The sequence below is a fragment of the Anas platyrhynchos genome, chromosome 2, assembly GCF_047663525.1.
Source record: "Anas platyrhynchos isolate ZD024472 breed Pekin duck chromosome 2, IASCAAS_PekinDuck_T2T, whole genome shotgun sequence".
NCBI lineage: Eukaryota > Metazoa > Chordata > Aves > Anseriformes > Anatidae > Anas > Anas platyrhynchos.
This window is the reverse complement of record NC_092588.1, coordinates 91,904,778-91,976,866: the sequence shown is the minus strand read 5'-3', so window position 1 is coordinate 91,976,866 and position 72,089 is coordinate 91,904,778. Positions and strand designations below refer to the sequence as shown.

General features: G+C 41.1%; 1 long non-coding RNA gene across 1 annotated transcript; it reads right to left on the bottom strand.

The window, feature by feature from the left end:
- Positions 1–40,329: 40,329 nt before the first annotated feature.
- On the bottom strand, positions 40,330–71,206 carry LOC106015575 (uncharacterized). The gene is made up of 3 exons (XR_001187693.5): positions 71,071–71,206; positions 62,699–62,844; positions 40,330–46,823 (listed from the first exon to the last, which is right to left on the bottom strand). It is a non-coding gene; the product is annotated as an uncharacterized lncRNA (long non-coding RNA).
- Between the last annotated feature and the right edge of the window lie 883 nt (positions 71,207–72,089).

Below are 72,089 nucleotides of genomic sequence, written 5' to 3'. Positions count from 1 at the left end.
AATGGACCATAACAGAAGGTGCAAAGGGCACCTGAGCACCAGTCGAGGATATGAGAGATTTCACTGCACGTAACAGCAATGTTGTTGCTCAGTAGGTCACTTCTGTCAAAACTCAGAGTGCAAAAGAACTTCTGCTACTAACAATAAAAAAATAAATAAATAAATAAATAATTAAGAATGGAAAAAAAAAAAAAAAAAAGAGAGAGAGAGAGAGAGAGAAGTTTGTTTTTTTTTTCAGGAAAAAATGTCTGGGGAGTCTTTGTTCCCAGAGCTGAACCTCTTGGCTTCCTTCCCTGAGCTCCACAGGAAAAAGATTTATTACGAGGACGCCTTTGCAGGGACAGTCACAAATTCATTACAAGAAGTTTGCAAGAAATACCTCTATCATAGCACTGTCTGTAAACTAATGGTACAAGGCAACAGTCATGTTGAAAAGAAAGATGACAAACTAAGAAAACGCTAAAATAGCTTCAAAAAAACAGAAACAAAAATCCTGTACTGCCTCTCTGCAACAGAAATTCCTCCAAGTCTGATAAGGCACTAAAAATCTGACCATTACTGTCCTCACAAAAGAGAAGTGTGACAAAACTCCTGATGCACTTTGCCCCTTGTCAGGTCTCACAGAGAGACGGACAAAACTGCTGTTCTGCTCATGTCAAGGCAGCTCAGAGCTCAGTGAGCAGATCTCTGATAAAAAAAAAAATAAATAAAAAAAAAATTTGAAATACATAATCTGTGCTTGGTTGCTGAAGTCAGCCAGACTAAAAAAAAAAAAAAAAGGTATGCAGTTGGCCACAACAAAATAACTTCCTATTTTATTAAAATTATTAGAAGAGAAAATACTCCTCAAGATAATGTTATCTATAAGCTCTTCAAACAGTAATAACACAGATCAAGGAATATGACTTTTACTATCTTCCCCTTGGATAAAGCCAACGTAGATCTTATTGCTTACTCTGTTCTTAATAAAGAAAAGTTGGTAAACGTCTCAGCATCATCAAATAGGTTTCAGACATGCAATTCTGTCCAAGATTATATAGATTTTCTCAGGGGAAAGCACTGAAAGTGCCTGCACCAATACTGGCAAGGTCTGATTTTAATAAATTAGATATTTCTCCTTTGTGTGTGCTCTTACTCTAATAAAACAGATATGGAAAATAATGAAAATATTCAGAGAAAAAAATTTTCTTTGATGATGATCCATTGAAAGCAAAATCAAATCTGTTATTAGCTATTTGAATCTAAATGCTATGATGAATGCCTGGGATTTCCACAGTACTTTGCATCTTCAGAGTACTGTAATTAATTATTCTTATGCTGTGTGGCATTGTTTCACACAACGCTCTTCCAAAGTCCAACTAGACGTTAATTCTAATGGCTCCTTTCCTCAGCTGCCATAATATGACAAAACTCTCTGGGCATATACTTAACATACGTAAAGAACAGTGTTTTACTGAACCCTGCAATGACATAAACAGTACTTTTATTTTAGTTGCTTGATACTTTTGATTAAAACCTTTTAAAATACTTTAAAGGGTTTTTGGTGTGTTTTTGTCTTTTCTTTTTTTTAATAAAAAAAGCTCCAGAGGGAGCCCATGCACAAAGAATATATATATAATAGCTTCCAGACTAATAGTATAGCTGTGTGCAGAAATTTCTTTGAACTTACTTTTGATGTTTCAAAACTATAGGTAACTATAAATTTCAACAGGGAATAATCCTCCGAAGAATGTTTACATAGCAGGGCTTATGTTGTTTTATTCGGTTTACACGTCAATAAATACAACGCCTGTTGTAATGGAAACAATCTCCAATTAATATCAAAGATATTAAAGTTTTGTCTCAGATTAAGAAGAGCTCAGGATACCCATGGTTAGTTATCCACAGGAGACCAGAGACACACAAAGGAAATATTAAAATAACAGTAAGACAGAGGGGGCTAAAGAGGAATGGGTACATCGTGACATCCCAGGACAAGTATTCAGAAAGCCATGCAAAACCAGCCTGCTAAAGAACACATCAAGGTAAATCGGGTGCATGATAGATTTCTTTTCCATTTCTTCTCTGAAGAGAATTGTTGCATGAAATATACTTCATATCCCATTCTTATTTACATGTGACTCAGCTGTTTTCACTGGAGCTCATCTTATTTCTCTTGCCCCTTCTGACACTGCAAATCAAGCCCTCTCCTAAAAGCTCTTCCACTCCAGCTTTTATCCCTCATTTGGAATTAAAGAACCAGCCTCTCTACTGGGATTTCACTTCAAGTCTTTCCCTCCACAGCATGCAGAGAATTTGAGCCAGTTTTGTGACTTAATAAAAAGATTAACCCAAAAGGGAAAGGGAGAGAATAGAAAAACGGTGAAAAGTGCCAGAGATTTCAACTAAACCCAAAATCACACTCCTTTTAGTGTGATTAGAGGTGGTGAGAGGGAACTTGAGACAGGCAGAGGCATATGGTGACCTCCCATCAGGGCTTTGCTTTCCTTCTGGATGGCACCAACAGTTTGAGCCCTGGCAAAAGGGATGTCCAGATCTCTGTTGTTGTCAGCTGCTTGTCTTCATAGGTTTATTACTTTAATATTGGATTGATAAACTATTTGCTGACTGCTTTCAGATCCTCCAGGACCGCAAAACCTTAGGCATCTTCTACAGTCCACAAAAGCCCCTCTCATTTTCTCTATACAATTTGTCTCTTGCAGTTATTTTTTTATTCTTAAACATCATTGCCATCCCCAAATGGCTGGCTCACAGATTTCCATTAAAGCCACCAATGGAAGCCCCCTTCCAGGCTCTGCCACAGAATACGGTTCATCCCCCAAAGAGGGAGGTTTGGCACATTGACTTCCCTTGGCAGCAAGGAAGCTTGCCACTACTTCTACTGTCCCCGGCACCAAGGAGACTGAAGTGCAGAGAACTGAAAGTTTTACTTGATAATATCCTCCACTGACATTTCACAACCATCCCTTCTCCATTCCCTTCTTCACCAGCATTCATCTTCTGTTCACATGAGTAGTTTACCTTATTGTATACTGGCAAAAGAAATAAAAGTACTGTAAAACTGTGACAAGTCTACCAACCCTACAGAGGACAGGCTCCTAATACAAATCCTGACATAAATCAGAAAAAGAAAATGCAAAAAGAGAAAACTTGCTTTATATTCGTTTTAAATCTTAAACAAATAAACAAAAAACACTTGCATAACATCCCTTATCTTGATCATTGCAAGCATCATCATCTTCATTCTACAGACAGGAAAACCAAAGCAAGAGCTGAAGTAGATGACTTGCCCCAGACTATAACACACCTCAGGGAACAGATCAGGAGAACTTCAGAGTTCCTGCCTCCAGCCCCCAGCCTGAGCACTGCTGATCCTACTAAGATTTTGGCTCCCTCCACTTCAGATTGCCCACTATTGTTTTGCTTTGGCTAGAAACTGCAAATCCCCCAGCAACTGGACTATATATATACACATATATACAAACACAATTCTCTGTATAGGTTCCTTTACTGCTATTAAATATTCTTCCAGCCTTAAACACTTCAGTTTTAGAGGTATTATGGAATATCACATAGTTAGGGCAAAAGCAACAGTTTCCCAAAAAGACTTGGAATTTTAAATGCTGTGCTTTTTGCTAAGAGCAGAGATGCACAAACATACAGATGAAGTAAAATAATCCTATTGCTCTGGTTTGTCTCAAAAAGCTATGGGGAAAAAAAAAAGAAAATACATGAATGAAGAATGGAAATATTCACTGTGTTTGACAGAGGAAGCACGATTAAAATGCGCTGAAGCTGAAATAACAACTGAACGCTATCAAGACTAACTCTCACTAACTCATACCACAAGTGTTACATTTGTAATGCAGGTAAGAGTGTATAAAAACCACGTTGTCTCAAAACATATCTTATAAAGTGTGGCCATTATCATTAAGATATCCCCTGGAATGTCTCACAAGACTAGGAGAGGCAGAAGAGCATACCAATGTATCTCCAGTAATCAGAAGAAATTTAGTCCTGCCAGCAGAGGTGCTTCAAGATAACCATCACTTCTCTGTTTACTTGTACATTACTCCCTTGATACACCCTCCTTACACACACTCAATCTTTTTTCCAGCAAAATAGTTTTCCATGGGAAGATACTAAAAAGTGAGCTGTTTATGGGACTGTGGCAATTGCAGAGAATTCCAATTTTTCCTTGACATCCAGTGAAGCTTTCTTGGGTTTCCTGGATTTTTGGCTGAACAATTAAGGACCTCTATGAAGTCAAGGAGTCAGCACTTTTATGAAAAAGGACCCTACCAGGACACTGTCTCAGAGGCAGGGATCCCAATTCCTCAGGTGCCCTGGGGAAGTTAATACATTAGTGAGGAAACAACTGTGCTCCAACAAATGGTGCATCACCACACATCTGAATCAAGGGACACATCAGCCAGGCTGAGAATGCTTCTCTTGCTCTAAAAGTTGCAGTCATTAAAAAAAATAATAATAATAATAATGTGTAAAGAAAGAATTAAAACAGAAAATGATTTAAAATGTAGGCTATTTTTTAAGTAATGGCAAATTATAAATTTATTTTTAAGATTTATTTTTAAGTGCTCCTTTTCTTGTTTTTATTATTTCACGAGACATTTCAGTGCTTTACTTTGATTTAGAATAAAATGTTGTGTTTTACTGGAGAGTTTCCTACAGGACAAGCATTCATCTAGCTGCATTTTTCAGAGTCAGTGGGAATCCTAAGATGCCACCTTAGTTCAGCACTCACTACATTGTTTTACAAATGAACATGGCAACGGTAGTTAGCATTGGCAATTGCAAAATGGCAGTAGTAATTAAACCAGCAAAAGTGTAGGCTGCATATCAGGAAATATTTTTCAACAAGGAAGTCTATTATATTTCAAAATTTGCCTCCCAAGACAAGGAACAAAACCCCCTCCACTGGAATCAATTAAGTGAGTCAAAGCACTTGAAAATACACCATGGGGAACAATCCCATGCCAGCTAAAAGGATAGGCAGGATGAGATTCCTCACATCTCTCAGATGTGGGAGCATCCCATCCTCGAGGACCCCCATTAGCTAGGAGAGCAGCCCACCAAGCGTGCCCAGAGATATACCCAGGCCAGAGATATACCCAGGCGGCAGCAGCAGCTCATGTGGCCACCAGCCCTCTCACATTGCAATGCAGGAAGCAAAAGAGGCTGCAAGGCTCTCCCCAACACTAAGGAAAGGTTTCCCCAACAGCTACACCATGACTAGGAACTCAGGCAGCTCCTTCAGCAGCTGCCTGGCTCTGGCTATCGATATGGATATTGTGAAGGAAACATTCCTTAAAGAGTTATGCAGCCAGGTGTAGCCTGGGTCTCTCGCCTGTGCCTGTTCAACAGAAGATGAGAGTATTGCCCTGTATTTTAAGCCTGAAGGGGTCTCAGCATCTTTCTCCCAGGTTTCAGCAACACACTGCAGAACACAAATTTCAAGGCCTCGTCCTGCATCGTGTTCCTGCGGCCCCTGTTAGAGGGGCAGCGAGCAGCAGCAGAGGCAAGTCCAGGCTTCCTGGGAGCATTTCAGCTCCCTGTATTTCAGTGCAGCGCCTACTGCACTATCCGCATGCCTCTCGAGGTGCCAGCATGAACATCAAACAGGTCTGTTACAGCTTTTTGATTAAACTTTCAGGCTAGAATCAGTTAACCTCCTCCCAGCAACAGACTGCTCTCCCAAGTTTGCATCAAGGAGAAGAAACACTCTGCAATTTGATACTCCCCCAATCAATGACATTTACATGCCTTTATTCACAGACTCCTTCTGATTATTATTATTTTTTTTTTATAGCTTACACTAGTCTCCATAAAACCCCCAGCCAAATGCTGGTCTTCATTTATCTTCCACTCCGTTCTTCCAAACACCACAGGAAATTTCTCAGTCAAAAGATAACCTGCGTCTCCTTTATTTTTTTTTCCACCCCCTTCATTTCTACATGGTTTCCGAACACCTGCTCTTAATGTTGTACTGCAAAACACTAGGCAATTAAAAACTTAGAGAACAAGTAAAAACAAAGCTTATCTGTGTGCAGGGAATTATACATTAGACAGTAATAGCTACACTGCAGCCATGAGTAAGCTGTTAATTTATGTGTGTGTTCAGTGCTAAACTACAAAAGCCAAAGATTACTGGGATTTTTATGTTTAGACTTTAAATTCAAAAGTGAAGAAATTTGAAAGTGAAGTACCCATGGCAACCTTAATTCTATTCATCTTGCCCTCTGATGCAGTACTTGCTCGGTGATTACATATTCCTGAGTAAAGCTACATCCCTCAGATGACATAAAGCAAGGTTAAAGTATTCTTAAAATTAATAAAGTCCTTCAGTATACTTGTAACATTTACAGCTAGAGACATTCAAAACAGATTTTGAAAAAAAAAAAAAAAAGAACTTCCTTAGGTTTGGGTAGGAAAAAAAATGTAAACTGCCAGCAAAAAATTTTCAACACTTTTTTTTTTTACCCTTTTTAACTTTGCTTTTTCACATTGCTCTCAGTCTCTCGATGTGAGAAATTAGTAACACACTAGTCATTTCAGTTGGGATGTTGAGTTTCTGCATCTCTGCTTATGCTCCAGTGAGAGCTGAAAAATACCATTTGCCATGACTATTTGGTTTTGTTGGTTTTTTGTGTGTTTTTTTTTTTTTTTTTCTCCCCTATTTTTCCCCACTGAATGTTTTTACAATGATTTGTATAGACAAGTATCATATCATATGATGATGTTTAAGGTAAGGAGAACTACACTGTAAGTTTCCAGGCATTTTACTATTTATTTTTAACCTAGTTTTCTAATAGGATTCTTATACATTCATGCTGTCCGTCCAGTGAATGTGTGAATTTGCAAGTCCTCCCCCACCTTTTGAGTTCAATAGCTAATTTCACCCAAACTTGAAAAAGGAGGGTATAGTCTCCAGCATAACTGAGTTCCTACAGGTTTAATGGAAAAACAGGCAGACTAGAGGAGACAGACACGAATTAACATGGCTGGTGACACCCCAGAAGAAAGGGGAGCAGAGCAGAGCCATCTCCCTTTCTGCTTTACAGCAGCCAGATGGCATTAATATACCAGCAATGCCAAGCTGCAGGTTGGCCAGGGGGTTGCTGTTAGTGTGGACAGGAGGGACAAATTGCATATTTTGCCACTGGCAGTGCTGTCTAGTGCTCCTGATAAGCAAAGTTTGCCAACTGGACCTCAACACCATTTCTTCAGAAAACTCCAGTAACTCTGAGGACAGAGAGTGACAGCCTGGAAACATACGACTTAGGGGCACCATACTCTATGGGAGGATTCGAGTAGTCTTGGAGTGAAGGGCAGCAGAATGAGACTTCAAAAGTGGCCAGCTAATGTACTTTGAAAAAGGGCTGCAGGGGAACAGACTGCAGAGCTACTGCAGTGTTCATCCCAGCTGACACACGTGGCAATGGGAGAACTGCTCACAGCACTTTCTGCTAAAGCTGAACGAAGAGCCACATTACTCCAGAAAAAGCACATTACTTTTCACAGTGACTCACTTCTTTACATTGTAAAGGTGACATGGCAGCACCTTGCAAACACAGAAAAGTCCAACTACTGGTTTTGCTGAGCTACAAAAAGCACTGACAAGCTTCTCAGTTCTGTCCACACTGCCCCAGCCAGAAGGCACCAGGTGAGCTCTAAGCCACAAATAGTCCAAGGCATCTCTTACAGGTAGCCTGTCCCAGCACCCTGAAGAGGGGGACCTGAGGTACTTCTGTAGATTCGTGTTGTTGCAGAAAGAGCACTAGCAGTTTCTGAAGCAAGAAGGAACAGTCATCTTGCTTCAAAAACCCAAGGAAAATGAAAAGAACCTGACCCAAAACACCCAGAATTTCTGAGATCACAGCGTGTTTTCTGTAGTTGCTCTGTAGAGGTGATGCACAGGTACATCCTAACCTGAAATAATGGAGAACCATAACCAAATGCTATTCACTCTCTTTCAACCTCACCTTCTCTCAAAATAAAACCCAAAAGCACCCGTAGCACCACCAAAAAGCATCATCTCTTCCTATATATCACAAATTAAACTGGATAACGAGCAGAATAACAAGACCCCACCTTCTTCCTTCCTACTCAAAAAAATATATATATATATAGCATTAACTTTGACGGTGATAAAATGTATTGATAGTAAAAATACTCCTCACCGAAACTGTGGTTACAGTCTGGGAAGCTGGAACTGAGAACTACTCCTTGACCACCCAGTACTCCACAAGACTCTGATCACAGTTTGGGGCACGTGGTGGCATTGACCAGGAGTCTCAAAGAGCACTTCAATGGATCCATTCCTTGGAAAAGACTATCTGATACTGGAAAGTTTCTGAGAAGGACCTTACACAGTTAAAGAAATTACAGTACTACAGTATCTAGATAGGTCACATATGAGTTTACACTTTCCTGCTTCTGTCCTCTCCGGTTAAAGCTATGAGCTCTTCCTGCGTTGCAGGACACTATGCACACACCTTACCCTACACCAGACAGCAAATGAGACTGTGGAGTACACAGAGAATTCCATCCCCTTCTTTCATGTCAGTGTCATTCAGTGACTCTGAGTTTGTGTGAAGCCACAGTATCTTCCAAGAGAAGTACAGGTAGAAAACAGTGCAAATGAAGTTCTGTTTATGCAATCACATTTCTCTCTTAAATACAAATACATGGGGCTAAGGATGATTTCCCCTTCTCTTTTTCTCATTCTCAGAGCTCTAGGCAAAGAATGAGGAACAGTTGATTGCTCACTATCCGCTACAGGTTCACACCAGCAGTCCTAAATATAGGCGATAAATAGGCTCACAGGCTTTCCCCCAGCACATGCTGCTCATTCCCCCAACCATATTGTCCTCCCCAGACTGTCTCCCCGTCCCCCAGCTTCTTCTACACTTCACAGGTGTGCAGATGCAGAGGCTTCAAAGCAACGCTTCAGAGGCACTTTATTTCCTTGGAAAAGAAAAATATAAATAAATAAAAATGAAATAAAGCCTGTAACAGCTTCATTTTGTGCTGTTCAAGGGAGCTTAGAAACCATTCCTGAAGAGGGGCAGGAAGAGGTGAGAAGCAGAACCATAAACAGCCCTAATCTTGATGCTGGGCTCCCACCTAGTGGGACCACGCTGCACTACTCTATGTGCTGGTGCAACCCCAGCACCTGGGCAGGCCATGTTCCTCACAGATGAGAGAGGCAGTTTACATCCCCCTCAGTTTTCCCCCTGCTCCCACCCTGCCTTCAGCATCAGTTAAATGCTGCTGAAAAAGGACCTGCTGGGGGGCTGCAGATGGGGACAGGAGGCTGCTCAAGGAGTCACTTGCCTTTAAAAGCTGCACGAAGCCTGGAGACTGCTCCCAGCCTCAAAAAGAGAGTTGTGTGGGCTGTGTCACTGAAACAGTCAAGGAGAGCAGGAGGGACCTGGTGCTGGGTAGTAAACCAAGACGACCCTGTTGAAGGTGAGAAGAGGAGCATCTGTCCAGGTCTTTCAGCAAGACAGGACCATGGGGCAGGGCATGCGGCAGAGGAGGGTGGGAGGCAACAGAGTTTTGTGATTTCTTGCTGTTGTTTTTTGTTTGTTTGTTTAGCAACTCCAGAGCCAAACAGAATTTCAGTTTCAGCCCTCCTTTCCCTTTGTGGATTCCTCTGTCCATCAGCTGTGCACTGTCTCTGGTTAGAGACCCCAAATGTTCTCTGGGCATACAAGAAAACTTGTTTCTCCCACAAAAGGATAATTCCCCAGAAAATGCATAGCATTCAGCTAATGCCCATTCAGCGCTGTCTGCTAGCAGGTTTCTCAGGCTCTGCTCTCACAGCAGCAGCACCATTCACACAAGCACCAGTGCCTATCTTCTGAGACATTTTGCTCTCATTTAGAAAGGGCAATGCTGCGGGCTGCTCTAAGAGGAGCAAGGCACTGAGCTCTGCGTGCATCACACCTGCCTTTCTGAAGCAGCAGCACTTCCCCCAACAGCCTCTGAGAGGGAAGCTCATGCATCTTCCCTGCTACCTCCTAGCTGTTAGTGGAGCTGCAGCCCATTCCTCTAAAGTTCGAGTAAAACAAGCATTGCATGTTGAGAGAGATATCCTGCAGATGAGGCAGCACTGAAGGGGGCCGCCTTGATTAAACTAGGTTGTTCTGCTGAGAAGTCCTCAATGCACTCTCTTGGCTATGGCTGTTAGAGCTGCAGCAGGGTGACATGAATTGCCTTTTATCTAATTGGAAAACTCCCACAGAGTTTAGAAGTACTTATTTAGACAGGCAAATCAATAAAGGAAATGGTAAGCATGAGAATATAGTGGGACTATAGAGGCTGTGTGGGTTCTGTATGCTTCTGCCTAATAAAGATTAACTCTAGCCACTTTCCTGCAATGCCTGTCAGTAGCAAAACACGTAGATTCTCCTCAAGACATCAAGGAGTAGCTTGCCCTTATATATTTATCTAAAGGCAGGAGAGTACTCCTTCTGTTAAAGACCACAAATTCAGAAGGAACCATAGAGGTTTAGAAGACGTTGCAGAGAAGGAAGAGGAAAAAACTTATCTTCAGTGTAACAGATCTGAAGCTGGCAACCTGATCAGAAAGGAAGAGGGAACAAAATCTGATTTACCAAATAGCAAGGGCTACAGCTGTATTTCCACAGTTTTGCTGTTACAAGGAATGTTGTGATGAAGGAAATGAGCAGTGATCTCAGCTTTCCCACTTGCAACTTTCCGTGTCCTTGTACATCCACCCTCACCAGTGGCTTTGCAAATCCCCACCCATGCAGCCACTCCAAGACCTCAGAACTATTAAGAACAGTTTTTCAGTTGCTAAAAAACTCCAAGTTTCAAGAAAAAAAAAATCACCTAAAAAAGCCCACAATTCTTACAGTTGCTTAGTTTAGGATTAGTTTTGTTTTTCTTATTTCTCTCTGGCATTCCTTCTCCTAAATCTCCACTCACTTTCACAACAGGCTTATGCTGAGTAGCTTCAGGCAGCCAAGAAAAAAAATCCTGTTTAGCAACATAAGTATCCCTTCTCCCACTGATGCTAATAGGAGTTTTGTGCATAAATCACATAATGCACTGATGGGAGAACAGATTCCCAAGCCTACAACTGTCTTTATCCACTGCAGCAAGGGTTTGCTTTTCTCCTCATTTATACCTATATATGGGCCTCAGGGGATGCACTTCTGACATGCGTCAGCATAAGTCAGAGAAGAATCAGGCCCATGGGACGAGAGCAGAGACCTCAACATCTTATTCTGGTGGCAAAAATCAGAAAGAGAGTTCAGAGTAATGCAGGTTGACTCATGATGGCTTCTCAAAAGATGACAGCACTAGGCAGGCTGGGACTCAATGCTTCAACCTCCCCATCCTTACCTCACCATCTCTCTCCTCTGTCAGAGGAGAGTTTCAAAGGTTTCAAGGGGTTTCAGCACTTCCACAGGTACTTCCCAGACATACAGGAAACCTGGTGTTTCCTCACTGGGGGACAGCCGTTTAGAACTAGGTCTTGGAGGGAGTAGGCAGGACCTCATGCTGGTAAAGCCTCTCCTTATGAACCACTGCATGGGCATGAGTCCACTAATCCCATTGCATCTTTTGCAGTAGAGTACTACTAAAACAGGGTATCTTTTACCTTCTTCTTGGTTTTCTTTAGAAATATCTAGACAGTGTTCATGAAGTGACCTCTCCAAGCTATCCCCAGTTCTAGAGAAGGTGAGCACACAAAATAAAGGTGACCCTGACAGTTTTTATTTGGGAAGGCTGTTTGATGCCTCTGGACTGCCATATAGACCTCTTCTAACATTGTCTGGCCTTCATGATGCCCTCCAAAACATCTGGTGAGTTTGGGATATTCCAAAGCAGGTCAGAAGGTGGTAGCCTCTGCCAGGCACATCAAGGTTTGCAGCACAGGTCACTGGGGCTATGGTTTCTTTACCCTGGTGTGGGTGACCAGAGGCAGAACAATTGTTAGGAGCCCTGCAAAGTCTTGAGAGAGAAATATAATGACTAAGGGAGCCTAATGGAGTGTAAATACATCAGGGTTAACCAAGAATTTCCTTAGAAGAATATAAATGCATAAAGATATCTTCTCTGGGGTCTTTTTCTATGATCATTGAGCTATGTAGATCTAATGTTATGAGAAAGCACTTTCACAACAGGCTTATGCTGAGTAGCACAAAGAAAAATTACTATCAGGACTTTGTATAAGTTTTTTTCTATATGACAATTTTTTATCTCAGTTTTCTTTAAAGATGAGGTTTTATCAATCAACATTAAAAAGTAAAAAATAAATAGCCCCTTTAAAAAAATACTTTTCATTTGCATTATACTCAGTTGGAGAGAGAAACGCATAATAAAATTAATGGATTTTTAAGTAAGTTCATTTTCTTCTTATTGACAAAGTGTGTGTTTTAATAAGGACTGTTTCTCCCCTTGCATGGTCCCGCTCTAAAGTCATGATCCCATACTTTGGACATCAGTCTGTTGCCATGGAAATGGTAGTAATATCACCCAAAAAATGCAGTATTATGACTTCACTGCAGGATCAAGGACAGAGAAAAAGGCTGCAAGGGATCAGGTCCTTAAGCAGCAATAGCCTTAGTTACTAACAAAAAGAAAAAGAACAATAATGAAAGATATATTCAATGCAAATTAATTAATGTCTTGCAATGTTCAAATAATATTTTTTCCTAGCAGGCAAATACTTTTTAAAGCACTAAACGCTCACTTTCTGTTCTTCTGATCTGCAGTCCCACCCTCCATTTGAAATGCATCTTTTCTGTGAATGAACCCTAGTCATTTCTCCTTTTATTCCTCCTCAGTGCCCATCCCAGGATCACCCTGCAGAGTTTGTTGTCCCAGACTATTAGTTAAAGGACTGATATTTAATTCAAAGAAAGAGATACATTTGAAAACAGTTATTTAAACGGTCATTTAGTTCAGGGGATGTGTGTGATGGGAAGAGGTGACGTGTGCCAGATTTTACCTTGAAATGGAAATAGTACGTGGCTAGCATAACATGCAGATGTGGTAAGTTCTGTCTAAACCTCCAAGCACATACTTTAGACACTGAGTATCCCTAATACCATAATTTACACCTCTACAGAGATAAGATGAATTTCCTTGTTCATTATCACAATCTGTCATAGCACTTGCCCGTGCTTGTTGAGAACAATTTTGGTTCTTTTCTCGGAAATTCAGGGATCCTACCTTAAGAGATGGCCAGTCCACTTTCAAATGTCACACACATTCAAAGGTCCGAATTTTGAGGCCTTCATTTCCACCAAGCATTTGGTTAAACCTGAAACATCAAGACCACTACAAGTCCTGCATGGATGAATTCAAACCTGGGAATAAGTTTCCAAAATCTCAAATTATAGTAGCTCACAACAGGACTTGCAGGAATGTGGGTCCTACTAGATCTTGCTGATGTAACTCCTGACAGGAACAGCAATTGCAAGTGCAGTGGGCACACTTTGAAAGACTCCAGAAGAGAGCTGTGACCCTAACAAATTGCTTTCAGGTCTTATCTGTTCTCAGGAGCTCTGTTTCAGTGGCCATTTTGAAGGGTTGACAAGAGCCAGAGAAGAGAAGAGATGCTGCTACAGAATTCAACTTTAGACTTTGAGCTTTAACAAGCATGACTTTCTCCCAGAATCTGCCAGCCTTGGCAGCTCCCTAAGAGCTCCTTTCCACATAACCCACATCAAACGGTTTCCCCTTGCAACCCTATCTCAGGAAGAAAATAGGATTTGCAGTGGTCACACACAATACAAAAGGTGCTGGAAAAAAAGATTAGGGTGAAAGAAGAAGAAAGAAGTGGTCAAGATAAGAGTGTTCTCCTTCATGGGTTCTCTCATTTTCTTTGAGATGAAAAGTAACTTTCTTCTAAACACCAACATACAGATGATGTAAACTTGTGAATGTTTATGAATTTACATGTATACAGCTCAAATTTCTCAACATTATTAACTCTTCCAAGTGAGAAAGCCTAAAGCATCTGTAGTACATACCAGAAGACTATTCATTCTCATTAAGAATTTACCGATTTTTTTGCCTCCAGATGTGTTTTAAGCTACTGGGATGCCTCAGAATTGAACAGATTAATGTGTTCTAAATGTCATTTGAAAAAGGGCACCGCTGCCAATGGTTCATTCACACTGCACAGATTTAATTACCTAAATGAAGTACACTCCAAAAAATGCATGTTGGGCTTCTTCCCCCCGCCTCTATTTTTTTTTTTTTTTTTTTTTTTTCAGTTATGTTTTGTCATTGGTTTGCTGTTGTCTTAAAAAAATCCACTTCATTTTGTATGTTTTCCTTTCTAATTGAAATTATTTTCCCTAGTTTTTTTATTTTTGAAAACACCTGGAATAGGGCTATTACTTCAAAGAGGTAATTATGAAATTAGAAAGATAACTATGATACTTGTTTCTTTAATTACGGATATAAATAAGGACTATAACGCAGAAATTGCTAACAGACATCTTTCTGGATTGTGCTGGAAGAAAACTGCAGAATCTGCTGCTCATCTAATTCCGAGGAGATATAAACCATGATAAAATGAAGTGGTTGCTAAATCTACTGCCGGTTTTGTCTGAAACTTCGATGAGACCCTTCCCTATCATATCCCTGTTTGTGCAACCAGAGCAAAAATGGTTAGTTTGGGGTTTTGTGTTTTAACAGTTTCCTTGGGTTTTAGTACATCACTGAAATCAGATAGTACCTTCAGTTTTACTGCAGGAAGCAGGACTTCCCTGATCCTTAAAGAAGTACAGCAAGATAAAAGCACATTAGCAGCTCATTTCTTTTGCCAAAAGTCTTAGCCACTTGTTTTTTTTTTTTTTTTTTTTTGAGCTGGAAGAGTTAATCCCACGTTGAAATGCCTACAGATAGAATAGTAGCAGCTCCAGTTGCTACACAAAAGCGAGTGCATTAAGGGAAGGTGACAGGGAAGGTTTTTAAGAACAGACGGGCTAAGCTTATCTCAGGCATAAAATGGCTGCAGTCAATGTCAGGTTGCACTCCGTCTCCTGGGGCCTCTCCCAGCCCCTCGGCACTAGCAAAGGACAGAGCCTGCACATTTCAGAACCCAGGCCAGCAAGAGCCCGGCATAAGACCGAGAGATGGTATCAACAGCATCAACAATCAGAGCAAAATGCCATTATTCACCAACCCTGTTCAAAGCCCTGTGTTATTTTAGATGGCCACAGTGACAGCTATAATTAGGCACTCTTAACACAGTGCGATGCTTTTCAGAAATCAAGGCCATTTCCTCCCCCGCAAGAGTCATGTCAAGGGGCAGCTTCCATGACTGCTGCCTGCTGACCTCTCTCTGACACAACTTGATCATTTGCTGTTATTGATCTCGGCCCTTTTTTCCTGTCCACTGCTCCCAAGCCACCTGCCAGGTAATAAAAATCTGCATCAAAATGCACAGCACACGGAATGCTGTAAGCCAGAAATGACATTTGTCTTACAGACCTGGAAAACTGATGGTGTTGACAGGGGGTAGTTATTGCAGTGTTGTTTGATCTTTCTGCTGAGGTTGTAAGTAACTTCCATCAGCAACCGAAAGGGACTGGATCTGCCGCATTAACTATACAAGCAAAGTGCTTCTGTGCCAGTGGCAGAAGACACTGTTAAGCAACACAAACTGCACTTGCCATCTACAGATCTCTAAAGACTCCCTGAGTTTCAAAGGGAAGGTTTAGGATGCTGCATTTTTCTTGCACCATCATTAAGTGTTTCTTTTACTTCTCATTCTTTGTTGTTCTCATGTGTTTGCATTCATGCCCAACATAGGCTGCTAAAAATGGGTTAACAGAGCCCAAACAGGATATGTGACATTTCATGCCCAGTCCCACCCAAATGGGACAATTCTGGATTCCTTTGCTCTCCAAAGCACCTCCATATGTTAGCAGAAGCAAATGGACCCATTGCTTGAGATAACAGTATCTGGGGGCTCCAGAGATCTGCCTCTTTTTCTACTCCCTTTTTCCTCCACAGTGTGCAACCCCAGAATATGACACGCATGGCTACAGAAGATATATCTGAATTACACACTGCTTTCAAAAAGCCCATTGTGCCAATTTTACACTGAAAAGTCAGTGTGGTAACCCAGCATAATACCACAACAACAGCAATGAGGAGCTAGAGCTAGTGCCATGTGCCTTGCCAGAGAGGCAAGCTTACAGAACTGATTCTGGCTCACTGCTTTTCCCACTCCAGGTGTCTCACATTGAATGAGGAGTAAAAGAAAACCACGAGAGAAAAAAAAAAAATGAAGAAAGGAAAAAAGGAAAAAAAAATGGAGGGGAAAGGGCTGGAAGTAAAGGCAAACTGACAACAGCTGTTCTCCAGTGTGGCACACACACTTAAGCAGGTCTCAAGTGTGGAAGCTAAAGCAAAACAAAACAGAGTTATGCTTCCAGAGAAAAACTAATTATGCTGGGTCCATGACAGACAAACTGGACCAAGCAATTTCCAAGCAAAAATCAAACTCTGAATGCATTATGTTAATACTCAGACCTTTAAAGTTCTTTCCCACAATTGTGCCTGTGTCATCACTTGGTGTTTATTAAACACTGTTCATTGAACAACCTATTTGGTGTGAGGATGAAATTTTCTGAATTTACTGATGTTTTGTGAGTTTACAAGAAGCACCAACTCAATTGCTGCTTGTACTACAGACTAAGAGAGGCATCAGGACATCTCTGATGCCATTTTCCTACCTGGGAAGGGGATGAATTCATCATTTTCCATGAATCAACAGTAAGTCAAAAGCTAGAATGATTTCTGTAGTCTCCATTTTCAGATGCATTGCAATTAAGCCTAGAATATGATCACATTTTTACATCAAGTTCATTGGCTGGCTTTGCGAATTGATAATGCAGATACCAGGCTTTCATTTCACCTCAATTTCTTGTACAGATAGTGATCAGTAGTGATTAGAGTCTGTCATGATGAAAGAGAGTTTTGAAGGCACACATGAAGTGATTCAGTGATTTCACTTGAGTTTTTGGAAAACGGCAGTCCTTTCCAAATTGGGGGAGGTGGGAGGGGGGTATGTAATCTCTTATTTAATCTCCGTGAAGGATGATCCCCTCACAATTACCATTGAAGTACCTCTAATTGAGCAGCCAGTGAAATTGCCCAGGCTGTGGACTTTTGCCTTGTTAATAAATTCCTACAGGATTTTTTTTTTCCTGTTGTCACAGTCCAGTGCCTTTCATAAACACTAGAAATGTCTGCTTAAAAGTAATCTTTGTTTCCATCCAGTTGTTCAAGGCTTCATACCAGGAGACTTTTTACTCATCCTCTTCCCTCAGGTATGTATGTATGTATGTGATGCATAGACAGATGGTCATATATTTAAGGAAAATTTATGTTCGTTTTTCACTTCTTTTTTAATAGATGGAACAAAATAGATGGCATTTTTAAACTAAAAAAAAAAAAAAAAAAAAAACTTTGGAAGAAAAATAGAAGCTGCCACACAGAGAAAAATCCAGCCTGCTGTTTTACTAAATCACAGAATAATTTGACATAGGTTAGGAATTTCTTCTAATTGCTTGTCTATGCCATCCTTCAATCTTAATGCAGCACAACGATTACCTTCCAAAACTTATGTCTCCACACCACTTAAGCCTTTCTAAGTTTTTCCCTTTCTTTCAAAATGATTACAGTACAGGTATAAGCAGATTTGCAGCACTGGAGCTACGGACCTATTTCTTCTCTCCTTTATACAAAAGTAAAATGAGGAATAATTCCAATGAGAACACATCTCTAAAATCAACTAAATTGTACCAAATGTTCCTAGTCTTGAGGCAACATTTTTCTATTGAAAAACAATACAAAAAAAAAAATCATCTAACAATTTCAAATGGATAGTTTATGAGATCTGGCACTTTTGAGGCCAGAGGAAATATTATTTTAATTAAATGAATTTATGAAAGTACTTAGATTGCATCGTTACTCTCATAGCTATAATGCTTAACTTGGAATAGTGACTTGAAGCTAAATTTGCTCCTAAAAGCAGGATTTTCTGTGGAATCTGCAAAGTTACAACCCAAAAGACTTGGCTCAATAGCAATCTTTCCTTGGAAGAACTTGAACTCCTTACACACTTTTCTTTTTAACTGGTGATTGTCACATGCCTCAAGTTCTTCTGAGTCTGCCCAGGATGGCCACAGCAGCACCCAGCTTGGCCTGATGCAAAGCCAGGCTGGAGGGAGCACTGCTAAGAAAGAAAGGCTGCATCCCTGGCTCTCTGTTCCAGTGCCCCACTTTAGAGAGGAGGACTCAAAAATGCTTTTCCCAAATGAGTGCTCTAACCACCTGCTTCAGGAGAGGGCACTCACTACTCTGCCTGTTGAAGCTGTGACACTATGCAAGAGGGAGTTCAAGGGGGAGGATGAAGAGAGGCAGACAGAGCACAGCTCTGAAACACAGTGGTGAGGACACTCCTCTGGGCAAGACATCCAGGGCTCGTGTACCTGCCCTGTCCTACACAACAGCAAAGAGGGGTGTTTTTTCTGTATTCTGTGACAGTGGCATCCAAAGCTACACCTGTATCTGTCAAGCACCCTCTCTCTTTTAGCCCCAGTAGAACATGGGTGGAAACCTTTCCATCTTGTGCCAAGGATCAGCAAAGGTAAAGAACTGCCTCACCTTCTCTTCTAGACTTGTTCATGTGTAGCAAAGGAGTTTTCTTGAATCTGCAATCTAATGCAGCATTAAGTGATGCAACAAGCTTCCATATGAATAAAATCCTAGCAGTGAGGATTTTAGGAACATGGACTAAAATAGTATGCAAATGAACCAAAGCAATTTGTAATTTTAATTCCATTTTTTCCTTATGATCTGGCCAATACAGCAAATTACCATGATCTTCTAAAATAAGTTTAATGAATTAGCATAGGCCATTCCAGTGTTACACGAGAACTATAACTTGCTGCATAAGGTCTAATGTATACATCATGTATATAAGGTCTACAAATTCCTCAAACCTAGACTGGTTTCAGTAACTGCATCTTCAAAATCCCAGACAATACACGTACTACACCCCACCACATTACTGTTTTACTGGAAGCCCTTCTGTTGGATGACATCTACCACTCACTGTATTTGAAATTATTTTATAGCATTACTGATGCTGAATAGCACAAATTCTTTGAGTTCCCATCATTTTTTTCCTTTTGAACTGCTTTGATAGCTCATATTATTAAGGTTTATTATTAACACAAATATGATGCTACACCATTGTCACTTGCATTCAAATTTGACCCCTAAAGAATTCAGTTACCACTTCACACACAGCTACAGAGACTGACACAGCTCTTCTCCTGCAGTCACTTCACTAAAGTTGTATTGCTTCCAGCTGAGCCTCACAGCCAAGACAATATCAGCAGAAGACTCACTTGCAATCATTTACTTGTATATGGACACATATGCATGCAGACACAGAATGCTTCCAGACTTTCTAAAAACAAATTTCAATTCTTTTTACCGGCATTTTTATAAAACCACTGAGCACTCTTTCTTACAGTGATATTTCTGACACAAGAACACAATGAAACTGAAGTTAAAGCTGTTGTTCTACCCTTTATCTGCTGCATTGTGACTGCGGTGATGCATTGGTCACATACCTGCATCTGTAGGTTTGCCATGTGCCTTGCAGGTTTAGACAAAAAGCAAGGACCTTTAGGCACAAAGGCCAAACAGGTATAGCTGTGCAGTACCAACCAGCACTGCTGGCATCACTGCCTGACTCCCAGCCTGATGGCATTTGTGCAACCTGTGAAATTTCCCAGTTTGTGACAAAGCCTTCAAGTTTATTACTTTTTTTTGTTTGTTCACTTTTCAAAGCCCATTCTAACACTGTTTCGTAATGAAAACCAAAGGGACAAAGTTTTCTTTTGTATAATTTGGTTCCCTTATATTTGCTAATTCTGCTGAATTCTTCCAGTAACTGCCTCGCTATTTACCACACAGCAGAGGTCTGATACCTTCCCTACTGCGACAAGCAGCTTTGCCTTCTCCTTTGGGCTCTCTGTATTCTTCCAAATTATTCTGATTGATATAGACCTTGATCCATGCTAATTATGCAGAGCTTCCTTTATAAAGTGTGGTTCCCATGGCAACAGCATTGGGCGAACAGGTGCGTGGAAAGCTGTGATATATTAAATGACAGCTACCCTCTGCCTCTGCGATGCAGATTGCCATTCTCAGGTTTTATTTATAGCAGGTAGTAATTAATCCATGTGAATCTCATTTCATTGAGAAGGAAAAAATAAAAATGCACAGAATCATTAGCAATAGTCCTAATTATCCCCATACCTTTGATTCTGAAAATTTTGTTGCTATCAGACAACTCTAACATGGAATTGCTGAATTATCATTTGCACAGAGTTGTCATTATGAGAAACACTAAGCTGTCATCTGTAACAAATACCTGCCATGCTGAAACTTGTGTCAGTGGTGCTGCACTAGAGGTGGAACAACAAAATATAGCCACTGCACTGTAAAAATTTAAAAATTAAGAAGTAGATATAAGTTTTAGTTGGCTTTTCTTGGGGGGCCGTAACTCTGGACTGGGAATCAAATGTATACCACAGGTTTTCAAAACATGACAGGAATAACAGAAAACAGATTTTAGCCCTGATACCAACTCCTTCCATGGCTCAAAACAAGTCCCTAAACCTCTCCGTCTCAGACAACTTCCATAACACCACTTTCTCCAAGGTGTTAGGACTACATGCAAATGGTCTAAAAGTACTCTGAAGATGGAAAATTACTTATAATGATGCAAAGGGCGACAGGCATTGTACTTTAAACAACTGCACATAGTGGATTGATCCAGACTGCTTTCTGCCTAGCTCAGCTTTATCTTAGTTTTAGATAAGCCAAAACTAAATTACAACATTTTTTGTGGCTGGTGAAAATCATTATTCATATTGTGATGCAATTCTAGTACCAGATGGAGTTCTTGGGTCTTGGCTATGTCTCAGTTTTCATTTCCTTTTTTTTTTTTTTTTTTTTTTTTTAATGACTATATGAATGATCATAGTTGGCAGAAAAAGACCACCAAAAAATAGAGATGATAGAAAATGATTACAAGATCAAAAATTCAATACACATCTTGGATGAAAGTGTTCAATTTGGAGCAGAAGGTTGAGAAGGTAAAGAGAAGATCCCCAGTTGCCGCTATAGATGCATTGGGAATATCTTTACAAGCAATTGTTACAATCACAATTACTGCAAAAAATACATATTTTTCTGCTGCTGTGTTGGGGAGGGAGAGGGGGGCATACAACTGGAAAAATTTAAACAACCAGCAGATGTGTTCCAGATCATGCATAGGCAGCATAGCCATGTTGCTCTCAGCCTCAGGGCCTCCTGAAACCATCAGATAAACAGGGTTACCAGATGACAACAATTAATAGTGTAAGGACTGAAACTGCTTTTCTCAGCCCTCCAACCTTAAGTGAAAACTTTGGGACTACAATGGCTGGGAAATGTTAGAGCCTGAAGAGTAAAGAAGTGCTGTAGAAAGGCAGTAGCATGGGGCTGTGGCTGAAAGTCCCTTGCAGGGGACTTGACAGGGCCACTTCCTCCTCAAGGACTGCATTCCAGAACAGTGTAGTTTTACCTGAGCTGTGGGGCCTGACTTGGCCAGACTTTGGAGAAACTTTTGTCAACTTGGAAGGAGTCAGAAGCTACTCTCTCTTGACGGTAAGCAGCTGTGGTGTTGGAAACACTGCAGATTACTGCAGAAATCATGCAAAGTGATCCAAGTCAAGATTCAGCGCCAGTCCAAGGCAGCATCTTGTTCTTGTTTTACCAGGTTCAGATTAGAACTTTGCATGCAATAGCTAAACTAGCAATTTTAAGAGAAAGCAAAAATCACAATGGTGTAGCAATTACTCATTTCCTGAATAGACCTAGTTAAATCAGAGCATGAAAAATGAAGGCTGCACAGGTATGCACCTACCCTGCTGGGAAATCCTCCCATGATAAAATCCTTTTTGAGAATATAAATATTTCATAGAAATGGGTTACACATGGTTTGAACCCTGATATAAATCACTGACTACTCAGACCCCGACCTAGTTTTCACGCTAAGCATTACTTACAGGAGGCCCTACCAAGCTTAGTTAGGATGCTGGCTAGTATAGAGCAGTAGAGAGAATATAACCTCTGCATTTGAGAGACTTGATCCCCTTTTACTGAGTCTCATACTAGATCCACCTGTAGTTGACCTCATTCCGGCAAATCTGGTGTATGTTCAATGAAATTCATTAGCAGTGCTTCCATTTTATTCAGGAAGATGATGCCTCAGAACAATGCAGGTGAATCAACGTTCTTGCAGAACAGTTTGTTTCCACAGCAAGGTCTGCACATTATGGCTTTCTGACTGGCCAGGGAGACCTGTGCCACTCAGCCTCAGGACTGCTCGTAGCAACAACTGCCCTTCAAGACCAGAGGTAGCTGGAGAACAGCATACCATTAAGCGTAGCTGCTGTTTGCATCCATGATGAGTCAGGGATATAGAGCATGGCACAGATACAATTTGTATGTGCTTTGTGCTAGCTAGTTAAAATTCTTTTAAATTGGACAAATCCAGCTGGACAAATCCAAGCAGATTTCAGTCCTTCTTTAGCATCTGAGCAGGAGAGAGAGGCTCAAGCATCTTTGCCAGCTAAAGGTTTGCACTAACATCAAATCTGAACCTCTCAGATCTTCTCATTGCTCAAAACCCCAGTTCAGACTGATTTTTCTAAGTGTATTCTGCCTCCTTAAAGAGCCTAATCTAGGCCCCAGGTCTGGACTGACATTATTTTCCCAGATCTTTCATTTTTCAGAGGTCTGTGGCAGGACATAGAGGCCACCTTGGCACTGTGAGTCCCCATCTACTGAACATTGACATGTAACGTCACAAGCTACATCAGTTCCTTCAAAATCACCTTGTTATATATGGAGTGGTAATTCGTGTCGAGAACATGGTTGGTATTAATAAAGAAGGGGGAGATTTGGGAGTGTGGCCATGGGGGTTGGAAAGCCCTGTGGTTGAGATAACATTAGACTCTTAACGATGAGGCCACCAGGAATATAAAAGAGTTTAGAGGAAAGAAGGGTGATTCAGGAGACTCCATGCAGTCTCCGGTTTCTTGTTCTCCAGCTGGTTTCTTGTTCTCCAGCCGTTAAGGCATGGAGGTTACTGGGTGTTTGCCGTTGTTATTTGCAAAGTTGTTTGACCAATGAAAAGTGTTTGAAAAGAACTGCTGTGGGGAGAAGGGTATAAGAGGGGACCCTGTCCTAAAAAAAAAATAAAAAAAATAAAAAAAAATGCAACACGATATAATGAAGTTATGCCATCAATAAAGAAGCACAAAGAAGGAATGAAAAGGAACAGGCTAGCAGAACAGAGACCAGAACCGGAACAGGCACATTGATCGCCTCATGAAGAAAGGTTCAGCCAAACTCAGCAAACCGCTCAGAGCAGCTCGTACAGAAAGTTTCTGGAAATAGGCGCACTGGAGCTGGGAAGAAGCTTAAGCTGAGAGAAGCGGACCCACACACACAACTGTCCCTCACTGGTAAGCACTTACACATTGTGGGTGTTATAAATGAAGTCTCAACTCAATCTGAATTTTGTAATATTTATACTTATAAAAGGTATAAAAGGCATAAAAGGTATAAAAGGCAAGTAAACAACACTGGGTGTGTGGGGAGTCTATGCTTCACCAACATGCACACACGAACATCAAACATTCTAAATATACAGATCATGGCTTTTACATATTAAACACGAGTATACCTATACAATCAGAAAAGGTAACAAACAATCCTTTAAGTTCCATGACCTACTAAACTCAAGTATGCCTATACATACATGTATGTACAATCAGAAAAGGTAACAAACAATCCTTTAAGTTCCATGACTTAACAGTCTCCATTCCTTTTGAACAATATGTCTCACTTAAGTTGTCGAGCAACTCGGTCTTCAGGTCTTACGTATCCTGTTCTTCCCAGATCGAAGAAAAGCATATCCATCTACTTTTCAAGGCCAATGAGGGAGGCCTGAGTCAAAAGGCACATTCAGGTCAACAGGGGGCGAAACAGCAAAAGCCTTTGATGGCTGTAGCAGCAGAGGGACCCATGGCATAGCAGTTGGATCAGTAAAGGAGCCCGCAGCTCCCTCACTGTCTGGCAAACCACACGTTTGTGATTGTGGCTCCACAGGGCTCTTTAAGGCCTCAGAGATTGCTCACCAGGTGCCGAGCAATCCCACTGCAACCTTGTCATTTTTAGTTGCAGAGTCCCACACCTTGACATCAATTTGGTCCCATGTTTCAGGCTCATAAACTGTCCAGTGGTTAATAAGGAGAATAAGCTGTAAGGTTACCAGGACAGTCTTTGTTCCTAAGGTTGTATGATTCCGCATAATGCACAACTGCTTACCAGCGAGGGGCAGTTGTGTGCACAGGTCCGCTTCTCTCAGCTTGAGCTTCTCTCCAGCTCCAGTGCACCCATTTCCAGCAACTTTCTGTACGAGCTGCTCTGAGTAGTTTGCTGAGTTTGGCTGAACCTTTCTTCATGAGGCAATCAATGTGTCTGTTCCCGTCCTGGTCGCCATTCCGCTAGCCTGTTCCTTTTCGTTCCTTCTTTCTGCTTCTTTATTGAAAACATAACTCCATCACATCGCGTTGCCCTTTTTTCTCTTGAGGGCAGGGTCCCCTCTTATACCCTTCTCTCCACAACAGTTCTTTTTAAAACAACTTTTCATTGGTCAAACAACTTTGCAAATAACAACGGCAAACACTCAGTAACCTCCATGCCTTAACGGCTGGAGAACAAGAAACCAGCTGGAGAACAAGAAACCGGAGACTGCATGGAGTCTCCTGAATCACCCTTCTTTCCTCTAAACTCTTTTATATTCCTGGTGGCCTCATCGTTAAGAGTCTAATGTTATCTCAACCACAGGGCTTTCCAACCCCCATGGCCACACTCCCAAATCCCCCCCTTCTTTATTAATACCAACCATGTTCTTGACACGAACTACCACTCCATATATAACATGGGGAATCATATGTTCTTAGGAACAAAGACTGTCCTGGTAACCTTACAGCTTATTCTCCTTATTAACAATCGGACAGTTTATGAGCCTGAAACATGGGACCAAACTGAGGTCAAGGTGTGGGACTCTGCAACTAAAAATGACAAGGTTGCAGTGGGATTGCTCGACACCTGGCGAGCAGTTTCTGAGGCCTTAAACAGTCATGTGGGACCACAGTCAGAAACGTGTGGTTTGCCAGACAGTGAGGGAGCTGTGGGCTCCTTTACTGATCCGATTGCTATGCCATGGGTCCTTCTGCTGCTACAGCCATCGAAGGCTTTTGCTGTTTCACCCCCTGGTGACCCTACATGCCTTTTGACCCAGGCCCTATTGGCCTTGAAAAGGAGATGGCCATGCTTTTCTTCGATTCAGGAAGAACAGGATACATAAGGCCCGAAGACTGAGCTGCTTGACAACTTAAAACAAGACATATTGTTCAAAAGGAATGGAAAATGGAGACTGTTAAGTCATGGAACTTAAAGGATTGTTTGTTACCTGTTCTGATTGTATAGGTATACTCGTGTTTAATATGTAAAAGCCATGATCTGTATATTTAGAATGTTTGATGTTCGTGTGTGCATGTTGGTGGAGAGTAGACTCCCCACTGACTCGCGGAAAGCTGACTCCACAATCACTATGATTGTAAAGTAGGTATGTTTATTCAGCGCTGGGCAGCACAGGGGTAGTTCCACCAAAGTCCTGCGCACCTGATGCGGCAATTTGCCATGGTTATATGCAGTAAAGAATTACGTATGCATGAGGTTTCCCAATACGCCTATACATATGCATGACCTGTCCCCACTTAGTATTAAAATTAGCTACAAGGAGTCATTTCCATAAATTCCTGTTGTCTGCGCTTGCTCAGTGCCTTGTGGTGGTGGGTGTTGAGGGTCATGCGTATGAAGTAAGATGTCTTCATCAGGATTGAGCTTTTCACCTCATCTCTTTGCACATGCTCTCTGAGGCCTTGGTCACAATCTGGGCCATAAGGTTGGTTTGATCTGGTTCTTGGGGTTTGAGGGGCTCCTGTTATCTTGAGGCCTTGTATGTTTAACATTCCTTATCTTGTCCCTTTGTAAGCAGTACTCCTTATCTCTGACCCCTTGGTTAAAGTCTGAACCATGAGGGGCTCCTGTTATCTGGAGGCCTAAGTGCAGCACAGGCACAAATATACCACCTATTCATTCTTATTCAATCGCTCTCTAATTTCTAATCCCAATGATTCACTGCACACCCAGCACTGTTTACTTGTCTTTTATACCTTTTATAAATATTCTTTTATAAATATTACTAAATTCAGATTGAGTTGAGACTTCATTTATAACAACCTCATAACTTTTACCATCAATTCCTTAAATAACTGCCAGCAAGGAGGAGGGGCTTCTGGCAGCTTCTGAAGTTTACTCCAGTGCATAGCTGATGTTTAAAACCAACTACACGGAGAGCTGACCTATGTAAACCTACTTTTTCCATAATCTCTCCCTGGTACTCCTTCCACTTTGCTTGTTACATTTTGCCATGGAGCCTGGTTCTCAATCAGACTGCAGCCTCCAACAACAGGACCTTCACCTTATCTTTATATTGCACAACTACGGTACAAGTAACAGTTAACAATAAGGTACATAATGGAGTTGTGGAGATCCAAGGACACAGGCAAGGCAAGGTTTGAACCGATACAGAAAGTCTTCCCCCCACACACACACAACCTTCCCCACCCCAGACTGACTAAGAGAGGTGGAAAAAGCAGACACGTGTTTGTATGCCCAAGAGCTCATCTACTTTTTCCAGCTTTACCAGTTAGCTTAATAAAAGACAGCACTTGCTTTGCCTAATAATTATTAGGTCTAATGTCAAGAGAGTTAAGGTCTCAGTTAAACTCTATTTAATCGGGATTTTAAATTTAAGCGTGCCAACTTAGCACTCTACAGTGAGAGATCCTTTGTGCATATAAAAGAAGGTGGACTGCATGGGTCACTGCTAGAACTCACTTAGAAGTAGCCACTTGGATTTTTTTTCCTCTACCCTAGCAAAGCTGTAAATATTAAAATGCCATGCATGGCTTCCACTAAGTCATCCTTTTTTACATGAGGCATATTAAGTTCTCCATTTTGAATATCTCTTCAGAGTCTCCACTGTGTGGAGTCATTTGTCATTCTATACTAAGGAGCATGTAACCCCATTCAGCAAATTCACATCCTGCTCATGATTTCTGTGATGCTCTTTCTACTGCCATCATGTTTCTGCAATCAGAGGACAATAGGAAAACTTCCTCTTTTCCATGTATGCCAGTTCTGACTGCTTACAGAAATGATCTCTCTTAAAAGTAATGCTAAATCAAAAATTATCAATGACTGTGTGATTTACTGATATGAAAATTGTTAGTAAAGAAAAAAAGGGACGCACTATAATAACCTACCTTCTAGATGCTAGTGCACGGCTGTACAAATTCAGCTTGAATGACATTCAACAAAACTCTTAGCTCTACACAATCTGTAAAAAGTTTATAATAATCATCAGGGGCTGGGTCCAGCAAACCTCTGGAGAGGTAACAAAACACTGTGAGTCCTTCTTTTGTCAACAGCATTAACATCACACAGGAAATGGTCTTTATGAAGAAATTCACAGTCCATCTATACATCTGTCTACACAATTCATTGTCTAGCTCACTTCATGCCACTTTTGTCATTCAGCCCATCCTTCGAAGAGTTTATCTCCACCTCTCCCCAGTGTATAACATTTACAAGAAAGATTCATGCCCTTTCTGGCCCTCCCCCAAGTCCCAGAAGGAAACTTCTCCTTTCTTCAGTGAACACACTACTCTTTCATGTTGCTTTGATAATTCCCACTTGATGACCTTTGTCAAAACTGTCATCTTTTCATTTGTGGAAAACCTTACCAGGACATATCTGGGGCATGGCATCAGTGACACTTTGGTGACCACGGAGTTTGCTGTTGAACGAGACCAGCCTGTTGACCCTCAGATTCAAAGTCTGGTACCGTAGCAGGACTCTGCTAGAGCTTCAAAGCAAGAAGCAACACAACAAAACATTTGGTAGGGAAAGAAGAGGTATCGCAGAATAACTTTATATATATGCTGAAACAAGAGGAAAGATGTCCATTTCAAATATTTTGTAGGTTAGTTTTATTTCCTTATCAACTTCACTTTTCTCCTGCTTTCCAAATTACTGCAACACCCAGCTGCAGTTGTTCCAGGGCTCCTGAGGTCTGAAGGCAGCTCTTACTGAAAAGAATGGACATTCCTCACACATTCCTCCTGAACCAACAAGTTTAGACCATGCTGGTTTAGACAAAAAAAAAAAAAAAGTAAAGAAAAGATCAAAGATCAATTCAAATTTCAACAGAATATTTGAAGCCACTAAGGACTGCTGCTCCCACAGATACCAAGCCTAAAAGAAACAACCAGCAGCAAAACAAAGGGCACAAGTATCACAGGAGATATAATTATTACAAGGCGGAAGAGTAAAACACCCTAAAAATTTATGAAGTGAGAAACTTTTAAAAATGTTGACATACCAAGTACTCAAAGATGAGAATTCTTATATGATGTAGACCCATCATATTAATTATAATTGGTCTGTCAAAGATTTTAAAATGCCTAAGTGTTAGGTTTTAAAATGACATCAACAGAAGGGCACTAAGTTTAGTTCTGCAAAGCTGAGGAAATAAATTCTAATAAAAGAGAACCTGTTTACTCTATAAAATCAGTTTCAGTCCCTGGAGTTCTCGCTTGGACTCAGCAATGTATGCAAGAGTGGGAGGTAATAGGACTGATTGAAAAATATTTCCAGTTTATCCAGCACTTTCCCTAACAATTGTCAGAAAACAGAGCTGTACCTTTTCTCCATTATTCAAATAATTTTACCTAACAGAAGACTTTTTTAAAATATGCACAGTTTTGAATACATTCAAACTCCAGTATCAGCTCTCTTCCATTCTATATTTTAGACCAAACCCACATTATTCTGGGATCACAGCTGTATAGTGAAGGCAAAAACATTATAGGAATATTGTAATAATCCCTCAAACATGAATCAAAACTAAAGAAATTCCAATTTAAGTTTAAATTAAAAAAAAAAAAAAAAAAGCCAAGTGAAATGTGATGCATGGAAATGCATTAAGTCACAAAATATTTTTCTCTATTTGAAAGGTGTACTAATGATACCATTCAGAGTGCTGTATAGGAATATTTGTGACCCTGCTAGTTTTCCAAAACAACTGAGACCTGAAGGTGCTGTTTGTTTTGGAGGATTTTAAGTGAAACAAGGGATGTTTGGGTTTTCTATTTTATTGCTTACACTACTGCTTGAAGCTAAAGCTTCAAGAATTTCTTAGCAGTGTATTTCTAGGCTTTTGACTATTTGAGCCCGTTCTGCACTTGCCTGCTTCTGGACTTTCTGCATTTACATGTTCAATTCTGGATATTATAGTATCCTAAACTCTCTTGTTAGCATGCAACCCCAAAACTAGCAGCTGGTTAACTACGTTTACAAAATAAGGCTTTATTGTAAAATTTCCCTTCCCTGCCTCAAAAAAGAGCAGCCTGTGGTTTCCCTCCCCTTTCAAAAGAGCATGAGAAGACATCTTTCTGTACAAAAGCCACTCTTCTCACAGCCTGGAGCAGCAAGGTATCATCAGCTGGACTCCAACAACAACCTCATGGGGACAGAGCGCAATGGTCTTAGAAGTACCCTATGATGCCTGAGCACAGAAGGAAAGGGGCAGACACCAGACACTATGGCACCAGGAGCCTGGATAAAGTAAATCCCAAAGATCCACCAAGAGACTGCAAACTGGACAGCTAAGGAAAACAATAAGCAGTGGGCAGTAAATACAACATAGTGCTCAAACCAACCCAGCCAAGCCTGGCAGACTGTGTTAGGAGACCTCTTATCCCACCAACATAACAGGGGCTCACAAAGTGCATATATGTGAGTGAGAGCATAAACAGGAGCATAGTACAATATCAAGCATGCGCTAATAAAGAAACCAATGACTTACACCTTGCCTGCCTTACACCTCTGTTGCCAGTGCCACCCACCATGCAGTAGAGTGCAGAACTGCTGTGAGCACGTGGAGCAGAGCCATCAGCTGCCACAAGGAACTGACTGTCTACAGCAACCCATTTTCTGCTCATGTTAGCTCATGAGCCAATAGATTGATTGACTCCTGCACTCCCTGAAAACCCAATTCTGCAGCACTCAGATGACATTCTGGGGAATATCTTTTGCAACTTTCTGGTCGCAACACAGAGCAGTTCAAAATCCAGCCTCAGCAGAGGACTGGCTGCTGCCTCTCCTCAGTGCAGAGAAAATCCACCTGAACGCCTTTCAAAGCTGACCTTCTCAAGCTGGTGTTCATGACCTGCTCCCCCCTTGGTTCTGACTTCACCCAAAATAGCTTGCCTCACCCACAGCACATTCACTTTACCCCTTTTGCCTGGATATATTTTACAGGCTACTGCACAGTCTCTTCTTCCATCCACAACCCTGCCCTCACCGCCCTCCTTTTTTTTTCTTTCTTTTATAATGCACAGGCAAGTTGCCAGCATTTGTGAAGTATTTTGGATATGGAATAGATTCATACACTGGCCTGTTTCAAGACAAAACTACCAGAGCTGCTCTCTTCAGGGAAATCAGATTCCTTACTCCCCACTCATCAGCCAGTTCCTCCTCAGGAAACACTCCTGCGAGGAGCAGCCAGGGCTGGGCACTGTGCCCCCACTGGGGACAGGAGAATAACTGCCTCAAATATTGCCCTCAGATCTGTGGCACATTCACTCACTAAGAAATAATATTAAAAATAAGTAAATAAACCATCAGCGGGGTAAATCTATCATCACCCCCCTCTATTTTTGGGACCTCCATTCAAATAGCCCAGAATCACATGTACAAACTCCTTAAGTGTAGATCTCCATTCAATCTACATAGAAGCTTTTCCAGATAAATCTCCTGTAGAGAATGAACTTGGAGAACATACATTTCCATTTCTTTCCTCACCTCATTAATTAATATGGGAGCATTGGCAGACTCCCATATCCAGATCTGCTGCTGAGCTGGTTTCTCCAAGCCATTCTGCACATTGAGGCTATTCTCACACATTACCATATGCTTCCTGCTTGTCTGGATTCAAGTGCAAAATTCACACCTCTCTTTTTCTCTGTTTGCTGACTGAGGGGAAGGTATCCTAAATTGACCCTTTCCCTAATTACTGTTTTTGATACCATTACTCATCTAAGTAGTCCACCCCTACACAGCCCAAATAGATGTACCCCTGTAAGAGTAGCAAAAGTAGTAAGTTTTCCTAAAAAGGTGGTTTGCCTTATCCCATTTTTTTTTCTAAATTCAAAAACCTAAACATTTTTGTGGTACCGGTCTATTTTCTCAAATTAAAAAATAGAGAAAAAATAACAAATCTCATACTCTGTATAAATGGGGATCACACCACCAGGAGGAAGAATCCTCCACTCTGGGGCAGCCACAGGACACACTCAGGTCAAGATCTGTGCAGAAACTTTGTGCTTTGTGTGGCATCACAATGCCAAAAAAGGTCACAGAAAGAGTCAAAGAAAGAAATTAGTTTGGGGGAACAGGAGAGATTTGATCTTTTTCAGCCAGGTCGTCTCAAGAGTCAGTTGTCCAGCCCAGACTTGCAAAGTACTTGAACCCCTTAGGCCAGCTTCACCCATGAGGAACATGAATTGCAGAGCTAAACCACCTCCTGATTGCTCGTGGAAGAGCAGCTAAGCTAGTCCAATGAAAGTAGAAAAGAGACAAGCCCAACAAGTAAGCCAACCCAACCCTAGAGATGAAGTCAAATCCACAGAAAAAAAAAAGTCCTCTGTTTTGGGTTTTCTGGCTTGTATGTTTGGTTGGTTAGTTTTTAGTTTGTTTTCTTTGGTGTTTTCTTTTTTTTTGGGGGGGGGGGGCAGGGCTGGGTTTTTACTTTTTTAAAAAATATATTTAGTGTTCTTAGTTAAAATCATTTAGCTCATGTTACAATGGAAATTGTAACATTTTACAAGGAAACACACCATATTAATCAATGTAACCCCATATTCCTAATAAGCAGAACTAACAGTTCAGACCATTGTTCTGTCTCACACCACAATGGAGAGGTATTATGTCAGCAATGAGGAGCATTATATCAGCAATGGACCAGCTGGAACAACAGGCAGCCAGGGCTTTGGAGCATCAGAATGGATAGCAGTTTGCAGACTCTACATGGTTTGGGGGGAGTGAAATTTTAATAACAGCATCTGTCTTCCCAGACACTTGATGTGAGTTGAACCATGACTTTATGATACTGGTACTTACTGTTTTACTAGAGCCAAGTGGGCCCAAACAATGTCTATTTGGTTACTACTGAAAAGAAATTAGCAAATTAATAAGCCTATTTTCAATAAAGCTCAGAACTGGAAAAAGAATCAACTCATGTTGCGTAAATCTCCAGCTAGATCTTAAAATACCAGGACTTGGTTTAATTACATTTTGAATGCAATCCCCAATAGGACTTGCTAACCTTTAGGGTTTAATAACCTCAGCTCATTTAATGTCCTTTCATTACATTAGCGTAACAATCCAAGAGCAAGGTCTGAGAACTAAAACTATGTGCTTCCTCCTGGGCTTTCCCATATGTTCACCATCTTTAGCTTAGACTCCCAGGATACTCATGCCAAGTCTTATAAAACATTCTTAGTAGAATAGAAAAACATCTTCTTTCACTCTAATTCATATATTTGTTCTTTAGAGAAACAGGGGGGATGGGAGAGCCTGGTGCTGCAAAACAATACCCTGCTGACTATCTACACAATATCCTGACTCATATCAGGGAGAAAAAATATATTTTTAAAGAAAAGCTAGAAGACCAGTAGGTCAGAAAGCATGATACGGCCCTCACCTGAGACTGACAGTTGTGATCTGGATAGCTGTTCAAACACAGACTGCCTGATTCCAAATCTGCCACTAAATAATAATGAATTAAGAAGACATTTTGGCTGAAGAGTCATAGAATCAACCAGACTGGAAGAGGCCTTTGGAGGTCACATAATCCAACCCTTCTCAAAAAAGGGCTGACTTGCTCTAGGCGTAATAGAAAAAGGCCCATTTGCCCATTTGACAAAATAAACAGATAAACCTTACATTTTTATGTCTGTGAACTCTAATGTCAAGGCAAAAATGTATGGGCTTGCAGACAAGCCCAACCCTTAGAAACCCAGTAGGTGGGAGGGACCCCGACTGGAAGAACAACTGTGCACTGACACAACAGGTGGGACGCACATCACCGAACTTCAGTGTCTACAGGGTTGATGATGGTAACACAGCCACCTACTCTCCCTCTATAATCAGTGGGAAGAAATGAACCTCTCCGGCATGATTAATCTGACCTATTTAAATGCTGCTTTAGGATAGCAGGAATTTCATTCCAGAATCTATTGACTGTCCTGATTTGATCTCCATCAACTGTAAAGGAAGCTCAGTTCTAAGCAGATGAATCCTACCCTGTGACTGCTTTTACTCACAGCACACTTTAAACTAGAAATAATGTGAGCAAAACGGGGTCAGATTGTGCCTTTCAAAGTCAGTACCACTGCAGGGAGGTTGTAAAGGGATTTGGGCAGCTATAGTGTTTCTTTTTACAGATAATATATACAGACCTTTATAAAAGACTATCTAACAAAGCCAATGTTTCTCAGCGCTTCATCAAACTATAATTTCTGCATCTCCAAGAAACTTGCCCCCTCCCCACCACCACCAAGTATGGAAATGGTCATGAGTTTTCCTTAATTCTTCTTCTAAAATCTGTTTAAAATAAACTGATTCCCATGGGCCAGGAATATTATGGATGGGAGGACTCTCCCTGTATGTAATAGCACCACCAGGGCTCTAAACCCCAGTGCCACAACATGCTTATGCTCACACAGATGCGTAGCCTTTTTCTTCATTTCCACCTATGGAGAGATCAGGACATGACTTAATTTCTAGACTGTTCTAAATCCAGAACTGCTAAAACCAAAAAGGACTAAGATTCTTCTGACTCCCACCTACTAAATATTGGAAAACACTGCCAAATTAGCAAAACAGCCCAGAAAATTATTACAGTGCACTGCGTGCTAATGCACTGCTGCTGTGGGCTGATGGTGATTGTTTTCTGATCATCTTTTTATTTGTTCCCATAAAAGCAGCCATAAGGAAATGGAGCTCTTCAAAGTTCAAGTCCTGAAAAGGCACTGCAGTGATGAACTGCTCCACTATGAAATCAGAAATACACATGGGATATTTCTGTCCTGTTGGGATCTTCAGTGCTAAGAGGAGGTCAACTAATTGAAGTGTGGAGGGTATTTCCTAGGCTTTTGCTACACAGAAACTGTTGCTATTGCTGATAAGGCTATGGACAGAGAAAACTGTTAAGCCCAGGTATTATCCACATACAGAGCACTCATACTTAACCGTATAAAATAGCCACACTATATCACAAAACACAAGGCAAGGTTACAACAGAAGTCTAGTGACGAACACCCTCCAAACATTAGACATGTAAATGGGTATTTAAACCTGATCCATACTCTGTAATAAAATGAAAGTGAAAAGCTCCAGGTCCAGTCCCCTCTGATCTGATGTAGGTTTAATCAAAATTGGAATTTAACATCGCAGACCTATGTTTAATTTAACAAAATTATAGGTGAAATTATAGAACCATAGAACAGCTCAGGTTGGAAGGGAACTTAAAGATCACCCAGTTCCAACCCCCTGCCATGAATAGGGACACCTCCCACCAGACCAGATTGCCCAAAGCTCCATCCAGCCTGGCCTTGAACACCTCCAGGGATGGGGCATCCACAGCTTCTCCGGGCAACTTGTTCCAGGGCCTCCCCACCCTTCTACAGTGAAGAATTTCCTCCTAAATACATCTATGAACCTACCAAAGGAAGTTTGAGCTTGAAATTACCCTGCCCCATGCCTAACACAGGCCAAAAAAGACAAAGATCTGATGACAGAGAACCCCAGAGAACAAATGTTCTTGGGTGCTTTGTATAGTCCACAGCACCAATTCAGGAACCTGCTCAAATACACCGAACTATTGCCAAATCTTGAAAGAAAGGAATTCCTCAGATGTGCAAAAATGAGCTACCACCTGGGCTAGCAAATGAACATTTGTATATGCAGCAATAATGTCTGATTGATGTCATTGTCAAGTTCCCTTTAGTTTAGGTGAATTTGATAACCTCATCAGATAATGCTGCTGTGAGGAGAATCCTTATTTGTTAATTCAAATGGCATCTGCTACTGGGGAAAAAAATTAGACACACCACTCCTCAAAGATACAGTTCATATATTCCCTAACAGACATGATTTCAAGTAGTCTGAAGTTTAAAGAGGAGCTGTTTTGTGCTTCAATTAAGAAACAATTTGAGCCAATCAATTCACTTGCTCCAGAGGAATTAGATTCTCAGCACATATTTTTGTGTTTACACAAATCAGATTTTGTGCATTCCATTAAGCTGCTATGCATATATAGCAGGTAGCCAGCCACATACCAAGCTGCCCTGTGCCTGCATACTCACTTGTGGAGGACAGCATGCAAGTAAATGCTCCTACAAAGAGTATTGATGCTTATATGCAAGTAACGAGTCATCATGGCTTATATTATCTTGTTTTTTCATTCTGAGGTCTTTCCCTCACCTATTAATCTATGCTTAAGGGACAGCAGTTCTGACATTATTGTTTTCAAGTAGATAATAAATTAATCTCTTTACGACTCCCCACAGATCCTTTTTTGCACCCAAGCTATTAAGAGTAGAAACTATCCTCTTCAATTCTGCTAAAAGAGCAGATTGATTCAAGGGTGAGAACAGGGGTAAGAGTTGAGTATGCCGAAGTCCATATTTAATCAGACATCAACTATATTACAGTACCATTTACATTTAGACCTCTCTACTTATTGGCTCATAAAGTAAGCAAAGAGAAGCCAGACGTGACTTAGAAGTTACATCAACCATTTAAAAGCCTGTCTAAAGAGTTTTAATTTCTATAACATATACAAAAGTATTTAAAATGGAAGAAGCATGTGATTCCTGATACAAGTATATAAAGGTTTAATTCAATACAAAGCAGGCAACGTAATTGTCATTAGTGAAGCAGCAGGAGCTAATAACCTTATAGGACAACAACATTTTAAGTGTCTTTAAACTGGTAAAAAGATGTTTCACCATTAAGGGCCCATATAAGACTTCAACAATGCTTGTGGTGTTGCTTTTTTGTCTTTTTGTTGTTGTTGTTGTTTCTGTTTGGTTTGGAGTTGTTTGTTTGTTTGAAGGTAACTTCATGTTTCATCACACTGCTTTTATGTTACTAACAGCGAGTAAAACACAGTTTAAGATGTACAGTTTAAAATGGTCGAGAAATAAAGTCAAAGTTATTAAAAATAAATTACTGTTCTCAGAAAGCAATCTTCGATATCTGTTGTTCATCTTATTAAGGCAAAATCTATAGTGAGCTATTACAATTCACTTATGGAGAATTTTAATATAACAACAATACTGAGTACAAGTCTTCTATCCTAGCACCACATGCAACAACACTGTTTCTTTTAAATTAAAAGAAAAAAAAAAAAAAGCTTATCTGTGTCTCTGACTTTAGCTAATCACCATGTGCAACTCTGCAGCTGATGTGCTGAGGAACCCACAGACGGGTTTATCACCTGTGTGGTGACAACAGCACTCCCTTACGATTCCAAACACTTCAGCATCCCAGAAGAAGGAAAAACTAACACAAAGGACTGCTCCCCAAGGAAACATTGAGCATGCAAAATATCTGACCCAGAGCCCAGGTGCAGACATGAGAGGCATGCAAAAGCTTTCCCTTCAGAAGTGCGCATAAAAAGGCAATTTCAGTTTCATACAAATAAGATGGCCAGAATGATCAGAAGTGGAAGTGATTGTGGTGATCTTCATCCTTACTGGAACAGTACAAGGATCCTTACAAACTATAAAATCTTTCGTTCCCAAATGAATCCCTCAATCAGATGTCAATGGCTCCAAGTTTCTATGGCACAAAAAGACTGGAACAATGAACTGGCAAATCTGTACACATGATTTGAGGACATAGTGTCTACATGAAGCAGACCCCTCCTTGATTGTCCATCACCCAGAGACACCAAGTCAGTTGATCCAAGTCCTGGCATCAGCCAGATGCTCTGTGGGGTCATGAGGGTGCCATGAATTCTGCAGGCTTCATTAAAGGCAGTGAGTGACCAAAACATTCAAAAGATGCTCACAAGTGTGGAAGTTTAGAAGGTCAGTTGTTTCCCAACAACTCAGAATAGTTCTACACATTCTGAGCATTAAGAACCAGTATTTTGCATTTCCCTCTGACCTGCTTATAATGGAAATTTATTAGGACAATTTAAACTGGCACTAAACAAATGAGTTAAGAAGCTTGTGGTTTTAGTGGTTCCTAGTGCACCATCCTCACGAGACTGGGCATTTGACTGAAGTTACTTAAATCAGACCCATGAAAAAGGGCTTAGCTGGACATATTTTGTTCTATAGCATCTGTGCAGATTAGAAAACTTGAGAATTTTTTTTTTTTTTTTTTTTTTTTTACTTGAGAAATTAAAAAGCCTGAGGTTAAATGGGATTTTATGTCATTGTCTTTTGATTCTGCCCATACCTCATATAGCGAGATTACCAGGGTGTAGGTGAAGAGCTATGCTGCTTTCCCAAGACAACTTTAGAGATCCTGGTCTCTCCCTACTTCCTCTTCACAGCAGCATTGTCAAGTTTAATTTCACAGAATCACAGAACTGTAGGGTTGGAAAGGACCTCGGAAGATCATCGGGTCCAACCCCCCTGCCAAAGCAGGTTCCTCAGAGCAGGCTGCCCAGGAAGGCGTCCAGACAGGCCTTGAATATTTCCAGAGAAGGAGACTCCACAACCTCCCTGGGCAGCCTGTTCCAATGCTCCATCATACTCACCATGAAGTTCTTTCACATGTCAGTGTGGAACTTCCTGTGCTTTAACTTGCAGCCATTGTCCTGTCCCCGCAAACCACTGAGAAGAGGTTGGCTACACCCTTCTGTCCCCCACCCCTCAGATATTTATATACACTGAGGAGATCCCCTCTCAATCTTCTCAGGGATGAACAGACCCAGGGCTCTCAGCCTTTCTTCATAGGGAAGATGCTCCAGGCCCCGTATCATCTTTGTGGCCCTCCAATGGACTCTTTACAGGAGATCCCTGTCTTTCTTGTACCAGGGAGCCCAGAACTGGACACAGTACTCCAGGTGAGGCCTGACCCAATTTAATCCACTTCAAAACTAGAAATACTATTTTACCAAAGCATAACAAATTTGTCACTTTCAAGAACCACATTAGGCATCATAGTTCAATCTTCAATGAGAGATTAAAAGATATGTGCTGAAGATTACACAGAATAAAGTTCTTCATTAGGAGTAGTCAAATGAAATTCTGAGGAGTTTTAGAAGCAAATTTTTGACTTGTCTGAAATACACAAACAAAAATTACAAGTTTGTTATTACTACTTGGTCAAATGAAAGAGCCTATTAAGAACATTTATCCTGATTGCACATGAATCTCCTCTTACCTGAAGAATTAGTCTGGATTACAGTAAAACAAATCAAAGGCTGCTCTGTGGACAGCACAATAGTAAGTCGTAAAGCACAAATGGCATTCTTCCCCAGCAGCTGCACTTGAAGAAACTTTTTTTTTCTATCCCTAAAGGCTGCATCTCTTTTGATACATCTGAGTGATAATGCAGTATACTCTACACAAAGAAATTCAATGAACAGGGAGAAAAGAAATAGGAAGGGGTGGGGGGGGGGGGTGGGGGGGAACACCGCTCTCCTTCTGCAATACAGCCTCACAACAAATAGTCCAAAGATCTTGGAAATCCTGAACTTCTTCCACCTGTCAGTGATTCCAAAGCACGCAACACTTGTTCTTGACACAGTAGAGTTCAACAAACCTTTTCTCCTGCTTTGACACAATTTTACTGTATTTGATTTCTTTTACCATGCAATGGGGCTTCATAAATAAATAGTCATTATCAGATTGAAATGAAGCACAGCTGAAGAAGGTGGGAATATGCACACAGACTAAAATAGGCCTGACCCAGGAAGAAAGTTTCAGGAATTTGAGCACTGAATTTGGAACTCACAACCGGTGTTCAGCACTGAAATTCCTGGTGCAGCACAATGACCAGGGCTACACAAGGGGGTTCCCTGGGGCTAGCACTCCAGGAAGGGAAAGAATATCTACTTCAGTCAGTAGCAAACACCTAGAAGACAAACATATCTCAAATTTCTTAAGTTTACTTACCTCCTTAAAGTCATAAGCATCTAAGATCCACAGCCCCAAAACTCCCCTGAAATTTCTTCTGTCATCTGTTTGTGTATGGACAACAAACCCACTCCTTCCTGAAAATGGTGGAAACGATGCAGGTGATGAAACAATTTGTGTCTTCGTATTGTACACTTCCCCAAGAAACTGGTAAATCTGGATTTAATGACCTTAGCTTACTGATGCTCACAACCACTTCTTCCAGTTTTCATACTGTTTTTAAGTAAGACCAGGAAGGAGCCTGTAGAACTACCAATGGCTAAGAGAACAGTTGAGGGTACTCTATTAATGGGGAGTGAAATAGAAACCAATTTATTACCCACTACACTTTGTAAAATACTCTTCAAATTAATTTGGGGGTATTTTAGAGTGTTTCCTACCACAAAAGAGTAGCCTTCTTACTTGTGTCCTATTTTTCACAGGCTATTAGTTTGATTATATTACATGCTTCACTCACCAGAAGGTGAATTCTAGTTCAAGTTTCTTTTGATTCAAGTTTAATTAGCATCCTATCCGAGGAAAATTGCCCTGTGTAAACACTGATATGTCGGTGTGCCACATACTTCTTGATCATCTTTTGAAAAAGGAGAAAATACATTTTTATGGTATTTCAAAGGAAGAGCAACACATCCACATAAAAAGAAAAAAAAAACACACATACACACACACACACACAAAAAAAAAAAAAAAAAAAGAAAAAACAACACATAAAACACAAGAGAACTTCACATTTTTGTCTGCTTATGCAGTGAAGTTAGATGCAATACATCTTTATTTTTAAATGAATAATGGTCATACACAAATTTCATATTTGGCCTTTGAAACTGTTTACCAGGAAAAACAAAGGTGTGCTGTGAAGGTTTTTTTCGGCATGATTTATTTTGCTGTCATTTAGGACTAGAGGCAATGGCCTCAAGTTGCACCAGGGTAGATTCAGGTTGGAAATTAGGATAACTTTCTTCTCAGAAAGAGCAGTCAGGCATTGGGACGGGTTGCCCAGGGGGTGGTGGAGTTACCATCCCTGAGGGTGTTCAAGGAAAGTTTGGATGTGGCACGTAGGGACATGGTTTAGTGGATGAAATTGGTGATAGGGGGATGGTGAGACCAAATGATCTTGGAGGTCTTTTCCAACCCTTATGAATCTGTGATAAAAGTAAAAACCATTCCAATTCCTCTCTTCCTTCGTTATACTCCAGTTTTCATAGCAACCCAAAGTACTTATCAAACCTCTGCATGCAGTTCTCCTGTCTTGTCCTTTACATCATCATTTACAGTTGGTGCTGACTAGCTGCAGTGTTAATCAGTCACAGTGTACTCCATCTACTTTATCCTTGTTCTAATCTGCTAATCTTGGACTATGCATATAGGACTCCTCATTCTAATGACTTGAGATTTAAATAACTTTTGTTTGTTTGTTTGTTTTTAATCATTTTTATTTATAGAAACTGGCTTTCTCTACTAGCTGGCCACCTACTACTAGTGTCATGTTATGTACCATCCAAAGCCATCACTAAATTGTGAAAAAAGTACCTAATAAGTGTCCCCGTGCTTTGGTTAGGACATTGACTGCCCTACTACCGGACTGTAAATACAATTTGAACATCATGCAGTAGAAAAGCCTTAATCACAAAAAGTAGATAAGCTCAATTTTGAGTGGAAAAATCTGGGTCTTTATTATTTGTTTTACAATAGATTCACCTCTCTTAGAACCTGTATCACACCATCATCAGGAAGTAAACAAGTGTGAGCACAGAGTGAGATCAGGTTTTGTCACTTACCAAGTAGGCACAAACATGCACAGAACAGAGTCTCACAAAGAAACATTTACAAACAAAAAAGCAAAGGGCAAAGACCGAAGATTTCAAAACAGAGTTTATGTGATTGGTATGTCCTCTCTGTGAACTATGTGCAGCGGTGGGTGTGCACGTGGAGGTTTTCAAGGGCACAGGATAGGATGTGTTAGTCAGAGCAAGGTCATAAGCCCAAATACTGATGACTACCTTGCATATAGAGTGCAGAGCACAGACATCGAGATCCGAATTCACCCTCTGGTATAAACTACCCAACAATCCTACCACCAGCAACTACCAGGAGCCTGTCAGAATGAAGTTACTCAGCATAGGTGCAGCCTGGAAAACAAATCAAGTATTGACATCCATGTTCAGCACATTGTCCAGAAATTTCTTCCCATGTAAGGGGCATGTCACCTGATTTCCACATCATCTCTGTTTTTTTTCAGATGAGAGCCTGGGATACTCAAATCTCCATTTCTATTCTTCTTTAGTGCCATTTTAAGTTTCATTAGTTAATGCTTCCTTCCTCGCATTAAATATCAGTTAAATTCAGCCACTGTCCATCCAGCTGTTGTACCAGAGTTCACAACAGATGTCCCATGAGGCTTCAAAAAGGCCAGAATCAGTCTTTGAACAGGAGCAATATATCCTGTGAAAAAGGAGACATTCTGAACCATTTCCCCTGGAAACGGTTGCAAGGCTGACCTGATCCCTTCAGTTAACCATAAAAAAAAAGGGGGGCAGAAAAAGGCTGAAATTTATTATAATGTTCTGGCAGCCTCTGCTTAGCAGGAAAAAGGAGTCTGCTTTCAATTAGTATGGGTTCCTGTTGAATGGTTAGGAGGCCTCTACTCATGCAAAAGCTGCAGCTTTTTCTTCCTCACAAGTAAGCCTTGATAGTGAGCTCTTCTCTCAGGGCTTTAAGTTACTATTCAGCTCTTACATGCACACATCAGCCTCTTTTTCTACTTTTACAGGTCACCCTCAGCTGTTCTCCTGCAATCCTGATTAAAGCAAGTAGGTGCTGCCAATCTGTAAAATTTTTCCAGACTCCAGGCTTCTACTTTTTTTCCAATTTTAGAAATGCTGATGCACATGTTTTTGTACTGCCAACAAACATAGTCAATTGGGCAATCCTAGGTCACCTGTTTAACATTTTGTACAGAGCGCAGGAGTTACTGTTCTAACACAGAAATGTGTCAATTCCGTGGGGCGGCCATAAAGTGCTTGTTTGAGTTCTCTGTGGTGCCAATACATTGCCTGTCTCTTAGCTAACTTAAGTGCTGCTGCTTGTTGTAAATTCCACAACTACACCACACGGTCTGGGGAAAGTCACAGAGCTGTAGGCACCATTTCACTGTGAGACAGAGAAAAGAAGCCTTGCTCGTGGACTCTCACTGAGATTTCACCCCCATGAAAAACAGTTCATTCACAGCAAGGCTGTACCTGATCTGAGGCTTTGCAAACACCTGTTAAATGGCAGGCAGCTGCTTGGCTCAAGCGCGGATAATCCCAATTGTCCCAGTGCATACTGGTGCTGACTATACATGGAATTCTGGTAGCAGAGCTTTTCCATCAGCAAACCCAAACAGGGTCACCTTAAGGGAACTATTTTTAGTCACTGTCATGTCCAGGGTGTAGGATTAAGCACCAGAAATTTCTGATACTCTCACTTTTTTGCTTCAATGTGAATTGCAGGATTCTGCTTTAAGTATTTCTATCTTAGATTTAACCCACCACTGACTTGTTTTCCGTGCTTCTCTACTGGTTTTCTCCACAAAGCAAACATAAGTCTTTCCTAACTGCAGCCAAGCTCTTCCAGCTCCAGATGTAGGTTCAGATGTATTTGACTAGGGGAGGCTCTGAATCATTCCCAGGTGCCAGCTAAAACAAGTCCTCAAGTAACAGGTTTGTCTTTGTGCCCTGTGGTTGCCTGCTTTCTGAACATCAGAGACCACTAGATTGTCTTGGTACAGGTAGTATTTTACGACTGAAGTATAGTATTTTATGAAGAAGCATAACGAATACTACCTTTACATCCCTCTGTGCAGGTTTCTATAACGTCACAGAGCAGAAGTGCAAATCAACATACTTTGTATTCAGCAGAGATTAGTGCTTCAGGACAAGCAACTATGAATACTGTTAGGGGAATGCCAGACATGACACGACAGAAGACACTTGCCTGAGAAATCCCGTCTTTGCACCAGGCTTGTGTGCTCTACGCCTTCGAGGCATAACATTTCCAGGTTAGATTGATTTGGAAAGCATAATGGTTACACACCTTGCATTTCTACACAGACCTGGCCTTAAATATTGTTTTAATTAGTGTTGCTGGTCCTTTCTTGATCATTAGATTTTCTCCTGAGACTGAAGAAGTATAAATGAAAGGCAGATTCTGAAAAACAGAACTCAATATCCATATGGAAATTAGGTTCCTGGTTGTTACTAACGCACCTTTCAATCATAAATAATAAAACCGGTAAGTTATACCCTTTTTCAGGCAAGTTAGACAGAGTTATCATCCAGAGTATACAAAACAGGTCTTCAAAAAATCTATTCTGCATTATAAGAAAAGTGATGCTGAATGATGGATGGAAATCAGTTAAACTGATTTCTGGGACACATTATGCATTAATAAATCAGAGACTGTTCAGTGAAAGAAGTGTAGGAGGCACTTTTATGAGAGTAAAGAAAAAAAGTTTAACATATTTCAAAGGAACCTACAGGAGGATTAGCACTAAGATCTTCTTATGAACACTAATACTGAGCATTTACATGAAGATCAAGAAAACAGTCAACTCCACAAGAGCTCCTGAATGTTGTTTTTTAGAAGAAACTTCTGCTTTTCACTGCACTTAACAGCCACTTCCAATTTCTGAAGCTCTCTTCCCCAGCCCACAGCAAAGATATTAGCTCCAATATTGATCACTAATTATAACACTGCAAAAGAATCTCCCCGCTTAGCAAAAAACACAGTCCCAGAAACCAAGAGAACTTCTACACTGAAAATCAAACACAAACCTCAACCACAGGTCCTGAGAGATGCACACTTTCAATGTGAGCAAAGACAGAGGTCTGCAATTCCTCAGGACTTGCTCTTTCAGGTCACATCAGTGCTATCTCTACCTTTCAAGTGGCTGGATGAACTCTATTTAAAAAGCTGGGAGGGAAGACTCCCAACGTGAAAGAAAAAAAAAAAAGGAAAAAAAAAAAAAAAAAAAAAAAAAAACCTTGAACCCTTGCAGCTCCCAGGGACAGGGGACTTGTGTAGGCAGAGGAGCTTCCCCAAGCTGCACTTTTTCCTCACAGTCTTGACTACAGATGTAGGAATCTAGGAAGATACTCCTATATTGTAAAAACTCAACACACTTTGGGGATTGCTCTATTGAGGCAAAGGCTCTTTATGCTGCAGAAATTGTTTGTTTCTACCCCCTTAAACAACAACAAAAAGAAATGTTTCTTCAGATTCATTTACAGAGCAACCCTGTTGTTACTAACATGTTGAAGGCACTGTTGATGTTACTATGCAAAACAATTGAGACAGCCATAGAACTGCTATATGCTGGGAAGCAACATTCCAGCTGATAATACAAAACAGTGAAATCTGCAAACGCGGAACTACCATTCTGTCAATAAACCCCTACCCTCTTTTCCTCCTTTGTTCCAGTTCAATCACAAACTCTCAGAATGGATGTATCATGGAAGAGTGGGCTTATATATCAGCAAGTTAAGGTAACCAGGCTCAGACTCAGCCACAAAAACCTCCACGTTTTCATTAAATTGGAAAAAAGTTAAGTAAAGACAAAACATGTCCTGCATTTTCTGTCATTGTAGTGTACAATGCAAACTTCATTTAGGCTGTTCCAGGTACTAGGTCACTTGCATCAATGGACAGGTTATATATAGCACAAAGAAACTCATATTAATTGAGAGCAGTCCTGCTTCAAAAGCCTAACGTTGCTGTGGTCTCCACATTTTAATAAAATGTTTTGTATTGTACATCCATTCTACAGCTTGTAAGAGATGCATTTTCTAGAAAGCTAGAAGTTAGGCAGCATTCCTAAGATGAAGGGCATGCAATTACATGAATACATAGTCACATAAAAACATAATTTGGGACAACTAAACAAGAAATTAAGAATATCTTGTAAGGCTTATAAATAATAGAAAAGAGAATATTCCAAAGTTTTGATGTTCCACAAAAGCTAAGTTTAGAAGGCGATGAAATTATTTCAATTAAACAGAACAAATGTCAGCCATGAATGCCTAGGCATTTTAATGAATTCATCTGTAAAACTATGGTGCATGCTGAGGCACAGAGCCAGTAGGTATATACACATACAGGAGAGTTATTTGTGAATATAATTTCAACCGTGTAAGAAATACCTACTCAGACTGGAGAAGAGTTCCTTGAAACAAAATCTGCAAGGGCTCCAGAAATTTCTCTAGAACCATAGCCTGACTGTAAAATTATCATACACAAAGATGAGGCTGCAAATGGGTCCAGAACTACTGAACCAGCTTGGTCCAAGCAGCTGAAGAAACTCTTTTACCTTGATCCTAATGCATATAAGGCAGTTTTGCAACAGAACAGTTCCACAATTTTAAAATGCAGTACTTCCCACCCTGTAAAGGAGTCAAGAACCAGGCTTCCCTCCTGTAAAGTGATGTATTAGAAAAGTCTAGATTCCTATTCAGTCGGAAGACAACATTCCCCTCCAGCAAAAATATGAACAAGGCAAAGAAGCTACATACACAGTAAATAAAATGGGCAAATAGAGCTGGTACTCAAATTATTTCCCCTCAAGATAAAGTGACTGGAAACAAGAAAATAACCAAAAGGCAACAAGTTTTAAAGTAAGCAAAAACAACCTGCTGCCTGTGCATTTCAGAGACCATCACTGCTAGGAACCCCAAAAATACTGTCAGAGCTCCAGAATACAACTCATCACCCACTGACTCTCTTTTACTGGTCCTGAAGCCATTTCTTATCCCATCTCTTTCAATGAGCCTGATTTCCTCAACCCTACCCAACCACATCACTCAACTCAATAATGGATTTATCCTATTTGCTAAGTAGCAAGCATATGTTACACTTTGGTGGCTAAACAACCTGTGGTGGTGCACAGCATTCCAGCTCTTCGAATCCAGAGAGCCCAAGCTATAGGCTGTATCATATGCATGTAATCAGTATGCTGCATACTATATTGTGTGTCATCTTGATTATGATACATTTTCTGTTTAGTTCACATTTACATTTACACATTTAGTTTCACATTTTTCAAACCTTCAACTATAATATACAAATAAAGCTTAAATCGGTGCATAATTGATCTGCAAAAATCACCCATAGTGTTTCATGTCAACATTAAAACAAAGGACGGTGGAAAAGTGTACACATTAACTATTTCAAAGTCTCAGGGATGTGGTCTTTCCATGTTTCAGGATGTGAACCAAACCACAGCACTGCAGGAAACAGCTTACAGTCAACTTTGTGTTCTTGCATGTTCTCCTGCAAACAGAGCAGACAAGATGAATTATGCTTCTGGCTTTTTATGGCAACTACTGAACCCCTAAGAGCATAAAACAGGTTTGAGTTATAGCAATCAAACTGACAAAAAGTTATATAAGCTTGAAGCACTAAAAGAAGAACTTTTAGCATTAGTATGCAGATTCTCCCAATATCATCCAGGCATTTTGTCAAACCAAAATTAAAGCTTCCAGATCATTAAGGCAAAGCCTGACTCTTCTGCCCCACAAAAATAGTAATAATTACACTGGACCATGAGGACACATCTTTTATAGAACTCACTCCTGTCCTCAAAAACAGACTTTTGCATGACTACCTGCTGCTAACAAACTGCTTTCATGGGAAAGCCCAGTTATCTTCCTCTGCCCTTTTAAGGCACAGCAGGAGAAATGCCTCCAGGTAACAGCTTCGTATTGCTCTTTTGGCAAGTGAGCAATCTAGTCAGGTACATACACCTCAGGTACAGGGAAAGAATTCCTTCTAGGGGGACTCTCAGATGGGTTAGAGTGATGAAGACATGGAAATGGACATTTGGTAGGTAAGACTGGATCTGTTAGAGACTTCACATGGGACAAATGGAATATCAAAGGTTTGTAGAAGTGAGAAAACTGACCTCAGGGAACAGAGAACAGACTACAGGAATGACAAATACGCAATGGCAGCAGCTGCTATGAAATTGGCACAAACAGAAAGAAGGCAAAACACTCTGCAGGTATTCAGCAATTTGTAAGAAACTGCAGCTTCTGAGAGAACATGAGCTATGTAGACAAAGAATAAGTATGGATCTGCCAGGCTGCAAATCAAATTCATTTCCAAGATTCAAGTGGAGAACAAGCCAAACCTTTGAGAAGAACACGCGAAGGTTTCATCATTGTGCAGAGAGGAAAAAAAATTGATATTTAAAAACAAGAAGCCATGAGAAGCATAGAAAACCAGCCCCCCCCCCCCAAAAAAAAAAAAAAAAAACAAAAAACACCTTTCAACAGTAACATGTGTCCAAAGAATAACAAGCCAAAACAGATAAAATACATAGAAAGCTTATTGTAGATATGCAACTAGCATAGGGCTGGCTTAAACCTTCTTTTAATTTCTATTAAATTTTTATGAACAGCACAGTCATTCCTTTATATGATGATAAATGGTTACACAAAGCATGAGATGATGTCACATTTAGCAATCCAAATCCTAATTAATGAACAGTGTTTGAAATAAATTTTATTAATTTGTGTTAACATTAAAGTGGTGAGCTAGCAAAAGGAAAGAGCATCCTCTGACTTCTCAGTAGCTCTCCACCAAATCAAGATATTTACAGGAGTAAGGTGTCCCTAAGCACCACATCCACATGTCTTTTGACCTCCAGGGATGGTGACTCAACTGCTTGCCTGGGCAGCCTGTTCCAATGCTTTACAACACTTTCAGTGAATAAATTTTTCATAATATCCTATGTAAACCTCCACTGGCACAACTTGAGATCATTTCCTTACGTCGTATTGCTTGTTGCTTGGGAGAAGAGACTGACACTCACCCCACTATAGTCTCCTTTTGAGGTAGGTAGCTGTAGAGAATGACAATCCAAACACTCCCTAACATACAGGCCTACCCCACCGCCTCTTTCCTAGCGTATCCCTTCAGAAGAGTTTGCAGCCATCCATTGCACCATTTCAGTCATGCAAGCCATTCCACCATGTTTTTGTGATGGCAACTATGTCATAGCTTTCCTGCCACCCAGTGGCTTCCAGCTCCTCCTGTTTCTTGTCCATACCACATGCATTGGTGTAAATGCACTTCATTTGGGCTGGTGACCCCGTCACTTTTTTTTTTTTTTTTGGAGGAGGAGGGTGTGGGCAAAGCCCTAATTCCTATACAACCATTCTTAGGCATTTCCATGATTTCTAACTCATCAATATCCCTTGTGACTTTGCTATTACATGGCTCTCCATCCCCTACCTTTACTGGGATGGGGGACCAAGGGACCTTGCCAGCACACCATCCCACAGAATCTGGCATTCTGCCCCCAGGCTTATCTCTAGCAAGCCTGGTTTCATCCCTTTCCCCCTTCAATTCTAGTTTAAAGCCCTTTCAATGAGTCCTGCTAACTCCTGAGCAAAGATCCTCTTCCCCTTTAGAGACAGATGAATCCTGTCTGTTGCCAGCAGGCCTAGCATTGCATAAAATGACCCGTGATCAAAAAAAAAATTAAAAAAAAAAATTAAAAAAAAAAATTTAAAAAAAAAATCTGCCAGTGACACCAGGCTCAGAGCCTGGTATTGATCTGCTGACTCTTCCTGATTCTCCCCTCATCATTCTTTGCAACTTGAGGGATAGAGAAAAACACTACTTATACTTCTGATCCCTTAACCAGTTGTCCCAATGCACTGAAGTCTCTCTTGAATGCCATTGGACTTCTTGTTTAAACTTCATCACTGCCTACCTGAAAAATCAATAATGGATAATAACCTGAGGGCCACACCAGGGAAGGAAGCTTTCTTCAGGAGGGATTTCTTTACATCTCTAACCCAGGCCCCAGGGACGTAGCAGACTTTCTATGAACTGGGTCTTGATTGCATATTGGGTCTCCCATTCCCTACAGAAGGGAGTCTCCTATGACGACTACCTCTCTTGTTTTTCTGTTTGGTTGGTTGGTTTTTGGTGGGAGCTGTCTTGATGCAAGGCATAGGCCAACTTGACCTTGGTGACACCTCCATGCCAGATGAACCATTGTCCTCAATGTTCTTCAGTTCCATTTACAGAGCCTCATAACTATTGGGGAAGGGCACCCAGAAAGGTGGGGGAATCACTGAGGAGATGTATCTGTCACAGCAGGCAGGAATTTGTCGCCATTGACCCTTGACCCTTAGGTAACTGCATGCAGCCGTGTGGAGAGAGGATAGGAACCCTCCACATTGAGTGTCCCTTCTGCCTTCTGGGCCTGTATCAGGGAAGGCAGGGAAAAAATCCAGCATCTATCTCCCTCTCAGACTCCCTGATACTCCTCAGCCTAGTCACCTCTTCCCTGACATTCGGAGCAAGCACACCTGCCTCCCACAGGTGCGCTTGCTACTTCTACCCCAAGCTGGCATCAAAGCAGGGCCTAGCCTGCAGCCTGAACCTGGGGGCAGCTTGTTTCCCCACATAGCTCTGCCTGAGAGGCTGTGGCCTTCTGCTGGGTGGAAGACTGCTCCCTGATCAAAGGGGCCAAGCTGCAGCACCAACTGACCCATCCCTACCACTTGACTGCCCACCCTGGTCACGCCTTTGGACATGGTGGGGACTCCCTCAGGCAGGACCCTCCCCTGCAGGCCACAATCCCCCACTCCATTGCCTCTTGTCCTTTCACTACACACCTCCAAGGAAAGTTTAGGTCCTCCATCTCTACAGACACCCTATAGGGAATGGAAAGCCTACAATATAGGTCCCTCTCTTTCTATCTCAAGGCTAAACAATCAGAGCTCCTTCAGCCCCTCCTGTACACCTCATAGTCTATCCCCTCACTGCAGTCTGCCTCTTACACTGGAGGGAAGGGGGAAACCCCAGAACTAGATGCAGCCCTCCTGTAACAACCTAGCAGTATTCCCCTCCAGGGAACAAGGCTCTTACAGAGGTGGGCTAGCAGTGGCTTCCTCTTCTCATCAACGGGGACATGTAGGTAAGGGAAGCGCCCCACCCGGTAGTGTCTAGTAAATATATATTTGACAGCCTAGTCATGCTTCTTACACAATGATCCTTTGCATGAGGATTTCATACGTTACAGAGGCAATTAGTAAATCCGATACCTGCAGAAAGCACCTCCAAGCCACCTACAGAAACAGCAGCCAATCACAGGGCTAGTGGTGCTCAGCTCCAAAAGGCCACAAAGCCAAAAACGAGTACCTCCTAATTTTAGGAATACACTGTATGGGAAGATACAGCATAAGAGAACAATAACTTAAATCCAAAGGAAAAGATACAAGTTTTAACAAGAGAGAAAAACACATCTTTTACTAAGTTGAGTGATGCTTTTCTAACTACACTGGATAATCTTGAAGAAAATATTTTTTTTCTGTATCACACCCTTAATGGGTTTAAAGAAAAGAAAAAAAGAAAAAAAAAGCCACATATTACTTTAAGAACTGAATCACTCTGACGATTAATGACACTTAGCCAGCAAAGACTTCAAAGACACAAAGCATATCCTTCCAAAATCCCATTCACTCAGCCACCCAGGAGCAAGTAGGTTGGTTCTGCTGAACAACTAGCTAGGAGGATATGGATTTCCTTGTTTACGGCAGTCACACAAGAATCTGAAGTCAGTAGACTTCCACAGAAATTCTGTGAGGCTGACATCCCAAGGAAGGCAGCAAATTGGCATCTCAACTCCATAAGGAAAAGTGAAGGGGTACTCTAAGGATGATTTTAAAGAATTCCCTTGAATTCACACTCTTTCCGCAGCATCCTGCCAGACGTCAAGGAGATTTTTTTGTTTGGTTGTTTTTTTGGCCTAAGGCTGATCACCAGGAGGCTCCTCTTTCTCTCTGACTCCAGAAACCAGCTGCTGACACTTGCCTGGTTGCTCTGGATCTTCTAGAATATCAGCTCAGGGTACCGAGTCTCACAAAAGCTGCTCAGTTCCCTTTTTTTAAGGATAAGATATCCCACGGGAATAGTACAAGAGCTTTGCTAGTTGTGAGCTACATTGATGCTACCCATAACACAAGCCAAGTAAAAAGCAAATAAATAATTGACTTACAAAAACCTAAACAACCACCCTGTTTCTGATATTGCAAAGGATAAGTGAACAGAAGTGTGATTTTTCTCTTCTATCCACTCATCTGAGCATCAGATCTAAGGGGCTTCTCACTCTTTGTTATAAAATTTTAGATGAGAACTGTGTGATGAAGGCTTCACTCTGAACAAGCCTTCAAATCTCACATCTTCCTCACAGAGAAGAGTACAGGCTGAGGGACAGGTTTGCCATAAAACTCCATTCCTCCTGAGTGGCCTCCAGCTAGATTTGGATCTTGATCCTTTTCTCCTTTGGGACTACTGTTTTTATCCTTACTAAGGATGCAATTTCATCAGTCTTTCCCCACCACCATCTTCTCCCCTCTTCTATTGAGCCCTCACTTCTTTGGAAATGCGTGAAGTACAGATCTCCCTGTGAGAAAACTATGAAATCAAAACAAATAATGAAGAAGTTAGGGCTAGATTAAAAGTACTTCTGACTTCCCAAATCAGTTTCACACGACACGCCAAAACATCCCGGTGCTCTGAGCCAGCCACCCAAAAAATAAGTTGAGCAGGAAAGAAAAGTATAATCACCAAACAGGAAAACTGTAAACACAGCCGTAGGCACCTCTCCAGTAATACAGGTTCATGCAGATAAATGCATTTCCTCAGCAGTACAAACAAGATCAATAACAATCCCTTTAAATAAATACAACAAATAAATGCCACTGCAGGAATAAACCAGGAGATTAGAAACAGAAAGGATTATTTATGTAAGAGAGCTGCATTGTTGTTTTATTTTGTTTTGTTGTTGTTTTTTGTTTGTTTGTTTGTTTTGTTTTGTTTTAGTTATTATTTTTCTGTTAGTATAGCAGGTTCCTGAAGTCCTCTGAGGAATGAAGCTCCATAAATTTAAGGACTGCTTATTACTTCTACCACTGAAAGGCAGCAACCCCAGGACTGGTCTCTTGCTTCCACTGGCAATTGCATCTGGCATTTTTACAGGATGTTGTACTTTCCTTAAATCTGTGGCCATAGTTTTCAGATTACGTGAATGTAAATTTCTATCTGTTATATCATAAGGAGAAATATGAATGGTTGAGACCCACCCCAGCACTCACTTGTTCCTGAAAAACTTTCCAGTTGCAGGACTGACAGCCACAGTGACAGCATAGGGACACCAACAGGTACCACCTTCAGCTGTTTCACCAAAAAACACACCGTTACCAAGTACTGACCTGTACAGTACTTGGTAACAAGTACAGGCAGTTATATCCTGAACAGATTTATGCAAGATCAAGTACTTCCACGGGACATAAGACACCTTCTAACTGGCTTGTAAAAAATGCCTCTGATGGAGGGGATAGTTTTCCAGTGACAGAAAAACAGTTTTTTAAAAATAGATAATGTTCCTCATGAAAGGTGCTAAGTCTCTTCAACACAGCAAGGAATGCTGTTTTATAGGATTCTGGTTTTAATTCAAACATCTCAGAACTTGCTGAATTTTAGAGAAATACTGTTTTGACACAAAAGCTTGAATTTCATACACAAGACTAGAGATGGTAATGTTGGGCCTTTAGAGAGCTTCTACTAAAGTGACAAAATTCAATGAAAAATAATACGGATTTTCCTTTTTGATAGGCACAAGGATTATCTTCCATCACTAGAAAAAGCTATAAAGTGATATTCTGTGAGAATATCTTGAAATGATATTTCAAAGGGCTTCTTTTGAAAGAATGATTTATGGATCACAAAGACCAATGGGTCTTTTATCAAAGAAAATAGATTCCTTTTCTGAACCACAAAGAAAAGATTAATGACATCTCCACTTTTGAGAGTTGCGTACAGCCAAAAAGACAACAGATACAGCAGGTTAGTACTTCACAACACTGCACACAACTCACTAATTACAGACAAAGTTCTCATGATGTTTTATGGAAGCCAGAAAGCAAAAGTTATAGTACATGGAAATTCATGTTATGAGTTATCTTATTCCCTCAGCACGTATTAAAGATGACAAGGGGATTTTAAGTAATAAGTGCATGTGACAAAATAGCAAAATGGATACAAATGAGCAAGTGCACTGTTTTATTTTCTCAGTAGAACTAAGAATATGCATGTACATTAAAGAGTGCTCCATGTATGAATTTTAAGATACAGCTTGATCATATCCCTTCCTCAGCTCAGTGATCTAATTCCTATCAAATCCTTATTCGGTGTACAGTTGGAATGGACAGGCTTCACAAATTTTATTACCTTACCAGGATGGGCAGAAAATTTAATAAATAAACACACACATCCCTTTCTTTTTAAAACTGGCTCCATTATAATTGATTTTTTTTTTTTCAAAGCAATACTTTCCTAGAGAATTGGTAACTAATATGTAAAACCACGGGTAACATTTATTCAGCCTCCAAGTATGGAATACATGTAAGTGCTTTTACATATACAGAGGAGAGGTAAAGGCAAGAAAGTGATGAAGAAGTGGCAAGCAACCCACGCTGGCATTTACTGTTACATTGGCACATGCCATCCTCAGAAGACAACAAATCTGCAAAAACCAGAATCAAACAACCACGTGGCTTGCTGAGGAAGTAGTAGGTCAGGATTGCATGTGTCCGTCTTCCACGTAGTTGTAGAAGTGATCTATTTTCACCATTTCAGGCACATCTGCTAAAGCTTTACACACAACCATATGTATGAGATTCTATCATCAGTTTCCTATGGACAGTTCCTCCATCCCTCAAATACCCAACCTTTTTCTTTGCTTGTGAGCTCACAACCCAGCTCATAAGCTTGGTGCTAGACAACTGAACAAGGTTAGACTTGGCAAGCAAGAAGAGATAGTACCTTAAAATAAGATAATGCAACCTACAACACATTTTTTAATCTTTTTTTTTTCCTTTATTACAGTGTCTAGTTGATCCTTTGACAAATTTACCCCTTTGATTTCCAAAGTATTAAAATATGCTATTTCTCAATAATTTTTATCAGTGCCTATTCTTCTAGTCCTGTATCACTCACACTGTACAATGGGTAAAGCCATAGGTAATAAGAATCCTGCTTCTCTACTTCTTCCCTTTTTCTTTTTACTCTTGTCATTTGTGAGCTTTGTTCTTTTGGGTTAATGTGGCATGCCTCCCACATAGCCTTGGAAAATAACTATAATGTGTTTTGGGTTTATTGTCATTAAACCTGATTAGCAAGAAGTGCTCATGAAAATCCATAATTACCTCACAAGACAAAAAAGACTTTTTTTTTTTTTTTTTTTTCCCCCCCAGGGAACTACAAAGAACTTCAATTTAACTATTTGGAGTACTCAAGAAAAGTTGTCATCACATTTTTTACCCTCTGCACTTTTCTGTGCTTTGGAAATATCATAAAATACCAAAATCTGCTGAAGACATCAATCTTCTCTCAAAGCTGATTTCTTATATAAATCAAATATACAATCGTTATTTTAAAAATATATAAAATAAAAAGCCCTATACAGCATAATGCATCTTGATGGATGTGCTAGTGCTTTGGATACAAGCTGGACTCTGTGACTAAATCTATAATAATTAAAAAAAAAAAAAAATTCCAGCTGGCCAAAATCAGCATGGCAAAAATCCAAATAGCTGAACTGCTTTACCTCCCAGAAGAGGAATGTTCATGTTGCAGAGGACGTTGTCCAGTAGTTCAGTTTCACCCCAGCTTCACTATGTTTTTTTTGGATTCTGTTTTTTTGGTTGGTTGCTTTTTTGTTGTTGTTGTTTGTTTGGGGGTTTGTTTTTTGTTTGTTTGTTTTTGATTTTGTATTTGTTATTTCTTGGGAAGGGGAAGACACCACTCTAAACTTTGCAACTGAAGGCATAAGAAACCTCAGTCAAAGGCCTGATTTCAGGTCTGTTTTCAGGTGCAAAGTAAGCCAAGATCAGTCTGTACCAACCATGGCTTGAAAACATCTGTAAGAGTAAGGAAAGCAAGAGCTTTTCTCCCCGTTGCATCTGGAAAAGGGTCTAGGGCAGCTCTACTGCTGCATTTCATGGGAAAGAATGTCCAAAAACCTGTCCCCAGAGCTTTGCTGAGTGCTGAAGTGTTCTTGCTTATTTTTTCCAGTATTGACATTTTCCAAGAACAAGTTTACCAGTAGCTGGCACAAGCAAAAAAAATGTTTTCCTTTGTACTATTATTTTAAGAGGTTTCCAGTCCCCGCAGTTGTGTTATATTGGAGGATTATGTGCCCACAACCCTGTTTATAAGCTAGCAGTTTTCCCAAGCTATGAATGCCACAGACAGCTTCCCATAAAGCTCTTATATCTGTTTCCAGGGCTGTTCACCACAGGTAAAGTATTGCCCCAACTTCTACAAAACAAAACAAAACAAAACAAAAACAAAAACAAAAACAAAAAAAAAAGGCAATGCCTGTGCATGCTTGCTGAACTCCAATCAGAGACTTGATTAAATGTCCTCTACCTAAACAACAGTTGGGTCTGTAGGCTAGGAAACTGCCCTTGAAGCACTCTAACATGCAAATGTAGAGATGTATGTGGAAATATGTGCAGTAAAATCATATTTGAGGAACTCTCCAGCACTAGGCAGTGAAACTAAAAAACACTGACAATCTCAGTGGTAAAGTGAGAAATGTAGGAAGTGGAATAAAGTCACCTTCATGGTGTACAAGAGAAGTAAGCAAACTCTGTTGATTATATTAGCAGGTAAAATTATGCTCACACTTTTGCCCTCTACATGCAGGATGATCATGAAATCTGAACATGTGAAAATAACAAGCTTACTTCAAAAGATCTCAGCTTGCTTCTCATGCACATATGTGTAGGTACATGCAAGCATAACCAATAAACTAGCTAGCTGAAGCTCTCTGCTATTCCCCTTCATTACAATTTTGATTAACTTACTTGAAACAAAAAACAGCATCTTCACCTTTGGCCAGTCCATTTCTAGCTCCATCATATCAGAGGTGTTATAAATTAAGATACAACTCAATCTGAATTTAGTAATATTTATGTAATATTTATAAAAGGCAAGTAAACAGAGCTGGGTGCACAGGGAGTCTACGCTTTACCAAAATGCACACACGAACATTGAACTTTCTAAATGTACAGAACATTGCTTTTACATAATAAACCCAAGTATGTCTATACATATGTACAATCAGAAAAGGTAATGTCCATGACTGGGGGAGCATAGTTGGCATTGGTAATCCTGGTTGAAATGCTCCCATATCTTTCATGACTTCATTAATTTTTCTCTGATCACATAACAGTCTCCATTTTCCATATCAAAGGGAAACATCCGTCTCCTTTTCAAGGCCAAACAAGGGCCTGGGTCAAAATGAAAGTCCAAGTCAACAGAGGGCAAAACAGCAGAGGGGTCTGCGATGGCAGTAGCGGTGGGGGGGCAGCTGGTGTAGCATAAGGATCAGTGGACGAGCCCGCACTCCCTCACTATCTGGCAAACCACACGTTTCTGACTGTGGCCCCACATGGTTGTTTAAGGCCTCAGAAACTGCTCACCAGGTGCTGAGCAATCCCACTGCAACCTTGTCATTTCTAGTTGCAGAGTCCCACACTTTGACCTCAATTTGGTCCCATGTTTCAGGATCATAAGCTACCTGATTGTTAATGTGATATATGAGTAATAATTTGTGTCAAGAAGAGGGTTGATATTAATAAAGGGGGAGATGTGGGAGTGTGGCCATGGGGGTCGGCAAGCCCAATGGTTGATGATAACATCAGGCTCTTAAGGATGAGGCCATCAGGAATATAAAGACTTTAGAAGGAACAAAGGGTGATTCAGGAGAGCCATTCCATCTGGGGTTGCTTGTTCTCCAGCCAGTTGCTTGTTTTCTAGCTGTTAAGGCATGGAAGTTGCTGGGTGTCTGCTGTTGCCAGGCAAAGTTGTTTGACCAATGAAAAGTTGTTTGAAAAGGACTGCTGTGAGGAGAAGGGTATAGGAGCGGAGCCTGTCCTCAAGATGAAAAGGCAATACGATATAATTAAGTTATCATCAATAAAGAAGTAGAAAAAAGGAATGAATAGGGACAGGCTAGCAGAACAGGGACCAGGACATGAACAGGAACATTGATTGCCTTATGAAGACAGGTTCGGCCAAATTCAGCAAACTGCTCAAAGAAACTTGTACAGAAAATCACTGGAAATGGGTGAACCGGAGCTGGGAAGAAGCTAAAGTTGAGAGAAGTGGAGCCGTACACACAACTGGCCCTCGCTGGTAAGCAGCTGTGCATTATGGTCCTTAGCAACAAAGATGTATGTGCATTATACGTCCTTAGCAACAAAGACTGTCCTGGTAACCTTACAGCTTATTCTCTTTATTAGCAATCAGATGGTTTATGATTCCGAAATATGGGACCAAACTGAGGTCAAGGTGTGGGACTCTGAAACTAGAAATAACAAGGTTGCAGTGGGATTGCTCGGCACCTCGGGAGCAATCTCTGAGGCCTTAAAGAGCTGTGTGGGGCTACAGACTGTCCTGGTAATCTTACAGATTATTATTCTCTTTATTAATGTTATACATGAAGCACTCAACTCAATTTGAATTTATTAATAATAAATTAGTAATAATAAATAAATAGTAATAAATAATTTAGTAATAATAATAAATACTAATAATAAACCCGATTACGTCTATACATATATACAATCAGAAAAGGTGTCAAACAATGGTTTAAGTTCCTCTAAGTTCCATGACTTAACAGTCTCCATTTTCCATTCCTTTTCTTGATTACAAACACCAGAGAATTCCAGGGCTAGTCATGGGAACAATATGTTGTGCTTTAGGTTGTTAAGCAACTTGGCCTTTGGGCCTTATGTATCCTGTTCTTCCCGAATCGGAGAAAAGCGTATCCATCTCCTTTTCAAGGCGAATAGGGCCTGGGTCAAAAGGCATGTCCAGGTCAACAGGGGGCGAAACAGCAAAAGCCTTCGATGGCTGTAGCAGCAGAGGGGCCCATGGCGTAGCAGTCGGATCGGTAAAGGAGCCCACAGCTCCCTCACTGTCTGGCAAACCACACGTTTCTGACTGTGGCCCCACATGGCGGTTGTGGGGCCCACTGCAAAATGGGGCCCAATCAGGCACTACTTTACAATATTAAGGTGTATATGACAAACCTGAAGAGCTTTATCACACAAATTGTGTTGATGGAAACATTCTTTACAGTTGCCTCTTCCCTGTCATCTAACAGTACTAAAAACAAGTGAAAAATCAACCTACTGGATTAATGATGAACACAGGCAAGGGACAATCTCTTAATTTAGTAGAAATAGAAAGTTTAAAACAACCTTCAAGTGTCATCAGCAAAGGCAGTGCAGAAATTCTCCCTCTTTCACGACACAATTCTGTCAATTAGCCAGAAACAGCGATTACCAGTTCTTTTCTTTAGTATTTGTGATGAACTAAAACTTTCTGAAGATGATAGATAGCTCCTTGGAAAATACAATGTTCAGTTCTGCTAAATTTGCACTTTCCTGTTTTTTGTTTTTGTTTTTCTTTTTCTTTTTTTAAACCATTCTTTCACAGAGTCCATGAAGAGAAAGAAGTTGGAGCTGCTGGGGGAAACAGGAGCAACAGGACACACACCACAGAAGAAAACGCCAAGGAATAACTTCAAGGAGACCACAGAGCTTTCTCATTTAGCTTACTGACCAGGGCAAAGACGTGTTCCTACACTTTCGTTAATTAAACAGAAAAGTTAACATTGTTAGCAACATTAGGAACGAAATCTCATTTAAATTGTTCCAAAACAAAATAAAAAAGCAGTTGATATATTCAGAGGATGACCTTTGAGAATACTGGCTTCATTAACATTTCAAACAGCAAAGCACAAACTTAAGACAGGAAACAGAATTACAGTGCTATTTGACTCCAGAAATGTATATCATTAGCATGCCCATAATTAACAGGATACCAATGTTTGTCCCATTGTCTCTGTTAATAATGGTGTAACATGTGAACGGGACTTCTTCTAAGTTGAATGGGATCTTTAAATTTATTGCACATGTTAAGCACGAGTGTTATATATGGAGTGGTAATTTGTGTCGAGAAAATGGTTGATATTAATGAAGAAGGGGGAGATTTGGGAGTGTGGCCATGGGGGTTGAAAAACCCCAAGGATGAGATAATATTAGACTCTCAATGATGAGGCCATCAAGAATATAAAAGAGTTCAGAGGGAACAAAGAAGGGTGATTCAGGAGACTCCATGCAGTCTCTGGTTTCTTGTTCTCCAGCCATTAAGGCATGGAAGTTTCTGGGGGTTTGCTGTTGTTGTTATATTCAAAGTTGTTTGACCAATGAAAAGTTGTTTTGAAAAGGACTGCTGTGGGGAGAAGGGTATAAGAGAGGAGCCAGCCCTCAAGATAAAAAAAAAAAGACATAACTTCATTAAATTGTGTTGCCATCAACAAAGAAGCAGAAAGAAGGAATGAATAGGGACAGGCTAGAAGAACGGAGACCAGGACGGGAACAGACACATTGATTGCCTCATGAAGAAAGAGGTTCGGCCAAACTCAGCAAACTGCTCAAAGAAACTTGTACAGAAAGTCGCTGGAAATAGGCACACTGGAGCTGGGAAGAAGCTCAAGTTGAGAGAAGCGGAGCCATGCACACAACTGCCCCTCGCTGGTAAGCAGATGCGCATTATGGTGAATCATACGTCCTTAGAAACAAAGACTGTCCTGGTAACCTTACAGCTTATTCTCCTTATTAACCACTGGACAGTTTATGAGCCTGAAACATGGGACCAAATTGAGGTCAAGGTGTGGGACTCTGCAACTAAAAATAACAAGGTTACAGTGGGATTGCTCGGCACCTGGCAAGCAGTCTCTGAGGCCTTAAAGAGCTGTGTGGGACCACAGTCAGAAACGCGTGGTTTGCCAGACAGTGAGGGAGCTGTGGGCTCCTTTACTGATCCGATTGCTATGCCATGGGTCCCTCTGCTGCTACAGCCATCGAAGGCTTTTGCTGTTTCACCCCCTGTTGACCTGGACGTGCCTTTTGACCCAGTCCTAAAAGGAGATGGGTATGCTTTTCTTCGATTCGGGAAGAACGGGATACATAAGGCCTCAAGACCGAGTTGCTTGACAACTTAAAGCAAGACATATTGTTCAAAAGGAATGGAAAATGGAGACTGTTAAGTTATGGAATTTAAAGGATTGTTTGTTACCTTTCCTGATTGTACGTATGTATAGGCATACTTGGGTTTAGTATGTAAAAGCAATGTTCTGTATATTTAGAATGTTTGATGTTCGTATGTGCGTGTGGAGCGTAGACTCCTTGCACACCCAGCGCTGTTTACTTGCCTTTTATACCTAAGTATAAATATTACTAAATTCAGATTGAGTTGAGACTTCATTTATAACATGAGTAAAACCAAACAAGCCCCTTTCTGCTCTGAAAGGAAGGGATGCCTCCACACCTACCTGTCCTCCTAGCCTCGCACAAACAATTGCAGAAGGTAGAGGCAGGTTGCACTTAAAACACAAAGTCGCCCTTCCCCATCACACCACAGCAAATTAGTTGCCTGGGGAACCACCAGCGACCTATGTAGGTGTTAGAGAAAGAAGTTCAGAGGCTAGCATTACCCCTTCCACACGATGCCATGGGGGATGGCAGATCCCATTCCTCTGAAGGGGATGATTTTCTCTAGACGTACCAGTGGTGCCTCTTCTTGGATGGATTAGTGATGATATCCATCCCCATGAAATACACTTGGGCCCATTCCTTAGACTGCAATCAATCAACTAATGCACAAGTCACCACTTAGCAAGCTGCTCCTCCTTTAAAGGACAGTATGCACATTTGTGGGTTTGTTTTTTAAAAATACACACACCACACGTAAGAGTATTTCTGCTGTTTCCTCAGATGTATTCTGCAGTCAGACCTCACTGCTGGGAAACATCGCTCTGATATTCTGTCTACTCTCAATTTCATTCTCTTTTCCCATGTTAGACCTTTTCAAACAAATCTCCCCCCTCCATAGTGTCTGTATTCCCAAGCCATGGCACCTGTAGGCCACTTGGTCATAAACTGACAGGTTGTAGGACTTATCTCACCTATGTCAGACCAGCCTGACAATATGCAAAGACCCATCTAATGCCTTATGATAGAGAGGCAAGGCATGGTAATGAGTTCCTAAAATGATTCTGCCTATTCTCAGGGTACAATGAAGGGCTTAGCATGATGAAGTCATGAAGTGTCACTGCCATCCCTACAGTTCTGTGATTAAACCAAGTTAAGTATTTTCCATCTATTTCCCTTGTTATTCCTTTCCCATGCAAGGGGGCTGAAGTAGAAAGAAATTCAGTTTACCCTCTTGTAAGGTTTGGGGGGGGGGGGGGGGAGAGAGGGGGGAATTATTTACAACCTCCCTCTCCTTGTATTAAGGCATCATTTAGATTATGAGTTTGCTTACAAACTCCTTAAAAAAAATCACAAGGATGCTTATCTGACCAGTTGTTTTGGTCACAAAATAAACATGAACCTGTCATCATCAAGCTGTTATACAATTACTGTTGTGCTCCAGATTATGGCACCAACCTCTTAAGGGTTAAGGAAATAATTATGGTGGGGCTGAGAGACTTAGTAAACAGGGGAAGATCAAGGATGAACCAGATTTGTTGATCCCAGCAGAGAACTACAATTAAGATGTAATATTTCCTAAAATTTTTATTTCTCCCTCCCACCCACCCACCCCTCCACCCTTACTGTTTATCAGTATTAAAAAGGCAATTTATACTTTGCAGTTCTCCAGATCTGCCAGTATATTTCACAGCAGGCAGGTAAGATTAAACTGTCCATCACAACAAGCTGTCCTTTCCCTGTTCTTATATTATCAAAGTCTATTGAGATTAGAGCCATAGAAAACTGGAGGAAATTTGCCTCAAGTTCATGAGCTTATGAAGTTAAATTCCTATACACCTGTAGTTTTCATTAATAAGAAAGCAAAATCCCTGAGGTTCCCTCAGTGGCAGGGGAAGAGTTTAAGACTGAGAAACATTATATGCATTTGCTGAACTTTTTCAGGACATCACAAAATGTCTTCCCAGAATGCCCTAACGCAGCAGATAACTGGAAAAGAAAGCAAAATCTCTCAGAAACATGGGGCTGATCTGTTTAAAGAGGGAAACTGCTTACCCCAGTCAGCAAGACCATGAGAAAGGCTTTGAGCCACTTTCCTTTCCACGGGACTCTTATCCAACCTCTTGCCTACTGCTGTGTGTGAAGGTCACTTCAAAATACTTGACTGGCTCCACATACCAGCATCAACACCACCACGACTCCTCAAAAAAAAAAAAAAAAAAAAAAAGGATGGTGTTTATCACCTTTCATTAGGAGTCAATATTACAGCTTCTCTTTATCAGTTACGCATGATGAGTGATACCAATCTCAATAACACATGTACAAGGTGCTTCTAGATTCGTTATTGGTTTATATGCTTCTCACCCAGATCTGAAAACCAGGACACGTCACTGTATTATGTAGCCATCTCCTGCTTGCTCCACAACCTAATATCCCTGTTCTCCGTTCACTTCATGAACACCCTTTCAGCAGCACCTACCATGCCAACTCTAAGTCATCTAGGCTCAGAGTACCTACAGGACTCCTCCCATGATGCATCACTCCTCGCCCGCCAGTTGAGCTGATCTCTGTTTGGCAAAGGTCTGGGTACTTTCCCTAGCGTTTGAACCAAGGCTATGAAGCAATGGATGACCACAGATTGTCAGCTATCTCCATGTGGCTGTCACCTTCTAACTGGCAAGGCCAAGCACTCCATATCTGACCAGAAGCAAACATAACTTGTGTTGTGGTTCAACCTGGCTGACAGCTCAGCACCACACAGCCACTTGCTCACCCTCCCCCCTCCCTCTCTGGAATGGGGGAAAGAAATGAGAAAAAGAAGCCCACGGTTTGAGATAGAGACAGTTTATTAGGATAGAAAAGAAAATGATAACAATATGTACAACACAAGTGATGCACACTGCAATCACTCACCACCCGCTGACCGATGTCCAGCCTATCCCCAAGCAGCCGCCCCCCCGACCCAGTCTAGCCACCCCTATATATTGTTTAGCATGATGTCAGGTGGTATGGAATACCCCTTTGGCCAGTTTGGGTCAGCTGTCCTGGGCCTGTCCCCTCCCAGCTCCTGCTGCACCCACTGGCAGGACAGAGCGAGAAGCTGCAAAGTCCTTGCCTTAGTGTAAGCACTGCTCTGCAACAATTAAAACATCAGCATGTTATCAGCACTCTTCTCATCCTAATCCGAAACATAGCACCCTACCAGCTACTAGGAGGAAAATTAACTCTATCCTAGCTAAAACCAGGACAACTTGGCTCCAAGTGGTGCTGAATGCCTGTGGTAAATCACAAATGTTTGTGCTACGGAGCAAGCCAGCTAGTTGTTATATTCAGGGAAACCACTCAGCATGAGCTGATTCAAACTGCAAAAGCCCTGGGACATCCCAACACCATGATGATGGGAACAGCCTAAGGGACCAAGGGAAAAATGAGTAATCACACATAAAAAACTGCTACTGGGAGCAATGCATGGAGCTCTGTGTCAGAGCCCAGGTACACCCCACGGTTTTGTTTGCAGTGTAGATAAAGTCTACCTCTTTCTTTATGGACCTCCGGTCAAAACCAGAGGTCACCCTTCCAACCAGAGCAGCGTAAGGAAAGAAGGCCTTCTAGGTCACCCATACCCTTTTGTGCTGTCTCCACCAAACTCTACCTTTGGATGCTTGCTGACACAAAGCCCTATTAATGCACAGTTGAAGGAATTTAGGGAACCACATTTCTTAGAAACCTTTACTAGATACACTTTATCATTCCTAATCTAAAGCACCTTTCTTCCCACTAAAGTCCCGTGCTACTTAAAAAACAGAACTGCCTGAGGACAGACGTGTCCCTACAGAGAAAGCACAGAACATAAACTTCCTATCCATCCCGTGACTGACGAGTCTCATTATCTGGGGTGACAGTCAAACACAGAGAAATTAAGCACTTTCACAGCTTGGAGAACAGAATGAAAAGGCAGAAATGTGAAAGAGTGAAGGGCTGAAAATATTTGCTCCTCAGAAGGATTGATTTTTAAATCCTCTGCTTCACATATATGAGGCAGCAGCAGGAAATCTTGCATACCCAGATGTATGTTTCAGCCAGGAGGAATGGGCTCAATAAATCCAGTAAACATGAAACTGTTGAGGACAGGTAGACGTAATTCTTTTTCCAGCTGCAATCTGCTAATTGATAAAGTACATGACTGTTCGCAGTTCATTTTTCTCACCCATTTAACAAGAATTACAGCTACACATTCTTATAAAATTCCTCAGCAGCTGTAGACTACAGGAGAAGGGGACAAAGGGAAGGAAACAATGCCTTCCAGCTTCATAAACAAATTAGAGCTGGGAGAAGATGTACTTCAGTACTGGCTGTTATTTTTGCCAGCTCTTTAGACAGGATCTAAATCTGTTACAGAAGTGGACGAAACGTACATCCTTTTGCTATGCCCACCTCCCCTCAGCAGATTCCGTCCCACCCCTAGGTCTGGTAGTTCACAGCGCAGGCTCTGTTTGAGGACATCCTTGATGGGAATAAACAGATCTTGCAGCAATCACGTTTGGGTTAATTGCTGCTATTGTACTCAAGCACAACGTTGACCTGAAGTGCCCACTGTGCTTTCCTTTGAAGCTATGCCCACTTAGAATTCAAATGAGAGCATCTCCTATTGATGATTCACCAGCAGATAAGCAGAAGACCAAAGGTACTAAATGGGTTCCTCAGACATAATCACATTTTCTAAAGCGAGCACTGAGAAAGCATGAAGATGAGACTAGCTTTCAGTAATAGTACAGAAAGATGTATTGGTGAAAAATGTTTTCAAAAGATTAATTTTTCAGAACAAACAAGGATTGATACAACAGAAGGCAACTGCAATACATACATGTATAATTGCTCATGCTAAGCACAAACAGAAACAAGGAGACAAAGCCACAGAAAGACTCCAACACAAGTTTATAAGGAGCTTTTACATAGCAGGGGGACGTGTTTGAGATAAACAGTGAAGTTGATGAACAGTAAGCCACCTCTCTATACTTACAGCAATGTCAAATCTAATGCACAGAGGCAACACCACAGCAGCAATCCACACAAAACCACAACAGCCATGGGTCCCAGCAAAGACCCCACACCTCAAGGGCCACAAGGCTAAGCGTGCTCTAAAGCTTACCACTAACCCCGTTTGCCTATCCAACATTCTTCAGCAGTGGCAGTCACTGAAGTAGTCTATCTACCTGTTAAAGTACACAGACAGCAACAGGAGAACCAAAATCTGTTTCCAGGAAGATCTGTTACAAAAAGAAACAAACCCAGCAGTAAAAAAATAAAAATAATAATTAAAAAAAATCCCCAATGAGCCCTGTTGAGTATCAGTCTCCCTGCATAGATGTTAACGGGCAATAACAAAGAATTTAAATTCCCACAGGCTTCATATGTTCAAACCTAATCAAATATATTTACAGCAACATAAGGAATGAGAAGGGAAAAAAAAAAAAAAAACACCCTGTGTTGTGACAGACATCCACAACACTCTCTTGGTCAGGCTAACAGCTGGATAGCTAGCAAAGAAACCAGATGGGAGGCAGCCCAGCTTGTTATCCTGCAGCAAAGCTGCTGTAATTTAGCAGGCACTGAGACAAATCAGCAAGATTTACTTGAGACACCTGAGACACCCCAGATACTTTGTGGCAAAGGAGGAAGAAAAATCCTGATTTCTTGGTGATGAATGGAAGGGGTAAGAGTGGGGCAAACACCTGCAGACATGAGCAGCTCTGCAGTCACCAGCCCTTCATACCTTTTGTGGGAGCAACAAATTAATCCACAAGGAGCTCACATGCAGGAGCAGTGGATACAACCAGAGCTCTCTAGCTCTGAAGTAAACTGTAAATGACTAATTAAAGGCCAAATAGTATTACCATTACTCATGTTGCCTGGTATGTTCTGCTGTGAGTGGTCCCTTTGGCTTCAATTAGTTGCTATCCTGATGGGTGCTGACTAAATAGCAGGTAAATGCCCAGTCTTGGCAAGTTGAGAAATACTGCCTTTTTGAGAAAGTTTTCTTACCGAATGCCTTGTTGCTTTGCAGCTCATTACCCCACCTGAGGTGAGCAATTCAGGACTCTGAAAAGTCTCAATACTACACTTCTTGTTTGAGAAGTCTGCTTTTTCCTGGAGACAAATGCTGTGAGCCACACCTGCATGAGTCCTCAGCAGGACCTAGAGGAGAAGCTGGCTTGGGCACATCCTCAACAGAGAGGCTCTGAAGTTCATGGAGTGCCATCCCTCACCTCCTGCAAGTTGCCCCCACTGCCACCAGGCTTTGGTGGCTGAATTATGGCCTGGGGGAGCACACTGGAGAAAACATTTTTGATGTTTCAATTTTAAAGAGAGACAGGGAGATGCTGCAATGTCAATTACAGCAGAGTTTGTGTGCTCAGAAACCTCCCAAAGAGGGATTTTAGAGCTGCTCTCATCTTACATACGCCCTCCGCACAGGGCTGTGTGTGTGTCAAACAGTCCAAAACAAAAATACCCCAAATATATATAACCCCCCAGCAATAAAAAAGTCATAAGAATCAGCTGTTATTTTTCATTTCATAGCTTTTTAGAAGCTCAGTAGAAGTTTGTGGGGTATTTGTTTTTAAATGGCTTCTTGTAGCACATTAAAGACACCAGATGCTTTGTATTTATTACACAGCCATCCCAGCTTGCATGGGAACAAGACATTATTTTGTGAAGTTTTTCTTCTAATATCTCTATTTATATACAGCACTGATCTTACTCCATAACAAGACCAGATTGACATTATGTTCTGGAAAGCTTCATGTCTTTCAATTTCAGGAAAAATAGGACCAATTTCTTATAAGTTTTTCCTCCTCCTCCACCCCCTCCTCAACAGAAAAAGAGGTTTTCCTATGAACCCGGTGAGCACAGGCTAACTGAGGGTCATCGGGAGAGCAAACTCGGGGGCAACAACATTACAGAAAATGTTGAAGCCTTTGATGAGAAGTTCCCTTTGTTTATCTGTAACTTTAAGCTGTATCAATTGCTCAAACTGCTTTTGTCACCTCAGCTGACTTCGCTGAGCAAAGAGGACTTGCTCAGCACCAGAGTGCCTGGAAAGATCCCAAAAGCCCCTGCAAAAGATCCAGGCAACATCTCCAACACCAGAAAAAGCAAAGTGTGCTCCCAGTAACACCTGCAAGGATCAGCAGGGACCGGATGGTCATGCACAGCTTGTTGTCTTATTTCCACCTCCTCTGCTGGGCTTACCTGACAGTTAGGTAGAGGATTTATCTCCCTTGTGGTAAATAGGGAAGTTACATGGGTGCTTAGATTACAGAAGTTTTAAATATCTCATGAGCTTTTTCCAGCTTGAGTCTTAACCAGTTGTCAGCAAAGAAGCACATGCCTCCATTGGCAAACACAGGGGGAGAAGGAAAAGGGAAAAGCACAAAAGACAGCCCAAAAGTAGTAAAAGGAAAACAGGCTTTGCATTCCACATGCCATCTTCAGGTCTTAACTGGTTGCACCACTTGAGGCCAGGCTGGCTATGAACTGGAGACAGCAGCCCAGATCACCTTGGAGCCAGTGACTTTTTAGTTTATTTGTGTGTTTTTAATGACAGCAGTCAAAAGAGCTGCTGGTGTAGATCTAGAAGTCATGTTAGTGACACCAGCTGGGTTGAGGGAACAGCTAATATATTTGTGTGTAGGTACATCTACAAGAAATCAGCAGAAGCTGATTTTGAATGAAGGAGGGGAAACACATGAGTTATTCAAAGCATGAACCAGGCACTTCCTGAGCAGTCAGTTATGGAAATAAATCATCTTATTTTGATCCTCAGCCATTTATAATCACAAAGAAAAATGGAAGTCTTGTTACCTTTGAAGCCTGCAACCATTTAATCACTCCAAACCTCATCATTCTACAAAAACCCAACTGACTGGCTCCTTTCCTCAGCTGGTCTTTCCCCAAACCCTGAATGTTGATCTACGCACACATGCTCAGTTCAAAGCAGCAAGGCCTGAACAACCCCAGTAACAACCAAGCATCCTCCTTACTCCCGTAAGACTTCAGATGACCCAGGTGAGTTCATAAAACAAGACAAACATAAAAGAGATTTTCCTAATTAAATGAAGGCCATCAAAAGTAATCTAAGTTCTTAAAGAAATGTTACAGTGTTTATAAAGGGAAGATGATGCTGTTCAAACTGCTCCTGAGAGGACCATACAAGCAACAAGTTTTCAGCATCTAGAGTATGTTTGTCTACTAGATACTTAGCAATATATCTATGTACACTTATTAAAAGTGAAAACATAAACAAACCTTGGCAGTGGAGATACCCGCTGTGGATTTAACACATACTGCTCCCAAGTCTATTTATTTTCTCACATGCCTAGAGCACTCCCAACAAAGCCCAGAAGGCTTCAAACAAAACCTTCTAGGGTGCAATACCACCGCCACAGGCAGAGGTAGAAAATAAATGACTTCAGGTGCTTTGGGAACATTAGTGGTGCTGCAGGCAGAGAGGCAGGCAGTGGAAAATAAATACAGCTAAGCAGTGGGAAGTAGATTACTTTTGCTCCTTCAGGCCTCCCACAGGGGAAGTGAATGGCAAATACAAGGCTAGAAAGGACTCCCAGAGTTACCAACACACCCATTTTCCAACGTAGGAAGTTAGACCCTCTCCTTTTAAATTCTTCAGCTGACCCTGCTAACATTATGAAAAGAAAACAGCAAGCTCCAATGAAGTCCTGCACCATTACCACCAGCCATGCCTCAGCTGGCAGAGAACAGCCACCTCCAGCTTGGGACAACTTGGTCAGCAGAAGAAGACGACCTCAGGTGAAGACCCCCTTGACTTACAAAGATGACACAAAGGGTCATCTGATCCTTTGACTAACTTGTACACAGCTAGACTATGACTTGACTATGACAGCTAGACAATTACTAGCTTGAACACAGCAAGCAGGCAAACACCAGCCATGCAGTGAGTATAATGCAAACCGCAATACAAGACTCACACGAAGGGGTGGCACGTGATTAACTTTTGCCAGACAGGCCAGGGCTAGCACAGAGCCAGGTGCACACCAAAACATATAAACACATACCTGTGTTATAAATGACAATACAACTCAATCTGAATTTAGTAATATTTATATGTATTTATATTATATATCTATATAATTATAAATACATAATATATATATATGTATTTATAAATATATGAATATATTTATTATTCATAAATATTCATTTAAAATTATTTTTTAGAATATTTACTAAAACATTTCCATGCCTTAATGGCTGGAGAACAAGAAACCCTAGACGGCATGGCATCTCCTGAATCACCCTTCTTTGTCCCCTATAAACTCTTTTACATTCCTGATGGCCTCATCGTTAAGAGTCTGATGTTATCATCAACCATGGAGCTTGCCAACCCCCATGGCCACACTCCCCCATTTCCCCCTTCTTTAGTAATATCAACCATCTTCTTGACATGAGTTATTACTCCATATATCACAATCCCACCTCTTCTTTTGAATCTCATTAATTCATGTCTTGGCTTCAAATTTGGCCAAGGCCAATTGAACCATAAGAGAGACTCTGTCTTCTTGAGGACTTTCCACTGGGATTGTGGTAAACTGCATTCCTTGGATTATTATTCTCCATACAAGGAGTGTAATACAAGAAATCAAGCACGGGATTGTTAGTAGTCCCAAAATCTTTTCCCTTTCCTCCAACTGCAATTGCATATTGGGTTTCTTTCCTCTGTTTTAACTCACATGGATTATAAATATTAAAGTTCACTGGATTACAGTCTCTTGAACTTTATTCCAGTCTCTTTCTTTATTTCTCCCTTTTTAAGATAGGCCTTTAATCCAGTGCACAAACTAGATTCCTTCTGCCATGTACCCCAACATACACAGCTCCAGCCTCCAGGCGCACACCCACAGAAATAATGACTTTTATTGACTTCTCCGCCACTACTGATACATGGAAAACAACACCACGTCAACCTCGTTCTATTTTTTGGACATATATATTTTTACCTCTACCAAAGGTGCCACTCCCCCTGTGGGGTTTTGGGGTCCCCAGATACAAGTTTTAATATACATAAAATTAGCATTCAAAGGGTAGCTATGCCTGATATACTTCAAGTTCTTTTAAGGTTAACTTTCAGATCTCCAGGAGTAGACTCAACCTTCCAACTTCCAGTTATGGAACCCTTTTCTCCTGACCCATCCTGGAACCTTCAAAGAAGTTCCAAATTCCTGGAACCCTCAAAGAGGTTCCGAATCCCTGGCTGTGTCTGTGTCTAGAGGTATCTTGCAAGTGGTTAACCCACCCACGAATTCTTAGCTTCGGAACTAAGTTCTGTTTCAGTCACACCCTTACACACAGTCACACAACCGAATCCCACCCCAACTGAATGGTATACTCACAAATCCTCTTCATTTGGGTCTTCACACGCAGAATTATGGGTCACAGAGGGAGAACTCTTGGTTCTTTACTTGCCTCTTATGTTCGAAATCAGGTTAGACTCTAGCACCACTTTCCACAAGGGTCACTATGTGGGGCACCTCCCTTTACTGGTCGCAGATCCAAAGTCCAAGAAGATCACATCGGGGTCATCAATTTGTTATACACGAAGACACAACTCAATCTCAATTTAGTAATATTTATAAAAGGCGAGTAAACAGTGCTGGGTGCGCGGGGAGTCTATGTTCTACCAACACGCACACACGAACATTGAACTTTCTAAATATACAGAACATTGCTTTTACATATTAAACCCAAGTACGCCTATACATATGTACAATCAGAAAAGGTATAAACTGAAACATAAACATGTCAAAGTTTTCTGAATTCTGGCAAGCGTTTAACAAAGAATCCTTTAAGTCTATTACTATTAATGTCCATGACTGGGGGAGCATAGTTAGAGTTCATAATCCTGGTTGAAGTGCTCTCCTATCTTCCATGACTTCATTAATTTCTCTCAGATCATATAACAGTCTCCATTTTCCATTCCTTTTCTTGATTACAAACACCAGAGAATTCCAGGGCTAGTCGTGGGAACAATAAGTCTCGCTTTAGGTTGTTAAGCAACTCGGCTTTCGGGCATTATGTATCCTATTCTTCCTGGATTGAAGGGAAACATTTCCATCTCCTTTTCAAGGCCAATAGGGCCTGGGTCAAAAGGCACGTCCAGGTCAACAGGGGGCGAAACAGCAGAGGGGCCTACGATGGCAGTAGTGGTGGGGGGGCCGCTGGTGTAGCAGAAGGATCAGTGGACAAGCCTGCAGCTCCCTCACTATCTGGCAAACCACACGTTTCTGATTGTGGCCCCACATGGCTCTTTAAGGCCTCAGAGATTGCTCGCGAGGTGCCCACACATTGACCTCAAACCCCAGTTTGAGGTCACACACACCTTGTCCCACACATTGAGCTCAATTTGGTCCCA